This window comes from Mauremys mutica, chromosome 8 (genome assembly GCF_020497125.1).
Source record: "Mauremys mutica isolate MM-2020 ecotype Southern chromosome 8, ASM2049712v1, whole genome shotgun sequence".
NCBI classification, from domain to species: Eukaryota; Metazoa; Chordata; order Testudines; family Geoemydidae; genus Mauremys; species Mauremys mutica.
Genome location: NC_059079.1, coordinates 96,231,206 through 96,303,294, shown reverse-complemented (window position 1 = coordinate 96,303,294; position 72,089 = coordinate 96,231,206). Strand labels below are relative to the sequence as shown.

The 72,089-nt window shown below is 40.1% G+C and overlaps 1 protein-coding gene and 1 long non-coding RNA gene across 3 annotated transcripts; one reads left to right on the top strand and one right to left on the bottom strand.

Moving 5' to 3' along the window:
• Positions 1-13,423: 13,423 nt before the first annotated feature.
• LOC123376627 lies at positions 13,424-17,372 on the bottom strand. Its single transcript, XR_006581853.1, has 3 exons — positions 15,875-17,372; positions 15,055-15,207; positions 13,424-14,292 (listed from the first exon to the last, which is right to left on the bottom strand). It is a non-coding gene; the product is annotated as an uncharacterized LOC123376627 (long non-coding RNA).
• Positions 17,373-25,023: 7,651 nt separating this feature from the next.
• Positions 25,024-70,489, top strand: RAD50 (RAD50 double strand break repair protein). Of its 2 annotated transcripts, none has more exons than XM_045027651.1 (26): positions 25,024-25,084; positions 28,230-28,412; positions 29,157-29,240; positions 30,353-30,504; positions 31,333-31,518; positions 31,667-31,871; positions 35,147-35,275; positions 36,785-36,950; positions 40,222-40,415; positions 42,105-42,311; positions 43,174-43,356; positions 43,585-43,742; positions 46,634-46,809; positions 47,472-47,709; positions 49,240-49,429; positions 50,552-50,678; positions 50,995-51,188; positions 51,594-51,704; positions 52,266-52,358; positions 52,436-52,549; positions 55,247-55,374; positions 56,778-57,002; positions 63,313-63,398; positions 63,919-64,061; positions 69,036-69,169; positions 69,993-70,489. In XM_045027651.1, the coding sequence occupies exons 2-26, from the start codon at positions 28,284-28,286 to the stop codon at positions 70,177-70,179; spliced, it is 3,939 nt and encodes a 1,312-aa protein (XP_044883586.1). In that variant the 5' UTR covers positions 25,024-25,084; positions 28,230-28,283; the 3' UTR covers positions 70,180-70,489. The 2 variants fall into 2 exon arrangements, with proteins under 2 accessions (XP_044883586.1, XP_044883587.1); XM_045027652.1 differs by lacking the exon at positions 25,024-25,084 and adding an exon at positions 25,147-25,272.
• Positions 70,490-72,089: the final 1,600 nt, after the last annotated feature.

Here is a 72,089-nt window from a genome sequence, read left to right as displayed (position 1 = left end):
TTAGCTGGGAAGTGGTAAGAACCACCCAGGGAGTCTGGGCCGCTGTGGGGAACCTTGGACCCTCCACCTGTCCTGGGCAGGGGGTCAGGAGGCCCAAAAGTAGCCCCCAGCCCATATCCGTGCCCCCCAGGGCATGCTGCCCTTGGCAGGTCGAGGGTACAGGACTCCAGGGCTCCCCACAGTAGCCTGAGCTCCCTGGGAGACTCTTACTACTGCCTGGCTTGGGCTTCTGGCCTGGCCAGGGGCAGGGCCTCAGGGGGAAGAGGAGGAGAAGGGGGTGGAGCCTCATGGCAATGGGGGCTATGGCCCACCTCATCCCACACCGCCACCAGGAAGAAGCTGGTACAGCCCCTGAGCCTCGGGCAGACGGGGAATCTAGGACAAATGCTGTCCCAGAGTAATTCAGCCCCAGACCGGGACTTGAAATGTACATTTTGAGACTGTCCTGCCCAATTAGGTGGTCACCCTAAGCAAGGCCCAAAATGGCCTTTCCCACAACATTTGAGTAAGTGGGCAATTCTAATTGTGACACATATACATGCCCTGGAGATGAGCAGGGCGAGTTCCAAAATCAAACAACAGATCAAAAAACCATAATATAATCTTAAAAAAGAAAATAACTACTCATGATTTTGGGGGCCAATCTTATTATTTTTGAGGTCTGACTCGAGTTTTGACTCTTTGGGGTTAACAATGCTGCGGTCCCATTAAGCCATTAGCACTTGAAAAGCCATTAGCTAGCATCTAAAAAGTTGCTTCTTCCTATCTGGTCCTTTCTGAGGCTGCAAACTCATATCAGAGGCAGCTGGTTACTGGAGTCTCACATACTTCCTTGGTAACATAGGTCAAGCTATACACCAAGATAGACCCTGTAGCTCCATGAGGTTCCTCCACTTCAGCTGGGTGCCCTGCCCCCAATCTGGCCTGGCCTCCCAAGCTATCGAATCATTGTAATGTAGGGCTGGAAAGGAACTTGAGAACTAGTCTAGCACCCCATGCTAAAGCAGGGCCAAGTAGATCTAGACAGTCTCTGACAGGTGTTTGTCTAACTTGTTTTTAAAATCCTCCAATGATGTGGATTCTACAACATGCCTTGGAAGCCTATTCTAGTACTTAACTATCCTGATAGTTAGAAAGATTTGCCTAATATCTAAGCTAAATCTGCTTTCCTGCAGATTAAGCTGATTATTCTTTATCCTATCTTCAGTGGACATGGAGAACAATTGATCACTGTCCTCTGTGTACCTCCTAGGTCAGGTTTCCTAAACCTTTAATCATTTTTGTTACTCTTCTCTGGACTCTCTCCAATTTGCTCACATCTTTCTTAAAGTGTGGCACCCAGAACTGGACACAGTACTCCAGCTGAGGCCTTACCAGTGCCAAGTAGAGTGGGAAAATTACCCACCCCCATGTCTGACATACAATACTCATGTTAATGTCCCCCAGAATTATATTAGCCTTTTTTGCAACTACATCACATTGTTGATTCATATTCAATTAGTGATCCACTCTAATCCCCAGATCCTTTTCAGCAGTACTATCACCTAGCCAGTGAGTCCCCATTTTTCATGTGTGCATTTGATTTGTCTTTCCTAAGTGTAGCACTTTGCACTTCTCTTTATTGAATTTCATCTTATTGATTTCAGACCAATTTCTTAATTTATCAAGGTCATTGTGAATTCTAAAGTGCTACCAACCCCTCCCAGCTTGGTGTCATCTGCACATTTTATAAATATTCTCACTAATCCATTATCCAACCTATTAATGAAATTATTTAATAGACCTGACCCATTACTAACCCCTGTGGGACATCACTAGATACGCCTTCCCAGTCTGATAGCAAACCACTGATAACTATTCTTTGAGTGTGAACTTTTAATCATCTATGCCCATTTTACAGTAATTTCATCTAAACCACATTTCCTGAGTTTGCTTATGAAAATGTCATGTGTTAAAAGCTGTGTTAAAAGCCTTACTAAAACTGCTATATCACATCTATCTTGATTTTAGTAAGATTTTTGACATAGTCTCCATGGCACTGGCCCATCCAATTTGTACCCCTCCCCCAAGCAGGCTCCATCACCTCCCACTCCAGCCAGAGCTGAAACCCCCAATATCCCCCACTGCACAGCCCTGACTCCCTACTTTCCACCACACTCTTTCCTGCACTGTTCCAACACTCCCCTCATTGCTCCCACCTCAATATTCCCCCAACTGTTCTATGCAATGTCCCCATTCCACAATCAGTGTTTTAACCTTCTGATTTCTGGAGAAGTGGCCCATGAGCAATTTATTAGTAAACTTCCCTCTTGTTTTTGCTTTTCTGTTTGACAGATCATTTCTGAATCTTCCACCTTTTCCTCTTTGCAGTTGGTGAATGGGATCGGCATATGGGGAATGCAGCTTCTGAAATCTACCTCCAAAATTCTTCCCACCTAAGTCCTTCTGCACCAGATCCGGGCGTGCTCCAAGGTGCTCAGATTTTAATTCATGTCCTTGTGTTTACTGTTGAGAATTTTCACTGTTGAGAATGGAGCACTTCTGTGATGTCTTTTACTCCCAATCTGAGTGGGAGCCTGTAGCCTTTCACTGGGTCCCAGGCAGGCTCTTTAAGATTGTCCTTAAAGAGTGACTTCTGGCTTTTCCTTCATCCCCTGGATATAGTCGCACCCTGCCATCATGGACTGGCTGAGAGCTTCCATTCAATATTTTCAGCAGGCTATTTGCTATTACAAGTGGCTACCTACCTCTTGTGTGCCTTGGGCCAGGTCTACACTAGGAACTTTTGACAGGATGGCACCTTCATTTAGGAGTGTGCCTTTTTTTTCTGGCAACATTTCTATACCGGCGGAAAAGCACTAGCATAGGCACAGTTATACCAACGTACTTTTGCCAGTATAGCTTATTTTGCTTGCCAAACCAGTATAAACTAAACGTGGAAAAATACTTTATTGTCAGTGTCCGCAGTGTTTACACTAGGAGGGTTTGCTGTTATAGCTCTACTGGTATAGTAAACCAGCAAATCTTTTTTTAGTGTAAATTTCATCTTGAATCAGTTCAGCATCAAGAGGTCTTTCTTGGCATTTTGGAAGAATTGAAATGGAATGCTGAATGAATAATGAAATGAATAATGAAACATTTCGGTTTGAATTAGTTCAACATTTAACTGCACCTGCTACAGTGCCTCATGGAAGTTGTCATTCAAGTGTCTCATGCCCCTTTTCTCCTGTATCGGGCAGACTATGTGGCTGGATTGTGTCTCCCATGATGCACTGCAGTCTCCTCTGGCTGAGCCATCACAGTGCACCATGACACCAAAGCATCTAAGGAAGATGCAGTTTAATGATGTATAACTCAAAATGAAACATTTTGACTAGGGCTGTCAAACGATTAAAAAATTTATCCCGATTAATCATGAGATTTAAAAAAATCATGATTAATCACAGTTTTAATCGCACTGTTAATCAATAATAGAATACCATTTATTTAAAATTTTTTGATGTTTTCTACATTGTCAAATATATTGATTTCAGTTACAACACAGAATACAAAGTGTGCAGTGTTCACCTTATATTATTAGTTTGATTTAAAAAATTTGCACTGTAAAAAAGATAAACAAAAGAAATAGTAAAAAAAATGAGGAGTCCTTGTGGCACCTTAGAGACTAACAAATTTATTTGGGCATAAGCTTTCGTGGGCTAAAACCCACTTCATCAGATGTATGAAGTGAAAAATACAGGAGCAGGTATAAATACATGAAAGGATGGGGGTTGTTTTACCAAGTGTGAAGTCAATCTAACAAGATAAATCAATTACCTGCAGGATACCAAGGGAGGAAAAATAACTTTTGAAGTGGTCAGAGAGTGGCCCATTACAGACAGTTGACAAGAAGGTGTGAGTAACAGTAGGGAGAAATTAGTATTGGGGAAATTAAGTTTAGGTTTTGTAATGACTCAACCATTCCCAGTCTTTATTCAGGCCTAATCTGATGGTATCCAGTTTGCAAACTAATTCCAGTTCTGCAGCTTCACGTTGGAGTTTGTTTTTGAAGTTTTTTTGTTGAAGAATTGCCACTTCGAGGTCTGTAATTGAGTGACCAGGGACATTGAAGTGTTCTCCTACTGGTTTTTTAATGTTATGATTCCTGATGTCAGATTTCTGTCCATTTATTCTTTTGCGTGGAGACTGTCCAGTTTGGCCAATGTACATGGCAGAGGGGCATTGCCAGGGCCGGCTCCAGACCCCAGCGCGCCAAGCGTGTGCGTGGGGCGGCATTTTAACGGGAGGGTGGCAGGCGGGTCCGGCGGACCTTCCACAGTCATGCCTGCGGGAGGTCCAACGGAGCCACGGGACGACTGGACCTCCTGCAGGCATGCCTGCGGCAGGTGCGCTGGTCCCGCGGCTCGTGTGGACCTCCCGCAGGCATGACTGCGGAAGCTCCACCGTAGGCACGGGACCAGCAGCACGTCTGCGGGAGGTCTCGCGGAGGCGTGGGACCAGCGCCCGGCAGCGCGAGTGGCGCAGCGTGCCGCCCTGCTTGGGGCGGCAGAATTCGTAGAGCTGCCCCTGGGCATTGCTGGCACATGATGGCATATATCACATTGGTAGATGTGCAGATGAACGAGTCCTAGATGGTGTGGCTGATGTTGTTAGGTCCTATGATGGTGTCCCTTGAATAGATATGTGGACAGAGTTGGCACCGGGGTTGGTAGCAGGGTTTTGTTCCTGGGTTGGTGTTTTTGTTGTGGGATGTGTAGTTGCTGGTGAGTATTTGCTTCAGGTTGGGGGGCTGTCTGTAAGCGAGTACTGACCTGTCTCCCAAGGTCTGCGAGAGTGAGGGATCGTCCTTCAGGATAGGTTGTAGATCCTTGATGATGTGCTGGAGAGGTTTTAGTTGGGGGCTGTAGGTGATGGCTAGTGGTGTTCTGCTACTTTCTTTCTTGGGCCTGTCTTGTAGTAGGTGACTTAGTAGTAGTTGAAATAGTATTTTTCAGTTCACCTCGTAAAAGTACTGTAGTGCAATCTCTTTATCATGAAAGTGCAATTTACAAATGTAGAATTTTTTTTACATAACTGAACTCAAAAATAAAACTATATAAACCTTTAGAGCCTACAAGTCTACTTAGTCCTACTTCTTGTTCAGCCAACCGCTAAGACAAACAAGTTTGTTTAAATTTATGGGAGATAATGCTGCCCTCTTCTTATTTATAATGTCAGTTGAAAGCGAGAACAGGTGTTTGCATGGCACTATTGTAGTCAGTATTGCAAGGTATTTATGTGCCAGATATGCTAGACATTTGTATGCCCCTTCATCCCTTGTCAGCATGGAAGTATGTCCTCTGGAATGATGGCTGAAGCATGAAGGGGCTTACAAATATTTAACATAATTGAAATCAATATATTTGAAAATGTAGAAAAACATCTGTCATGGAGTTTGGGAGGAGACAAGGCCCTGCACCCCCGGCTTCCTTGCGATTCACTGTGACTCTCAGCCAGAGAGTAGAACAGAAGATTTATTAGAGACAACAGGAACAAAGTCCAAACCAGAGCTTGTTGGCATAAACAGGACCCCTTAGTCAGGTCCTTCTGGGGGGTAGGGAGCTTAGACCCAAAACTTGGGGTTCCCGCCAATTCCACAGCCAGCCCAAGACTGAAAAAAAACCAAACCCTCCAGCAGTCTCACTCCTCCTCCCTCCAGCTCCTCCTCCAGCCTTTGTCCAGGTGTCACCTGGCCCCATCCCCCTCCCAGGTCAGGTTACAGGCTTAGGTATCATCCCTCAAGAAAAGTCATCCCCTGCTATCCCATCCCCAGTGCAGACAGCCCCAGTAAAACTAGACGACATTCCCAGGTCAATCCACCCCACTCCCTACTGCGTCACAACATCCAAAAATATTTATAATAAATGGGTATCACCGTATTTTATTGTTTAACAGTACAATTAAAACTGGGATTAATTGTGATTAATTTTTTTAATCAAGTTGATTTGTTTTGAGTTAATTGCTTGAGTTAACTGTGATTAATTAACACTTTAATTTTGACACTTCTAAATTGAATTTTTTGGGGCACTTTTTGTTCTATTAAAAGTTTCAGTATTTTGACTTTGCCCTGATTGGTATGAAAACACGTGGAAATTTTGATTTTCAATCAGTTTTAGTGATGATGTAGATGACTAAAGTCAAACACCACAATGAACAAGATTATCATTGTCACTGATGAGATTAGAACTTGATGTTTAGCTACATTACAGTTTTACAAATTCCTAAAGCCCTTGATTCTCAGCAAGTACTACAGCCAAATCTTCCTGAATGATGAATAGAAAATCATCTCAAACTGATAATTAGGGCAAATGAATAAGAACTCTGCAGATAATATGGTAGATCGTAGTAACCAAGGGACAAAGAATAATATGTGGGATATTTTTCATAACAAGGAGAAATCTTAAAAGAGAAACTTTTATTTTAGAAAGGTTTGAATGAAAAATAAATAATACATATGGTGAAGGCCAGCTGAATCCCCTTGCTCTTTCCCCTGGTACAAGATCAAGAAGATGTTAGATAAAATGAAAAGGCAATGATTTAAAAGATAAAAGAAAATAGGTTTTTTTGTGCAATGTCTAATTAACACATGAAACTCATTACCACATGATATTTACTTTATGTATCTATTTGTCTGGGTTGCTTACACTATACTTAACACTGATGTATCAGAACATTTTTATAGACTCATAGACTTTAAGGTCAGAAGGGACCATTATGTTCATCTAGTCTGACCTCCTGCACAATGCAGGCCACAGAATCTCATCCATCCATCCCATGAGCTAAAGATTCTCCACCGGGAAGCAATGGATAAAGTTCCTAGATAGTGCTCCCTCTGCCCCCCATGGGGTCTGCTCTGCCCACAGACTGTTAGCCCAACGGGAAGAGACATGGGGATGAGGAGAATGGGGAAGGGGAAGAAAGTGGAAGTGGAGTAGGTGAATGGCTCTAGTAGTTCCAGTTTTTTTGGGAAGCCACCTGTTGAGCAAATTCAGCCATTGCCCACGGCCTTCAGCTGTGGGCTTGAACCAGCCTGAAGTTTGGGCTGTCCAAGTTCCACCCCAAGACTGAATGAGTTCTGCTAAGTAGGAAGTGGGCAGTAGCATTGTGCCAACATCCAGCACACAGAGTCATGTTCAGTTTAAAACCAGAGGATACTAGAGTATGAGTTACTCAGACAGGATGTTTGTTTGGTACAAAATCTGTCTCTTTTATTTTTCAGAAATAAGCAAGTAAAAATAAGGCAAGGGGTATTTGTAATCCAACACATCATACTTTCAAGTGCACACAATATTCTTACCAAACTGCAGGTGACATAACACTTCTCAACAAACTTGCCCTCCACTGCAACATGCACAGCACTATTCAGTGCACCTAACACCCTCAACCCCTACTGCTCTGTGTCTATCTTATGCTTTCCTAGCAAAATACTGGTGCTGGCCTCTCCAGCCACCTCCTTGATCCATTCCATTCTGGTTTCCATTTCTTCCACAGCACTGAACCACCTTCCTCTACTCTGCTGCTGCTGGCTCTTTCATACAATCTCAGGGTTGGAAGGGACCTTAGAAGGTCATCTAGTTCAACCCCCTGCTCAATGCAGGACCAATCCCCAGACAAATTTTTACCCCAGTTCCCTAAATGGCCCCCTCAAGGGCTGAACTCATAACCCTGGGTTTAGCAGGCCAATGCTCAAACCACAGAGCTATCCCTCCCCCCATATTACTTATCCTCCAGGTGTTCACTAAAGCATCTGGACCACACCTTAAATGCCTTGCAACTTCCTGAATGCTTTAAACATTGGTCTTGATGGCTTTCTCCTCATTTGGGGTTGTTCCCTTCTCTCCACCACTACCTTTGACTCTAGTTGTGACCTCACCATGGACACTAAACTACTCCTTAGTGGGATTGTCCCAAGTTTTTGCATTCCTCCTTCACATTTCTTCCCATGTGGGCCTAACATTTTACAATTCAACTCCAACTGCCACTTTTATTCTAATGGCACAACTCTCTCTTTCCCTTCAATTCTGTCTCCACCAAAACATCTGTCTCCAGTTTAGCTTTCTTCAGTTGAAAGTCCCAAGATGGACATCCTCAGCTCTGATCTTCCTTTTGCCTCTCTGTAATCTTGGAGTCATTTTCAAATCCGAGCTTTCCTTTTCTCCTCACATTGCTGCACTTTGCATGTCTGCCTAGTATGATCTTTGCAACATAGCCTGATTCGGCCAACACCTTGATCCTTACTCTGCCAAGTTACTTATTTATACATTTGTTACTTTTTACTTTGTTACAGTCTTTCCTCTGTGGCTTCCCAAAATCACACCTATCCCAAGTCCATCCTGCTTAGAACTCTGCAACATGTCCTTTCATCCATTCATACCAATGTCACATCATGCCCAACCTGAAAGACTTCCACTAGCTCCCCAGTCACTACAAAAATTAATTTAATTGTACCAAGACTCTCCATTGCAATACTCCATTTACCTCTGTGAATCCATTTGCTTTCTTTGCTCTACTAGCTGTGACGACCTTGCAGACCTCAGCTTCTGCTTTTGACAGAGATTGTTCTTTTTCTGTTGCTTCACAGGCTATTTAGAACACAAAGTCCACCTCCTTTCTTACCCCAGTTCTAGTCTCCACCTTTATCTAAAAATACAACTCAGAGCCTCCTGTTTTGCATTACCAACATCTGAGTAGCTATTGGTCACTTTCATCATGCCAGTACTTAGTATTACCCATGACTGGCGTAAGAAAATCTGAAGCAATCTGCAAAACTTTTTGATTTAATCCTCCAGCTGCAACATTCTTTCTCTAGCTGTATCCTTCCCTCTATTTCAGCCCCCATTCCTAAGCCAGCTGGAGGGAGAAAAGGGATCAGGTGCAGCATGGCATGAGGAACAGATAACCCATAGAAAACTGATGTGTGTTGGCAGAGTTTTAGGGGAATCTGACTCTCATTGTTGCTTCCTATGGCACACTCACCTGCTTCTGGCAGTTTTCTTGGTTAAAAATCTGATCAGCAGAACTGATGGCCTAAAAATATTTTGATTTGTCAAAAACTGGAGGCCACTTACCCAATGTGCCTCATGGAAGAAATTAATATATTTTTTGTAAAACTAGATTGATCAGTTTGATAGGGTGCTATCCCTTTAAGAGGAAAGGGGTGGTGGGAACCTATCCAATATATAAAATATGAAAATTAACAGATTAGAGGGAGTCTGGGTCAAGGTCTGGTAAGATTTGCAGGAACTGCAGTATGGGATGCAGGCCTCTGTGAAGGGAGCTTGGTCTGGAGGTGCAGGTTATTTCTAAATTGTTGGGTTTTTTAATTGTTGCTATTAAACTGGGATTTGCTCTTCTATTTCTTGAGTCCTTCCATTTCTTACTCTGGGATGCATGTGGCCCTACATCACAATTACTAATCAGTGACCTGTGTGGCAGAAATTTCAGAGTTCAAATTTCAGATTTTTTTCTGTATTCAGCAGCCCTGAATTAACAAATATACTAAAATATCCAGACTCTAGCCAAAGGGTCTTTAATTGATTAAAATCATGTAAGACTGATTACCTTTTGATGACCCCCTGCTGGAAAGGGCAAAACTGAAATTTGAGATCATTTTATTAGTACTTGTTGGTTCTGTCACGCTCGCTGGAGTGGTTCACAACTATGAGTGACAACCTCAGGGCGGACTGTCAAAAAGTAGGGCACACACCCCAAACTGGTGGTATGTTCTATAAATAGATTTCATCAACCCAGCAACAAATGTTAACTCGTGAAGCACTATAACAGACTTAACATGGAGTCACAGACTCCAGTGTACCTTGCCACCCAGGCAGGCTGGACTTAGTGATAAATGGTCATTTACACCAAAGATCACAAAATATTCAGGTTGCTCCCAGTCCCAAGTGACCAGTCACTTACCTCAGGTCAATTTGTACTTTAAATCTTACCCCAAAGACAACGCTTGTAGCCAATCCTGTAATAAACAAACTAAAGGTTTATTAAGTAGGAAAAAGCAATGAGAGTTATTTACAGGTTGCAGCAGGCAACATATATACACATATGAGTTACCATCTATGGTTCCAAAAGGTAACAGAGATTAATCTGTCAGCACTGAATGTCTTTTAGGCAGGGCCGCCCGGGGAGGGGGGGCAAAAGGGGCAATTTGCCCCAGGCCCTGGGCCCCACAGGGGCCCCCACGAGAGTTTTTCGGGGCCCCTGGAGCGGGGTCCTTCACTCGCTCCAGGGGGCCCGGAAAACTCTTGCGGGGCCGGGCCCAGGAGCTTCTTCCGCTCCCGGTCTTCGCCGGCGGGGGGTCCTTCTGCTCCGGGGCGGAAGGACCCCCCACTGGCGAATTACTGCCAAAGCGGGACCCGCCGCCGAAGTTCAGCTCGGTCTTTGGCGGTAATTCGGCGGTGGGGGGCCCTTCCATTCCGGGACCCGCCGCCGAAGTGCCCCAAAGACCCACGGTGGGAGCCCTCTGCCCCCGAATTACCACCGAAAACCGGGCTGCACTTCGGCGGCGGGTCCCGCTTCGGCAGTAATTCGGCAGCGGGGAGGGCCCCCGCCACGGGTCTTCAGGGCACTTCGGCAGCGGGTCCTGGAAAGGAAGGGCCCCCCGCCGCCGAAGACCCCAGGTCCCCGGAATCCTCTGGGCGGCCCTGCTTTTAGGGCTAATCCAGGTTGACCCCAGGGATCTCTTCTTTTGTTTCCTAGCCCCAGCCCTGTCAGAGTTCATACAGTAAAGAGATGAAGAATTTTCATGTCAGAGATCTGTATTTCCTTCTTCCAGAATTTAGGTTGATGGGAGAAGCTTCCTTGCACATAGCACCTTTATGGATATGAGAGGGCCATTAGTAGGGTGACCAGATGTCCTGCTTTTATAGGGAGATTCCTGATATTTGGGGCTTTTTCTTATATAGGGTCCTACTACCCCCCACCCCCTGTCCCGATTTTTCACACTTGCTGTCTGGTCACCCTGGCCATTAGCCCAGTCTTTTTATCGTGATTCTTCACAATGGCCCACTTCGTTTTGATAGTCCTCTTTGAGGGGTGGGAGAACCACTGCTCTTGCCTGAGTTCACAAGTTCAGAGCAGGCATTTTTTACAGTTATAAAGCAAAACTTACATATTACCTTATTGCATGGGATACATACATTACAAGTAAGAGTAATATATGCAGCAACTTACAAGCATTTCATAGAGTCTAAACACATCCTTACAAGTCTAACTATCTTGAACAATACTAACATACAGGGGAGCTGGTCTGGTTTCCAGGTATGAATATGTCAGTGCTCAGCGGACACCTACAGCATTGTCAAGAGCTTGCACCTGGTCAACCAGCATCACAGCCTCATAATGAATAAGAGTAGCAAATACAAGCCTATAGTTCTGTGGGAACATGAAAATTAAGACATCTATCCTGCAGACACTTACAAATGTGCTAACTTTAGCACAGTAATAAAGTTAAGCACGTGTGTAAGTGTTTGTAGGATCAGGGCCTAACTGTGTCAGTTAGCCACCCTATTATGTGTCTGTTTTATATTAATGACATTATGATAAAAAATGCAGCGATTAGCGTTCAATGTACTGTATTCTATGCCAAAAAAAAGTTCTCTAGATTAATGAGTGTGAAAAGTACCTTTGCCTTTGATTTCAGAAATATTCTCTAGTATGTAAAACGTGGTAAATTTATTTTTATTTTTCATAGAATCATAGAATATTAGGGCTGGAAGAGACATCAGGAGGTCATCTAGTCCAATCCCCTGCTCAAAGCAGGACCAAACCCAACTAAATCATCCCAGCCAGTACCGGGTTTACCATGGTGCCAGTGGCGCCATGGCCCAGGCCCAGAGTCAGAAGGGGCCCTGGCCAGCCCGATCCCCCAGGCAGGGCGCTGGGCAGGGGGGAAGGGACACGCTGGCAGTGCAGGGGTGGGCGAGCCAGTGTGCGTCTAGCAGTTGTGGGTTTGTAAACAGCGCCCTTGTGCTGGGCTGAGTGGTGCCACTCCTACTGCGCTGTGCCTCATTGCCCCCAACCGGCCCCTCGCTCTGCGCACCGCCCCCCATCACATGCCCTATTTCCCCAACAGGGGCCCACAAATATGTTTGGCTCTGGGCCCACAAAAAGTTAATCCAGCCCTGATCCCAGCCAGGGCTTTGTCAAGTCGGGCCTTAAAAACCTCCAAGGATGAAGATTCCACCACCTGCATAGATAACCCATTCCAGTGCTTCACCACCCTCCTAGTGAAATAGTGTTTCCTAATATCCAACCTAGACCTCCCACCACTGCAACTTGAGACCATTACTTCTTGTTCTGTCATCTGCCACCACTGAGAACAGTCGAGCTCCATCCTCTTTGGAACCCCCCTTCAGGTAGTTGAAGGCTGCTATCAAATCCCCCCTCACTCTTCTCTTCTGCAGACTAAATAACCCCAGTTCCCTCAGCCTCTCCTCGTAAATCATGTGCCCCAGCTCCCTAATCATTTTCGCTGCCCTCCGCTGGACTCTCTCCAATTTGTCCACATCCTTTCTGTAGTGGGGGAACCAAAACTGGACACAATACTCCAGATGTGGCCTCACCAGTGCCGACTAGAGTGGAATAATCACTTTCCTCGATCTGCTGGCAATGCTCCTACTAATACAGCCCAAGGGCACACTGCTGACTCATATCCAGCTTCTCGTCCACTGTAATTCCCAGGTCCTTTTCTGCAGAACTGCTGCTTAGCCAGTTGGTCCCAAGCCTGTAGCGGTGCATGGGATTCTTCCTTCCTAAGTGCAGAACTCTGCACTTGTCCGTCTTGAACCTCATCAGATTTCTTTTGGCCCAATCCTCCAATTTCTCCAGGTCATTCTGGACCCTATCCCATATCTACCTCTCCCCCCAGCTTAGTGTCATCTGCGAACTTGCTGAGGGTGCAATTCATCCCATCACCCAGATCATTAATAAAGATGTTGAACAAAAGTGGCTCCAGGACTGACCCCTAAACATCGAGCCGTTGATCACTACTCATTGAGTAGAGTAGAGTATCATTTTTAATTATGATTGGAGAAAAAAATCCACAAATTATTCATCTCACACTGTAGTTAGTGTATGTAAAGCAATATTTTTATTTATGAAAATAAATCATGAATACAGAATTCATTTTATAAAAATGCTAACTCAAAACTATTCCAAACAAAATTTTAGATAAAACTAGTACATCCAAATTAAACATTAAATTTATATAATAATAATTATCATTCTAATATAATATTTGTATTGCAGTAGTGCAAAGACTTAGGATCAGAGCTCCATTGTGCTAGTTTCTGTACAAACAGATACAAAGACATAGTCCCTGCCCAAAGAGCTTATAATCTAACACAGTTTGACAATCAATATTACTCTGGAATTAAATAAAATATATACATTCTGTTTCTACAATAAATATGTTGGACATAATACAATTGTTGACATAAATATATGGTAACAGTGGTTTTCAACCTGGGGTCTAAGATTTCCAAAGGGGTCTACTCCTCAATTTGAAATTTTGTAGGGATCCTCAAATGAAAAAAGGTTGAAAACCACTGTGCTATGACATTGATACAATAAATATAATGAGCCCTACTGGGTGCCATAGAAATGCAGTTGGGCTCTTATTCAGGAAAGTACATTGACATCAATGGGAGTTAAAGGTAAGTATTTTCTGAAGTGCTTTCATGAGTTGAGGCCAGTTTTTATTATCTGTTTTCAAAGATGTCAACAGACAGAACTCTAAATTCGACCATCTAATATGAATTTTAAATAATTTTCATTTACAGGATTTAATTTTGACCATTTAAAAAGATACTAAATACTATAGTACCTCAGGAAAGAATAAGATGGATTTCATTATTTTAGTTGCCCCTTTCAGTCTGTAACATAGTTTGAATGCTCTGGCTTTATATAAATATAAAGGCACCCTCTAAAATAATAAAATAAATAAATAAATACATAAATAAATGCACTATACATTTAAGTTACAAACATTTGGTATGTTTTAGATATTCACATTAACGTTGTGTGTGTTTTTATGTATTTCCATGGTAATTTTGCAATATTTTCTTAATACTTAATCATGTGTTACCTAAAACATACATCCAACTAGAATGTGTTGCTCATCTCAGTTCATTGTGATTTAATGCAATTAAATTCATTCAGTCTTTCAAAGAACCTTTTATAGAAGTGCAATGCCTTCATCAGTCCTGCTTCTGTTTTCACACAGCTTTTAGATGGATTTACCTAGAAAAATTAAAAAGTTAATATTTGTGCTTGTTATAAACAGTCAACGTTTTTTAAAAAGGAAACATTAGTTGAAACAAAAAAGCAGCATAAATTATGAATGACATTTTGTTCAATGTAAATTTTTCAGTAAGGAGAGAGAAATCATCTACATAAGTGAACAAAGAAAATAAGACCTTGGAAAAACAGGAATGTTTCTTTTTGGGTTATTTTGTGTGTCTGTTTCATGGGTTTTAGTTGACTATCACACGTGTTTTTGGTCTTTTAGCTAATCTCAAGTACATCTTTAGTTTAAAATCTAATACATCTTTTAGGGGACTAAGGGTCTGATCCAAACCCCATTAAATTCTATGGGATTATTCACATGCCTAAAGCTAAAAATGTGCAAAAGTGCTTTGCTGGATGGGAGACAGAGTGCTCAGTACTTTTCAGGATCAAGCCCCTAAAGAGTTTACAATGATAGTTGAGGCCAAGATGGAACAGGTAGGAGAAACAAACAAATGGGGGCGAGAGAAGAGGCTGGTCAAACAGTGATATAAATATGATTTTTTATAGACTAGCTGTCTGCACAATTTGTAGGTACAGAGGATGAAATTCTGTCCCTTTGTAGTCAACCGGAATTTTGCCATTGAGTTCAAAGGGGCCAGAATTTTGTCCAGATTTGTTTTGGTTTTATTAATGCAGACAAATAAGCAGACCTGTAGTAGTAATCTCAGGTTTCCGCCTGTGTAACCATTATCAGAAACATACCAATAAACTTACTTTATCTCCTTTCTCTAATCTATGCATCAGCTGCTTCATATTGAATCGCATCTTATGAAGACGTTCCTTCGCCTTTGGCTCATCGTTAAATTTTTCTGTTAATTTTTCCAGATGTTTCTCAGTATTACTGAGGTAATCATGAACACATTTGCACTATAATATAAAATAATGACAAAATTATATTCTACTCAAACAAATTAAATATTAATCACTCACACACAACTCAGTAACCAACTATATGCACTGCAGTTCACATGCTAGACAGAATATAGCCCCAAATCTGCAAAGATTTACCATGTGTGATTAACTTTATGCACATAAGTAGTTCCATTAAATTCAATGAAACTACTCACATGCAGAAAGTTAGGCCAAGGAGTAAGTATTAAAAGGATCAGGGCTTTTGAGGCTCAGTCTTGCTCCTACTGAAGTGAATGTCAAAACTCTCATTGATTTCAGTGGTAATAGGATCAGATTTTTCATGGCATTATTTAACAATTTACTGTCCTCAACATTATTGGCATTAAATATGACCCTGGAAGTCTACAACCATTCAATTAAAATGTAACAGAATTAATAATAATTAATGGAAATTTTTAATATACTTGTATCTCAGATGATAATTAAACCTTTCAAATATATAAACTGCATTTAATCTACAGTAGTCTATGTTACTATAATCTTTCTACTAAACTACGGCACATATTGTCTACTGTCACTGAATTCTCTTCTTTTTAACAGTGTGTTACAGATAAATATCAATAATTTGCATTAGGTGGACTTCCATAATATGAAATAATTATAACAATTAAAAAAAACTTACCTCATAATTCTTTAGTATTGGAAGAAAGATCTAAAATTTAAAAAAAGGAATATTGTAAACAGATACTTTTACATGTACATTGCCATTGTTCATTATCTCTAGCTTCATATCATCTTCATCTACATTTCTATTTCTGAACTTCCTTTGGGGAAGCAATTGCTGCATAGACTTCAGAAAAGGGTTCAGCACACACTACCTTGAACATTCAATTGTAATAAACAAGAAACCATATCTGTAAACCAGAGTTGAAAGCCGCGAACACCAACTTTATGCTACAATGCAAAAAAGCAAAAGAAAATGGAGGGGGAAACTTAATGGCCCACCTGTTTTTTTGTCAGATTCAGAAAAGCTTCCAAGTTTTCTTTAAATTCTTCTATCTCATTGGCCGCAGAGAGTGATAGGCAACAACTCAACAAGAACAAACTGAGAAACAGCATTTTCACTTCTAGGAAAGCTTATATTTGATTCATGCATTTTTGACATCAGAACCTGTTTATATATACTCACCTACACCTTGCATATTAAATTAGCTGTGTATGATAAAGGGAAATTTTTCTCATATAGGAAAAGGTACAAGTACTAATTATTTTACATATTGTGGGAGGCCTCACTGTGGGAGACGGGGGTTTCCTTTCACTCTGACATCAAAAAGGGAAAAATACCTTTGCAGATAAGATTTGTCAAGATACCAAAAAACTGTTACAAAGGAAATGGGAGTATTCCTCATGCTGTTAAATATAGATGTGTGATTCGGCTCTTGCTTTCACATCACAGACGTCACACTGGAAACCTGGACACCTGGGGAATTCTTGGGTTTGGTTTATTTTAGATGAGATCCTCCATTCAATGGGAGATTTGATTGCTGGATCAGTTGTAAAGCTGGTATTCTTCCTCTTAAATAATAATAGCTCATTTTAAACACCCAAGAATCTCTGAGCATTTTATAAACTTTACTTTATTAACCCTCATCCTTTGTGAAAAGTACTAAGTATTATTAACCTTACAGATGGAGAAACCAAAGCACAGAAAGGGTGAATTGACCAAAGTCAATTAGCTAATCCATGATAGAAATAAGTGTAGAAACTAGCAACCAAAACCCCTACTTTCCCTAAAATGTGTGTGTAGAGAAGTCTTTCAGTTTTTTAAGGGAAGGTGCATGTGCTGAAAAATCAGTGGAGTCTGCATAAAGAACAAAAACTACCTTAATATATTTGCCAAGTGCTTATTAGAAGACAAAAATTGGTCATAAAAAACTTGCTAAAAAAGATTAAACACACACCTCCGAACAACAGGATAGAAGATCCACCTTCTTTCTGTACTACAGAAGGTACTCTGAACTTTTCCCTACTTTATAGAGCCCTTTTAAGGCAACAGAAAATGTATGTCACATAAACAAGTCAGCCCTCCATACAGAGGCAGAACTTATTTTCCGGATACCATATTAATTTTATGAATATGGTGGCTAAAAATATTAAAACGTAAAAGCTATGTTTTTGACTCTCATGATTAATTCTGAAATTCAGCAAAATAAAGATTCACTGAAGCACAGAAACTCATTAATTGAATGAAAAGACCTTTTGGAATTCTTAAAGATAGGAGTCATTGCCTACACCATTGTCCACAAATAGGATATCCTAGGCTCAACTAGAGATAGAGGGACAAAAAGAGGCAGCAGTAAGTTTGAGCAACTGGCAAGGAAGACAGAGATCAAAAATATTTTCTTTGGTTAGAAGAGATTTCCTTTTCCTACAGTGTAGAGCTGAAACGGGAATTGGTGTTAATTATTTGTTTTAATATTACAAATAAAATAAAATGTTTCTTCCAGACAGATGGGGAACAGGTGCTATGTCACACTTTATTATTATTTATCATCATCATCTGGATTACAGTAGCATCTACAATGTGCTAAGTGCTTTCCAGACATTTAAGATGCTTGCCCCAATTTGCTTACAATTTAAGATGACTAGCATTACATGGGGCTTGTGGGGGAGGGATAAAATGTGCAATATTTTTGAATAGATATAAACTAGCCTTCTATCTATCCATCATCAGCTGACAGTTTCTTGTAGGCGTCATGATAACAATGGGTCTTGAAAAAGAATTTGAAAGAAAAGAGGGTTGTGGCATTATGGGTTCATAATGAGATGGTGTGGAAAACTATGCAAAGACAGCTGTGAAACATGAATTTCCGTGGACCTCTTCTCCCATTATGATGTCTCTAGCCTATAGGGAGAAAATCCACATCTAAGTCTTTAATTGTCCATATTATTTAGAGCAAATGTGTGGTTGTTATGGCTTTCAGGCCATACTCATCATTGTGGCAGTCTGAAATTAGGGGCCACAACTCCACATTAATGTCTTGATATGACTACAAATCTGTTCAGCTTTTTGAACTAAAAACATTTCTGGAAATCTGAGCTCTGTTCTGAGTGCCAGCCAAAGGAGACTGCTCAAGAATAATGCAATGTACTCCCACTATCTCATCCCTCAATGACTCCTATACTGAGTTAGATACTAAGCTGGATGTTCATTGAGAGAGAGTAAATTGTCATTCAGAACAACAGAAAATGCTAGAATGGATAAAGTCTCTCATGAAAGAAACCTTGGTAGGAGATTATTAAAGACAGACCCTCATCAAAAAGCAATGAGGAAAAACTGTACCCCTGGGAGAAAACAGAGAGACAGCAAAGTTATCTGGCTATACCAAAAGGAGGACAGGAGACATTTGATATGGGTTTAATCAGGCTGCAACTTTATTATTAGATGTCTGGGACTACCTGGCAGATAAAAATGTACAGTGCAGATAACTCCACGTTTATTCCATAATTACCTGGGGGGCTTCCACCAGCTTCCCCTCGCTTTCCATCCAGGTCCCCCCAGCCAATCCATTGCTGGGACCTTACCATCCACCCCATCTCATAGGAGGGTTAAGATGGGCTGTAAGGGGGGTTGGCTCCTGGCCGTATCAATCATGGGAATCCCCAACCCTGTTCATACCTTTAACAAACACCTCCTTTTTAAGTCCTTTTCCAAGCCATTTATCTGGTCACCATATACCTTCCCTTTGGAGTACCAGCACTGGACATCCACCCTACATTTATAGAATGAGTTGCAACATACAGCCTACCACCCTTCATGCCATGCATGAACAGAGCTCTTCCTGAACCTGCTGAGGGGAAGGTGAAAAAACCGCAACTGTACCTATGCCAATATGGTGGTTAGGAAAAAAAATCCTTCCCAGTCTCCATAAAAAAGGGATGGCTAGAATAATGCCCACAGCAGGTCTTGACCAAACCTGGTATTTCACCACCTAAAGGGGAGGGAAGGTAGATACGGCCTCAGCCTGCTCTGTGTAAAAGGGGGCTTCAGGCACAGGGCTGCCCCTTTTAAATTCTTCATTCCCAGGGGATAAGTCAGCAACCACACTGACCCCTCCTCCCCTTTTGCAGCAGTTTTCCTCTCTCCCCTCCCCCAGCCATAAAGCACTGTTCCCTTCATTTGACCAGCCAGACAAATCCCCCCCGCCACTTAAAGGTGTGGTGCAGTCAATGGCATAGCGTTATATAGCAACCAGATCATGACTGGATAGTAATGACAACCAGGCACAAGGGATCAAGCCCCAAACATAGCATGTAACCCTGTTCTGTGTGTGTCGTACCTGCCCTTGACAGTTAATGGGTCTGATTTTTACTTACACTTGGCTTGGCAGAATTCAATTTTTATTTTTTAGCATTTTTTATATTTTTATCAATTTAAGTGTTTGTAGTTGTATGAAATTATGGGGTGGTCAGACAGTGGGGCCAGTCATAAAATAATGATTTAATGACAGTAGATGTTGAAATTCAAAAAGTTTAAGCTTTATAATCATTAAAACACAAACTGTCATCACATGTCAAAATATACAAAGTAAATATCCTTAAACTCTAAGAAATTCTCAAGCAGTATTTTTCTTACTTTGCCTATCTATGAATTTTGATTATCAATGGAAATAATTTTCATTGTTTTATGTGTGTGTGGTGAAATAGACATTTAGAGATAAAAGTCTAATACTTCAAAGCCTATTCAAACTCCATGAATACCTTTTCACTATCACTCACAATGATTTCATCAGTGGAGTTATCACTGGACTAGGCTCATAGCCGTTGCCTGAATTATCAGCTACAAAACTAGTCTCTGGTCAGAACTCATGATGAGGTCTAAACCAACTTCATCTGTCATTTATCTGTCAATCACTTAAACCAGAGATGAGTCTGATGGAAAGTACAGATTCAGAAAGTTTGGAGATGTTTAAATGTAAAAGGTTGGTCCTCCCATTGTAGAAATAAGGACCAGTTGCAAAACTCAGATCCAGCTTAAGATTTCAAACCTTAAAGGATGTTGAGATCCAGGATTTTAGTTCAGGTCCATCTCTAGAACAGACCCAAAGTAAATTAAATGTATGTAACAAACTATATTCATGAAATGTTAAGGTTACAAGTTCAAACACCAAAAAGTTAGCAAATGCAAAAGGTAAAATTTGTAGAGGTACCCAGAAAAGCACAGAAGAGGTCTAGGGACTTTTAGCCACCCAGAAAGTGGGTGAAGCTCCTTGCAATGGGGCCGGGGGTGCATCTCCTCTTTTTCTCCCCATTGTGAGCAGGGTCAGATCTGAAAGTTTTGATAGTGACTTGAACTCAGTTCTTTATCCTAGCAACCCTTAACAGTAACCAGCTGCCTCACTGCTTCAGTATCTGCCACTGATCTAAAGATTGACAAACACATTAGCAGGTTGTTACTGTTACGACTTCTCTAGGTATAGCTCCTATTTTGTGTTTTATATATACATATTTAGTCACTAAAAGTGGAATCCAAATCATTCCGTAGTTATGACAGTCCAATATAGACTGCTGCTCATATGGAGAGTTCATTGTTATTTCTTGATTTGTTCTGTTCATATGAGATAAATAATTCAGACTGAAAGTATCTGTTAGCTGTTTGTGTACAGGAAAACATCTTAGATTCACCTGCAAAATTCTATGGGAGGGATGAATTTTGTGGCAATAAAATTACATGGGGGTCTTGACTAAGATATTTAGCAATTCCCCTTTGGATATATCATTGTTTCTAATTTTCTTATAATTTAGTTGGGTGTGTGTTTGTTTTCCAAATAAATAAATATAGTAGTTTTTTTAGTGAGGACTAGACACAGAGAAAATTTGAAGTTGTTTTTGTTCAGTGATTTTGTTCAGTGATGAGCAACAGAAATCTTAATTTTTTTCAGTGGAAAATGTTGCTGAAGTGTTTTTGTTTTATTTCCTTCTCCAATAACCCAAACATAGCTCCATCTTTTTCTAAAACATCATTTTTGGGCTGAGACCATGAAAAAATTCAGCCCACAAGAAGACTTTCAGAAAGGTTCTGAAAACAGCAATTTGTAATAGAGGTGTTATTGCAACCACAATTAAGATTACCATACTGGATCAGACCAATGGACTCTCTAGTCTGGTATCCTATTTCCAACAGTGGCTGATACTAACATCTTCAGAGGAAGATGTAAAATCTACATGATAGACAATTATACAACAAAAGCAGCAAAGAGTCTTGTGGCACCTTATAGACTAACAGATGTTTTGGAGCATGAGCTTTCGTGGGTGAATACCCACTTCGTCGTACTCTTTGCTGCTTTTACAGATTCAGACTAACACAGCTACCCCTCTGATACTTGACACCAATTATACAATAGTGTGCCTATGGGGAAAATATTTCTCTACTTAAGGTGGTTAAGAAAAGGCTATCTATCTAAGTTTTCATACTGCTGTAGTGGTATTTTAGCACCTAAATAATACAGTAATTAGTGTTAAATAAGGATGTAAGAGACAGATACTTGTACTAAAACATGAGGGTTCAGATCCCTTATAATTATTTATTCTCTGTAATGTAACTGAAGGTATTCTTAGTCCATCTTGTTTAGGTTCTTATGCCATGCCCACCACCATGACATTACTCATCTAAATGTTTGATCCTTTTTTGAATCCTATTAAATCCTTAGCTTCAATAACACCCCATAGCACTGAGATTAATAAATTAATTGCACAACACTAATCTCAAACACTATTTATTTTCCAGGTAGATTTAATGGACAGGTTGTTTTTGTCCCTAAAATTAAATTTTAAAATAATAATCCTACAGTAAGATACATTGCTATATTATATCCTAATCCTACAATAAGCACTAATATTTTAAATGGGATTTTTATGGCTTTTGTATGAATTTATAGACTTCTTATTCAAATTCATAAATTGCCAACTCATACAATACTGTTTAGTCTACAACCTGTAACCATTTCCTGGCTCAAGGTTGTCACTGAGGGAGAGCAGCTGCATGGCTTACACTGACATCAGCGTCATGGTACAACCGCTGCTCTGCCACGGATGTGCAAGCCCAGGCCATGAATGTAGAAAAAAGTCCCCTCAAACACGCACAATTACCACGAATATGGTTGGGATTATTTTGCCATGTAAGGTGAATAGCTCAGCTCTGATGGAACTCTTACTCACTGACCTGGAAGATCATTTATCTTAGGTTTTAACCAGAATAATTATCTTAGGTTTTAACCAGAATAATTATCTTGACAGTATTGAAGTGCTGAATAGGGTAAGTGGGTTTAAAAATAAAAACAAAAGACTGTGTTCTTACTCCTCTTTGGTTTGATCACTTGTACTATATGTACTATAATATAAAATTATGAGCATACAACCTCTTAGTTTAGGTAGACTTTCACAAAAAGGAGGGACTGTGCTGGATTCTGAAACTGGACAGACTAGAGCATATTCTGATCTCTAATGGGGGTGTTCCATAACCTAGGGCCAAACGCAGATAACATCTAGCCTTCATTTTTTTAGCATGGGCAAACTTCTCTGGTGTCCCCGATGTGTGAGGTAGTCTTGGGGTGTGGGGGCTGTACATGATAAAATAATCTAGTTTCAGCCTATTAAGGACTTTAAACATTTGAACCAAAAAATTAATATCAACCAGCATAGAATGCAGAGCACTTGTCCAATGTGTTCCTTGTGGCTCGCCTCACTCATTTTGGACAACCCAAAGTTTTTGCCTGGCTGTGGTTGCTAAAGCCAAAGTAGTGAGAGTTCAAGCCTAGAGGTGACTTGGCATCAGGGAGGCAGCATGTACTGATCTAAAATAAGTTAGTTATTTAGACAGCTTTAATACACCTAGTCTCAGATCTTCAGAGCTGGATTAAATAACTTCTTTCAGTAAAGAGCACCCGCAGCCCAGTCAGCCCCTATCAGTAACCCAAGGATGGCCCACAGTCAGGTGACCAAACTGCTGTGGAAAGTTGGTTAAGAAATTGTAGTTTTGGTGGGAAAAAATATTTTTCACAATTTCTCATGATTTTTTTTCTGTTGTTCTTTCATCTCCCCTTTCTCTTCTTCCCTCTGACCCCCCATTTCCCATGGTGACTTGGAAAAAGGGAAAAAAAAGGGAAAGGAGTGAAGGAAGAAAGGAGAGAAGGGAGATGGGGACTGACAGAACAAATGGACAATTCAGAGAACAACAAAAATTTCCCAACAACAATTCATTTAGAAAAAAGAGCATGAGGGAGGGAGGGGGCAGAGGGAATGTTTAATGAAAAAGGTTGACATATTTCTGTATCTTGTATTGTTCTCTGAAGATCATCGGTGGGGGGGGAGAGAGAGAATGAGGTAGTTACGAGGGGAACTAGGGGGCTGAGGTAGATAGGGAAACTGATATAGGTATGCGGCAGATGGGGGTCTGAAGAGGGTATCCTGTGGAGGCTGATATGCGGGGATCTGAGATGGGTTACTGGGGTTTGATATGGGCACGGGAAAGATGGGGTTCTGAGGTGGGTATGGGTGGTTGATAGGGGCACAGGGGAGAGGGTCTGAGGTGGGTATTGTGAGGGGCTGACATAGGCATAGGGAAGATGCAGGGTGTGTGAGGTGGGTATAGTGGGGGGTTGATATGGGCATGAGGAAGATGCAGGGTGTGTGAGGTGGGTATAGTGGGGGGTCGGGCATGGCCATGAGGAAGATGTGGGGTGTGTGAGGTGGGTATAGTGGGGGGTCGGACATGGACATGAGGAAGATGTGGGGTGTGTGAGGTGGGTATGGGGGGGTTGATATCGGCATGAGGAAGATGCGGGGTGGGTGAGGTGGGTATGGGGGGGTTGATATCGGCATGAGGAAGATGCGGGGTGTGTGAGGTGGGTATGGGGGGGTTGATATGGGCATGAGGAAGATGTGGGGTGTGTGAGGTGGGTATGGGGGGGTTGATATCGGCATGAGGAAGATGCGGGGTGTGTGAGGTGGGTATAGTGGGGGGTTGATATGGGCATGAGGAAGATGCGGGGTGTGTGAGGTGGGTATGGGGGGGTTGATATGGGCATGAGGAAGATGCGGGGTGTGTGAGGTGGATATGGGGGGGTTGATATGGGCATGAGGAAGATGTGGGGTGTGTGAGGTGGGTATAGTGGGGGGTTGATATGGGCATGAGGAAGATGCGGGGTGGGTGAGGTGAGTATGGGGGGGTTGATATGGGCATGAGGAAGATGCGGGGTGTGTGAGGTGGATATGGGGGGGTTGATGTGGGCATGAGGAAGATGCGGGGTGTGTGAGGTGGATATGGGGGGGTTGATATGGGCATGAGGAAGATGCGAGGTGTGTGAGGTGGGTATGGGGGGTTGATATGGGCATGAGGAAGATGTGGGGTGTGTGAGGTGGGTATAGTGGGGGGTTGATATGGGCATGAGGAAGATGCGGGGTGTGTGAGGTGGGTATAGTGGGGGGATGGACATGAGGAAGATGTGGGGTGTGTGAGGTGGATATGGGGGGGTTGATATGGGCATGAGGAAGATGCAGGGTGTGTGAGGTGGGTATAGTGGGGGGTTGGGCATGGACATGAGGAAGATGTGGGGTACGGCAGCGTGAGGTGGGTAGAGGGAGGCTGAGTCGCTAGCGGGAAGGTGTCTGAGATCGATGTGGGAACCATTGGTGCCTGGCTAACTAGGCAGCGGGCCCGGGTGGCCGCTGTGGGGCGCATGGCCCGCACAGACCTGAGGGGAGGCCGCGCGCTCAGCTCGGGCACAAGCACCTCAGCCGGGCGCGCTCCCTTCTTGAACTGGGCGGGGCCGAGCTCGCTCGCGCTGGAGGGCGGGCAACTACCAGCGTGAGCGGCGCTGCGGCCTGTTGTGAGGTGACCTGGTGCGCGGGCCGCGTGGGGGTCTCTGCTGGGGGCGCCGTGGCCTGCCCGGGCTGGGGCTGTTTCCTGCGGGAATGGGGAGCTGTGGGAAAGGCAGGTGAAGGGGAGCGCTGGGCGGCCGCTCCCCTCCCTGGCCCAGGCGCTAACTGGGCGCCGGGCTGGGGTACGGTGTGTCTGGAAAGGTGCGTGGAGTCCGAGCCCCCGGTCACCGCCACAGCCGGAGCTGCCCCGAGCGCACCCCCTAGAACCAGCCCCCTTCCCGGAAATGCCCCGGGCCCATCCCCTAGAACCACCCCCTCCTGGAAATGTCCCGGGTCCACACACACCCCAGCCTGCCACCCCCCGGGAATGCCTCATGCCCACCCGCCGCCCCTCGAAATGCCCCGTGCCCAGCCCAACCTCCACCTCTCGAAATGCCCCGTGCCCAGCCCTAGACTCCACCATCTCTGGAAATGCCTCATGCCCAACCTGCCACCCCCCAGCCTGCCACCCCCAGAAATGCCCCATGCCCAACCCGCCACCCCCAGAAATGCCCCATGCCCAGCCTGCCACCCCCAGAAATGCCCCATGCCCACCCCGCAGCCTGCCACCCCCAGAAATGCCCCATGCCCAACCTGCCACCCCCAGAAATGCCCCATGCCCACCCTGCAGCCTGCCACCGCCAGAAATGCCCCATGCCCACCCCGCCACCCCCAGAAGTGCCCCATGCCCACCCCCCAACCTGCCACCCCCAGAAAAGCCCCATGCCCACCCCCAACCTGCCACCCCCAGAAATGCCCCATGCCCAACCTGCCACCCCCAGAAATGCCCCATGCCCACCCTGTAGCCTGCCACCCCCAGAAATGCCCCATGCCCACCCCGCCACCCCCAGAAGTGCCCCATGCCCACCCCCCAACCTGCCACCCCCAGAAATGCCGCATGCCCACCCCCCAACCCACCATCCTTGGAAAATGTCCAGTGCCCACCACTATGCTCCCTACACACCATCCTTAGAAGATGCCCCCTGCCCACCGCCACCTTAGTAACTTGGCATCCCTGGAAATTACCCACCCACTAACCTGCCATTCCTGGAAAATTCTCTGTGCCCACCCCTCCCCAACTCGCCATCAGTAGCAAATACCACATACCAACTTCTATCGTGATAATCTGCCATGTCTGGAAAATGCATTGTACTCCCACTTATCCTGATAACCTGTTCTCTCTAGAAAATGCCTAATGCCCCCTCTCATCCTGCTAATCTTCCATTTTGGCAAACTAGCCTGCACCCACTGCCAGTGTTCTAATCTGCTATGCCTGGAAAATTTCCACCCCCAGCATGGAAATGTGCCATTTTAGGGAAATTCCCCTAACTCAGTACTATTTTGGTGTCCTGCCATCTCCAGGAAATTCCCTGTGCCCACTCCCACCAGAGTAACGTACTAGAATGTTTGCAGGGGTCGGCAACCTTTCAGAAATGGTGTGTCCAGTCTTCATTTATTCACTCTAATTTAAGGTTTTGCATGCCAGTAATACATTTTAACCTTTTATAAGTCTATAATATATAACTAAACTATTGTATGTAAAGTAAATAAGGTTTCAAAATGTTTAAGAAGCTTCATTTTAAATTAAATTAAAATGCAGAGTCCCCCTCCTCCCCCCTCCCCGGACCGGTGGCCAGGACCTGGGCAGTGTGAGTACCACTGAAAATCAGCTCGTGTGCCACCTTCAGCACATGGGTTGCCTACCGTTTTGTGGATAGGGCACTGGACTGGGATTCAGGAAACCTGTGTCCTGTGTGTGACTCAACCATTGTCCTGTCCTGTACTGTACTGTGATCTTGGGCAAGTCACTTGACTTCTCTGTGCAGCAGTTTCACCTCATATTTGGTCTATCTTGACTAGATTGAGAACTGTTTGCAGCAAAAACTGTTTGCTATGTGTTTTTTCAGTGCCTATCACAATGAAGCCTTGATTTTATTTGGGGTTTCTAGGAGCTACTGTAGTATAGATGATAATCTCTGGAATTGAATAATAATAAATAATCTGTGGAATCAGGTGCAATGATCTGTTATTGCTGAGAAATGTCTTTTTTCTACTCCCCATCTGTTGCAGCAGTAAATTGCCTGTCATGGGAAATAACCTTTCATTCTCAAAAAATACCATGCTGCAGTGATCACTGACAGCGAATGATGCACAGGGCAAATTGCTCCATGCCTCACCTAATGAAATAACAGCCAAACAACTAAAACACACATCTTGGTTTCATCCAGCAATTTATTTCTCTGTGTTCATTATCAATAATTCCTTTACTCTCTCTCCATCTCTGGATTGTTGCCTTGGGGACATCCAGTCTTGAGTTTATTTTTCCTAAATTGTAAATAAATCATATTGACAAATATTGATAGGTAAGAAACCTCCTGCCCCTGAATACTATGCCTCACAATCTTGTAACAGCTCTATATGGGCTGATGACCCTATTTCAGTTCCACTGATTTCAATGAACTCCATGTGGCTGCCAGGGCCAACCTACATGATTGTAGGTCTAGGCTTGTAAATCTAGAAACGACAAAAATATCTCATAGCACTAGGACCTTATGTGAATTAAAATGTTGGGGGTGGGGAGGGAGATTACTGTAGAACAACATGAAAGCCAGTCCATATGTGCTTGAATTTTGATACTGTGTTTGTAGTGCAACACCAAATTTTGAAATTTTTCAAGAAAAAGTATTAATTTCTATAACTTTCTCTTACTGACACCTTTTGAACAAAAGGTCATTAAATTTGGTTATAGTTTTTACTGTAGTTAATTCAGGATATTTCTTTTACTAAACACTCAGGAAATGTTAGGCTAACCTTAGTTGTTTAGTTGTAATGGGGAATAAGTAAAAAGTGGTAAGTTTCTTACCATTCTATATTTTGATTGGCTTTTCGCTGTAAAAGAGAAAATATCTAAACCAAAAATAAGATTTTCATTACAAAATAATTTAAAGGAGTGTCTGTAACCCACGTGGACCTTCAACAATAATCAAAGAATCTTTGCTCTGCTTTCTTAAATTACACACAACATACTTTTTTTTTTTTGATAGTACAAGATTTTTTGGGAGAAATGGGATAATGTTTGGTACCTAAATCATCACTAAATGTAACTGTTTATTTTGTAGGATTTTGAAAATTAATTCTTAGAATTCAGAAAAGAAGAGAAAAATCCTGCAGAAATGTCTAAGATTGATAAGATGAGCATCCTTGGAGTGAGGAGTTTTGGGGTAGAGGACAAAGACAAACAAGTTATCACTTTCTTTAGTCCTTTAACCATTTTGGTGGGGCCCAATGGTGCAGGAAAAACGGTAAGACTTTTGTACAGTGAAAACAGGCTTCATGTCATTATAAATAATTACAAACTCATACAAACAAGGGTGATCGTTTACATGAATTTATAATTAATGAAAATATAAAACCTTAAACAGTTTGCATTTTGTGACACTTGCATAATTTGGGCTCCACTTTCAAGCTTGCATTCTGCAACGAGCTCTGCGTAGGCACAGGATTCTGCCTGCATGGTGCTCCTTGCAAGGTCAGACCTTTAGTTGTTTTACAAATATCTGTTCATGCAGTAGGTATTAGAGCCATAGATGTTAAGAGATGGGAAAGATCTGTTTAGTGTTTCTCAGTGACCAGTCTGTGGACTGGTGCCAGTCCCTGAGCTCTCCCTCACACAGTTTAGGAAGGCAGGAAGTCAGTCCCTAGTAGCTAAAAGGTTGAGAAACACTGCATTAGATCATCTAATCAATCTCCTTGCCAATGCAGAATTATGCCATATTGTACATATACTAGTGTTTTGTCCAATCTAATTTTTATCCACTATTGATTGGAATATCTCCATTTGAGGGACTATTCCACAAGCTAATTAGAGCTATTATCATGAAGCTTTTCCCAATACTCAGAAAGAACACTTATCTTAATTTCATCCCACTATGTCTCTCTCTTGGTTCTCAGGTATTTACAGACTGTTACTCTCTTCCCTCTTTAGTCCATCTTTTTACTTGCTCTAAATTGATATTACTGATACCTATTTATTTCCATTTCTGTAGACTATCATTGAATGCCTTAAGTATATTTCCACTGGAGATTTCCCTCCAGGCACCAAAGGACACTCATTTGTTCATGATCCAAAGGTAGGAGTCATGATGGCTAGCTTGTATGTCTAACTGGTAGTAGATATGACAAAATATTTAATGAACACTGGAGTGTGCCACGAAATGGGGGAGTCCATTAAGAGTTAATTATTTAAATCACCCATTTTAATGTAATACAAAAGCAAGGATTGAAGTTGGGAGGGAGAAATTACAAGAAATGACTTGTCAACCTTAAATTTCTTGGTTGTCTTTTTTCTCACAATCGAAACATTACAAACTCAATTGTTTTGCAGTTAAATATACCTTTTAATTTAACTTTATGAAAAATTAATTTACTTTTAATTTTACTTTATGTACAACATCTGAGATGCTAAATTGTTTAAATCTTTCAAAAAAAATGCCTAATTCATGTTAGCAACTGTAATTAGTTTCAGTGCGGGAATATCTGTTTCATTATTCTCTGGCTATATGTTTTATAAGTTTTAGTTGCCAGAAAATACTTATACAAGAATAAGTAACATGTGACCTGATCACTTTGTATATTGTCTTTTGGTACAAAAAGTCAGTCTGTCAAATAGCTGTTTGATATTTGATATTTTCATAGCCAGTATTGGTAAATTGATAATTTTAACTGAAATGTTTTGAACATGGACTATTCCTTCCCAGTTACCGATACACTAAATAACTAAGATTTTATGGGAATAAAATGTGGACATGTTGCATATGAGTTAACCTACAGTGTGGTTATCATTGATTTAGGACCGGATCCTACAATGATTTGCAAACTATGAGTAGTCCCATTGACAAAAATGAATGTTTGGTGTCAGACTTTGAGGAGGTTATTTTTCTGTTCTGTTTACTTGAGGGAAGGCCCTCTGTTGATAACTTTTTATCAGATGGGTGTGGGGGAGTGTTTGCATTTTAGGGTATAAGGATAGCCAAAGTGCGAGGTATTCATAAGAATCCTGGATAATAACCTCTAGGCCAAAAAAAGATTTTGGGTGAGATTCTGGCCCCATTGAAGTCAATGGCAAAACTCCTATTGATTTCAGTGGAGCCAAGATTTCACTTATGGTTTTGGAACATATGTTTGGATGACCACAAAAGTTTTCTTTGTTAAATAAGTTTTCATATTTTTTTTCTTGCCAAAGGTTGCTAATGAAACAGATGTCAGAGCTCAGATTCGACTGCAGTTTCGTGATGTTACTGGAGAGCTTATAGCTGTCCAGCGATCCATGGTTTGTACTCAGAAAGGCAAGAAAACAGAATTTAAAACTCTTGAAGGTATCATTACCAGAACAAAGTACGTTATAGGTTTTTATATCTTGCCTCTTAGTTTGAGTGTCCATTTGTTTTGTCTGTATCTTTTCATGTAAAAAGAGAGATAAGTGGATAATTTATTCATTCAAACCTCCACCTACTCTTTCAGATTAAATTAAGTCTAACAGAAAGTTACCTGTAGTACCACTGCATTGTCTGTTTGTTTTATATGTTACAAGAAATCCCTAGATTTAATGGGTAAAACTTTCAAAATGACCGGAGCCTCATTGGTTTTCTGTGGACATAGGCACCTAAGTCACTCTGTGATAATTTAGTTCTGAAGGTTGTGTTTATGCACTACATTCACTTTATGTCCTGTTGGCACTGAAAAAGTCAATTAAAGTAATTTGGTGGGGAAATAGTCCCATTGCAACTCATTCCAAGTATCTATCTGTTTATTTGACTCTCATCTGACATTTTTTTTAAAAGAGCATTTGTTTTGCACTGATTGCTATGATTTTTGCTCCCTCTGCTGGCTATGCAGTCATAGTTAGCAAATTGGTACTATATGCATGGCTAACATGACATTAAGTTACAGAAAGATGGCTTGAAATCAAAGGAGTGCGTTATCAAAATCCATTTAGTTGGAAATGAGGTATTCAGAGTTAAAAGTGGAAGAGGAGTGAGAGAAGAATGAGGGGCAAAAAACATTTACCATTGTAAAAATAATAATTTGTGACTTAGCATCAAAACAGGTTGAGTTAAAATGTTGGAATTATACAGAATATTATTTATTTTAGAAAAAAATCATGACTGTACCGCAACCAATAGTCATCTTATTGTTATGCATTTTCTTAATCTATGTACACAGGCATGGGGAAAAGGTCAGTCTCAGTTCCAAGTGTGCAGAAATTGACCGAGAGATGATCAGTGCCCTTGGTGTTTCCAAATCTGTGATTAACAATGTCATTTTCTGTCATCAAGAAGAATCCAACTGGCCCTTAAGTGAGGGAAGGGCCCTGAAACAAAAATTTGATGAGATCTTCTCAGCGACAAGGTTTATTTCTTTTCATAACTAATATAATTACAGTAAAGTACTCCTTCCATTTAATTATAGTTGTTTGAATGCTCACTAAGAATGTTCATTCATAAAGCTGTATGTGCCAATAGAATTTGAAATTTACACATGGTTTTCTTTTTGGAAGGTATATTAAAGCATTGGAAACTCTTCGTCAGGTACGTCAGAAGCAAAGCTTGCGGGTAAAAGAGTGTCAGACGGAACTGAAATATCTAAAACAGAATAAAGAAAAAGCACGTGAAATTCAAGATCATCTTAGTAATAGGGAAGCTCAACTGGCTGCTTCTAAGGAAAATGTAAAATCTATTGAGAATCAACTTGATCCTTTAAAGGTAATTTTGTTTGTATGATCATGTAATTCAAGATTTTATTGTAATACTGTACATATTCACTAGGAGAGGGAGAGTAAAGCTTGCTTGCTATGGGAATTTCCTGACTTTTGTGCGATTAAAATCTCTCCAGTTTAATGTAGTATTATCAGGGGGATTTTTTTCCCCATTTAACCATAAAATTCAGAGCAGAGTTTAAAGGCTGTTTTCATCATGACAAATAATGAAATTGTATGAGTAGAATTTATATTCAAAGATGTGGTGGAAATGAGCTTATCTTTACACCATCTTGGAACAATTTATTTTTTCTTATATTTAAATTAATTTACCTCCAGTTGGGGATTTTCAAGCCAAACCTTGAAAGCCACATGTATCTTTCCTCTCTTAAGCTGTCTGGTTTAATTAGAAAACTTTTGGGAAATTGCAATTTTCAGCATTTATACAACAGCTGATTTTGGAAGATTGATTATACAACCTGTTTAGTTTCACAGGGTGGTATATATTCAGATCTATTACCTTCCCCTCAAATACAGTATTAATAGTTCAATATACTGTCAGCAAAGGGGAGAAAAGCATCTATACAAAACCCTCTCCCTGTCTCTAAGTAAATAATACCTTGAGCCTGTATTTACCATGATGCCATGACACATTCCATAGCTACAACCAATATAGATAAATGATAGCAATTCTTGTCTCTGTAACTCTTCCATTAGTAGTACTGTGCATGTTTTTCTGGGCTAACCTAGTGCAGAAGTTTTTAACCATAGTATGCAGAGAACTGAGTGCTAGCTTTAAAATAAGTTAAAATACATTGTTTATATATTGTGTTGAATCTACATAGACAGTCAAGTCAAGTGTGTTTGTCTAAACACCTTAACCATCAGTAGCTGAGGGATGGTCATTATTTTCTTGCGCAAATCCATGAGGGAACCAAGTATCCCTTGCCGATGGTTGCAGCCAGTAAGTATGTGGCCTACATACTCTAACTGGCCACAGAAGCAAAGGATGGAGTTACAGAAGCCTTACTTATCGTTGTTAGTAGCACATCTGATCACTCCACATCTAAAGTGATTGAGCTTTATCCAAAGATGGTGTAGGAGGTCAAAACCAGATGGCTGGACTGTTGGATGTGTCATAAGGTAGTCATTGGCTATGTTTGAAGCTTGTTCTTACTCCCAGTATGCCACCTGGAAGTGATATGGAGGATCCTTAGGGGAATTGTCCAAGCAGGGTGCCAGGAGCTGAGATTGTGGCTCGGTGGATTAAACAAATCTTTAAACAGGAGTAGATATGGCATGTCTTGCACCTTAGGGAGCAGATTCTGCAAGGCTACTTGTTGCCTGATGTTAGGAGGACAATGTTGTCTTATGGTGCTTGTTATATGCATGGTGTCATTCAGCTGAGTGTCTTGTAGTCTGTTGTGAAGTGAGATGAGACACACCACAGGGAGCAATACTCTGTTACAGAATAGCACAAGGTAAGCCCAGGGTTTCTTAGTGCTTTACTTCTGGGGGAATTCTGTACCAAAAAATGTACAATTCTGCATATTTTATTTGTCAAAATAATGCAATATAATTACACCAGTTTCACTTATTTTGGTAATTTATTTAAACTACCATACAGAAAAAAATCACAGTAACTGTTCAGTATTTCCTACAAATACTTGGTAACCAATACTTTGCAATCCAGTTATAATCCTGAATTTTCATTTAAATTACATTACTTTTATTTTGGTTTTCTGTAAAGTAGAATGTCGCTTTAAATTGCTCACTTTCACACATGAAAGTCATACAGTTTTGCTAATAATTTTTTTTTTTAATGGATAAGTAAAATATCCTGAGCTGTAATCTTACTCCATTATGCCTCTCTGGCCAGTAGACCAGCCCTTAGTTGTTACATTTATGTTCTGCCTCAGGGACAGAACCTGCTTCACACAGCCCTATGCCTCCAAGCCCGGGACGCAGCAACAGTGAGCGAGAGAGACAGAGTGAGTCTCTCTCACTCGTTGGCATGCAGATGCACCCAGCCCCACCCCCTTAACGTCTCGCATGCACACCCAGCCTCTGTCCTTCCCCTCCACAGTGATCTGCTCTCTTCTGGTGGCTGCTCCCAGCAGACGCACCTGGGCTGCCACGGAAGGGGCGTGTGTTCCCCACAGATTTTTTTTACTTCCCCATTTTTCTGTGGGGGAGTCAAGAAATCAGCGGAAGTTATGAATTCTGCACCCCTCCAGGAGTAGTGTTTGTGCATTGGCTTCCCAGGTAGAACCAGCTAATTTTCTGATCAGTCTGTTGTCGTTATTTTCAGCAACGTTTTGATAAGGTGTTCCTTGAAAATTAATGTACAGCCTAGTGTAACAGCTAGATATACAGGCTTTGGGTCATGGTCCAGCCTTTGTCCATTCAGGAGGCTGTTGAGCAGTTTGTTGGCTTTTATGTGGTATAGACGGTAGCAGCTGGAAACTGTCTTTTTGGTACTAGGTTTAAATCTCCATCTTTTACAATAGTAGACCATCTCTTTCATGTCAACATTCAGCACTTCTAGGTGACTGGAAACCTGGTACTGTACTATCAGACAGATGTCATGGCATAGATAAAATGTTTGGCAGTGGTATTGGAAAGTCATTTGTGAAGAGATTGAAAAGTGTTGATGTTAGAATTGAGCCATAAGGTAAAACATTGTTTTGGGACTTCTAGGAGCATAATTTGAAATTAGCAACTTCTCAGCAACAGTTCAACAGCCATGACAACCCGCTTCGGTGGGACCAGTGACAGTTTGTATAATAGGCCTGTATACCAGATCATGTCATATGCAACAGTAAGGTCTAGGAATACTGCACTTGTCTTTGGCCTTCGGAGCAGGCAGTTCCCAGTGTGGGTGGTGAGTGCCAGCACTTGATCACAGGCACTGAAGTTTGGTCTGAAACCTGCATGATCTGCACTCAGGATATCATCAGTGGTGGGGGAAATTCTCTGAAGAATAAGCTTTCAAATAATTTGCTAATATTACTTTTCTATTTAAGTAATTACTGTAGTTGCTGCAGGGATGTTGTTTAATCAGGAAGGGGAGGTGATCCGCAAGATGGTGTCTTGATTAATATGTGGGCATGGTAAGAAAAGATTTGAGAACCCTTGTGTTAGTGTCTAAAATGCCTTATGAACTTGTAGGTGCTGGAAATGACCCATTTTTAAAATGCAATATATTTAAATAGAAAATTTGATTATAAGATCCATAAACTGTAGTGAAACTAATTTACTTAAGCATTCTTTCCTTTTCAGAGCCGTCTCACAGAAATTGAACAGAATCTTGCAAAAGTAGTGAGACTTGATAACGAGATTAAAGCTCTGGACAGCAGGAAAAGGCAGATGGAAAAAGATAATCAGGATTTGCAACAGAAGATGGAGAAGGTTTGCTTTTTTAAATTGTGTGTGTCACCATCCTTCATCCTAAAAAAATCAACAGCAATCATATATTACAGAATGAATAATACATTTACTATAGAATGAACCATACATTTAAAAAAAAACAAACCTGTGTACCCATAGCCAGAACAGTGTATTTTTTGTTCTGTTGGTTTTATTTTCCAAGCTTTTTTTGGCCACAATTGTTGTAAAATTGAATGCAGAAAGGTGTGAATGTTTTCAGTGTACTCAATGGAGTATTCTTCAGTAAATACATAATTAATTTTTTTACGCCCCCCCCCCCCCCACTAGTAAAGTCTCAATCCAGGAAAACGCTTAAATATATGAACAGTCCCATTCAGTTCAGTGGGACTACTCACATTCTTAAGTGTTTTTCTGGATCAGGGGCAAAGTTTATAAAAACTCAGTAAAATAAAATGCAAAGAAACTATGAGAGATGGTGGCTGTGGTTTTAAAATATACAGTTTGCTAGGAGTATTAAGCGGTTAAGTGTGGCTGACCTTCCTAATCCGTACTGTTTTTATTATCAGTCACCAGCATTGGTTGATGTCTTCAAGCATGCAAGATGCAATAGGTTGTTGTATAATGTAGTTAGGTAGTAATACTTACATGCAGAATAATATTTATGAATATATCATTTCTGAGCAATTTACAATGGCACTACAAAGTGAATTTTCAGTATTCTGTGGCTGTCACAGTGAAGAGCAACCAGACAGCCACGAGTATTAAGGAGTGGCCACCATCAACAAAATGGCCCCTAAAATAAATGATTTAAATATCACAAATTGCTGGTAGGATACAATGTCACAAAGCTGTATTTCTTTTTGATTTAGTAGGGAGATGGGGATTAAAACTGTTGTTATTACCTTTCCCTCCAAGATCTATGGAGTAGAATGTACTGCTCAGTGTGGTGAACAATGGAGTCAGCGATTTTATAGAGTAGTAATGACTTTTCATGACTATATGTAAATGGCATTAACTGGCAGTGGACAGCAGAGCAACCCAAACTTGACTTACAAGTACAAGGACATCTCTTCTCATTAACATCACAAATCTTCTTGTTTTCTCTCCCCTTTAGAATAGCCAGTTAAAAAGTTAGTGGTTTTCATTATGTTTGTGCTAAATATATGAAATTATTTTGACAACTAGAAAGAATTTGTCCAGGAGCATGTATCACAAAAAGTATGTATCATAATGTTTTATCAGTACAAAAAAGGGGAATCCCTTTATTGGACCCAAATAATTTTACTTAGTTCTTGTGGCTTAACTCCTGCAGAAAGAAGTTTATTCAAGCTAACCCAAAATACCTTTTACCACTGCCGTTTGAGTGGTCTTATGGTAAAAATTAAAAATCGGATGATATTTTATCTTTTTTTATTTTATTCTGTGTTTAACCTTTGGAAAATGCATTATATAGTTTATAAGCATGGGCAAAGTATTTTTTTATAAATCAGTTTAAAAAGCTAACTGCTGCACTATACTCTGATTGTATAGGTTTTTCAAGGAACAGATGACCAACTAAGGGATATGTACCAGAACCATCAGAGAACAGTAAAAGAGAAGGAAAGGAGATTAACAGACTGTCAACGTGAGCTGGATAGAGCAAGCAAAGAGTGTCAGAGATTCAACATAGAGAAATCAGAATTGCTTGTTGAACAAGGTATAATAGGCTGATTTAAAAAAAAATAATGCAGAAATGATTATCGAATATAATATAGACACTTGTAAAAGGATGAGTGACAGAATTTCCATGTTTAAATATTGGTGGCATCTTACCTCCTGCTGATCTGCCACTGCATTCTTTTGTCCCTCCAACTAGAATCACTGCATTAGAATAAATGCCTTTTTGTTGAATTGGTCAAAGAAAAAAATTTTGCTTTTAGATTTTTTTTTTTTAAATCTGTACAAAATACGGACTGAGAACTCCAATGCCTTGTTTCATTGCAAAGCAAGTAAAAGCTGTGATCTGCTGTTAATATTTACTAGTGAAAACTCTTCTGCCTTCATGGAGTCCAAACGTAGGTCTTGTTGAAGTCTACAGATGGGGCCTAAAATAGGGAAATGGTAAAATGTTGCAAAATGTGGGAATAATGGCAATGCTGATAGACCTTAAAAGGGGCATTGTTAGTAGTTTAGACCAGTGGTTCTCAAACTTTTGTATTGGTGACCCCTTTCATGCAGCAAGCCTCTTTTTACATTTAACACTATTATAAATGCTGGAGGCGCAGTGGGGTTTGGGGGTGGATGCTGCCAGCTCGTGACCCCCCCCCCCACCATATTATAACTTTGTGATCCCCTGATGAGTCACAACCCCAGTTTGAGAACCCTTGGTTTAGAGACAAAATTCAATGTTAATGTTTTGGTTTTTTTAAGAATTTACAAGACTGTTTGTAGAAGTGTTTTCATTATTTTTTTAAAAGTCAGTTAATATTTTTATTTATTTTAGAAAAATAACATCAAACTTGAAATGTAGTCTTTTAAAAAAAAAAAAAAAAAGTTAAATGTTGTTTTGAATACAGCATGTGGTAACCATCCTAGTTTCCTGGGATCACAGCGATCACATTTTCCTATTTTAAAAAATTGGAAAAGGTGGGGAGGCGTTCTCTCCTGCTGCTGTGTAAAAGACCCACACAAACTGGGGAAACTGAGTAAAGGTTCAGTCCTGCAAACACACTCACGAGTAAATGAGGATAGTCCAACTGAGCTCAGTTGACAGGTTCAGCCCTATTGACTACATGGGGGGAAAGTGACAAAGTGCTCTCAGATGTACAAAGTAAAAAACAGAAAAAAATTGAGATTTTTTTTCTCTGTCAGTCAGTTCTAGAAATCTTATACGTTACTTGATACAATAGTGGGTAAAAACAAATTTCCAGCAGAAGTGAGTTGGGTTTTTTGTTTGTTTTTTGGATGTCTTTTCAGTTTTCTCCCCCTTAGGACTTGTTTGTACAGTAACTCCTCACTTAACATTGTAGTTATGTTCCTGAAAAATGCGACTTTAAGCAAAACGATATTAAGCTAATCCAATTTCCCCATAAGAATTAATGTAAATGGGGGGGTTAGGTTCCAGGGAATTTTTTTTCACCAGACAAAAAACTACACACACACACACACACACACACACACACACACACACACACACACACACACACACACACACACACACACACACACACACACACACACACACACACACACACACACACACACACACACACACTATATGTTTTAAACAAACAATTTAATACTATTCACAGCTGATGATGATTGTGAAGCTTGGTTGAGGTGGTGAAGTTAGAGGGTGGAAGAGGGTGGGATATTTCCCAGGGAATGCCTTGCTGCTAAGTCAGTGGTTCTCAAATGTTCACTGGTGACCCCTTTCACATAACAAGCCTCTGAGTGCGACCCCCCCCCCGTAAATTAAAAATACTTTTTTTTATATATTTACCACCATTATAAATGCTGGAGGCAAAGCAGGGTTTGGGGTGGAGGCTAACAGCTCGTGACCCCCCATGTAATAATCTCATGACCTCCTGACGGTCCGACCCCCAGTTTGAGAACCCCTGTGCTAAATGATGAACTAGTACTGGGCAGAGCCCCCAGGGGTTAACACATTGTTGTTAATGTAGCTCTCACACAAGGCAGCACAAACACGAGGGAGGGGAGACAGCATAGCAGACAGAGACGGAAACACATCTTGTGTGTGGGGGAGAGAGAGAGATGCACACTGCCCCTTTAAGTAAGATGACCCACTCTTAAATGTATTGTCTTTTTAAGTGGATCAGGAAGTTGAGACCAGCAGCTGTTGCCCCAGGCTCTCTCTGTCTCTCTCCCTCCAGTCCCCACCCTGCTCTATATGGAGAAGAAGGGGTAAGCGGGGTCTAGGAGCAGGGGGGAGGGGGACACTCTGACATTAGCCCCTACCCTTCACTTCTCCCCTCTCCCCCCCCAGCAAGCAGGAGGCTCAGGGAGCAGCTCCAAGGCAGAGAGCAGGAGCAGCACATGGCAGTGGCGGGAGGGATAGCTGCAATTGCTAGCCTGCTGGCAGCTGCTGCACAGGGAATTTAGAGGAGCGGGGAGCTGATGTGGGGGCTGCCGGTCCACCCTGGTTCCAAGCCCCCACCAGCTAAGTGCAACAGGCTGCTCTTCCTGCAAGCAGTGGACAAAGCAGGCGGCTGCCAAAGACAGAAGGGAGCATTGCACAACTTTAAACGAGCATGTCCCCTAATTGATCAGCAACAAAACAGTGTAATCCGGGACGACTTTAAGTGAGGCGTTACTGTACACTGACGTTACATTGGTTTAACATAAATCAATTTAAAAAGCAATTTAGGTAAACTGTTGCAACCCTCTGTATGGGCACACCTGTGTTGATTTAAACCTGGTTGTATTCTGTAGCTTGTTTCTGTAAATTTACCAATGAAAGCTAAACTGGTAAAAGTCATGTTTAAATTATTTTAGCATCCACACACAAACTTGCCCTGATGAAGTCAGTTTAGCATCACACCTTTAGTGTAAAACGATGTGGGCACCGCAGACCTGACTAAAAATAAAAGTTGCCCTAATTAGTCTATGGTCATTGCCCACGCTAAGAGAAGTTCAAAAGTAAACAGCATAAATAGTGATAAGTAAACTAAACTGTTTGTGTTAATAAATCTAAAGTGGCTTTAGTAACATAAGAAATGAAACTTATTTCTTAAAAAAAAGACATTTTAAGAGTCTCTTCAGCTATTCCTAGAAACTGCTAAAATTCAGTTATCGATGCATGCGATTTAAAAAAATTGTATAGAAACATCCCTTCCAAGTGATTTGCATATTGAACATAATCAGATATCAACAATATAATATCTTGTTGATGTATACACTTCTAAATGTGTAAACGTTATTTTTGTGTGTGTGCACGCGCATGTGTGTGTATAAACATATTTGTGAAGGTCGTCTTCAGCTACAAGCAGATCGTCACCAGCAGGACATCAGAACCAGGGATTCATTAATCCAGACTTTAGCAGCATTGTTGGAATTAGATGGTTTTGAACGAACACCTTTTAATGAAAGGCAAATTAACAGTTTTCACAAGCTTGTGAAAGAGAGACAAGAAAGAGAAGCGGAAACTGCCAGTCAGTTAATGGTAAGATTTCGTCACCTTGCTTAATGCATTCTCATATCTGTTTTCATAATGCATGTGCCATGACAGCAGTAGAGTCATCAGAAGTTGTGTTCTTTATTTCCTAGTCAAATGTTCACAAGGGACCTACACTACCATTATGTGCATCCTTATCTCACAATTCTAATATTATACACACAGTTGTCAACAGTTTTTAGAATATGCTTGGTATTAGAAGATGCTTTATATTGTTCAGAGGTGGTGGTTGTTCAAATTACGCACAGTGTAACTTATCATAAGCTCTAATGTAGTGAAAAAGCATTTAATGCTTGGGCTTTGGCTACACTTGCACTTCAAAGCGCTGCCCCGGCAGCGCTTTGAAGCGCTAAGTGTAGTCAAAGCGCCAGCGCTGGGAGAGAGCTCTCCCAGCGCTGTCCGTACTCCACCTCCCTGTGGGGAATAACGTACAGCGCTGGGAGCCCGGGGCTTTGACCACACTGGCGCTTTGCAGCGCCGCAATTTGCAGCGCTGGAGAGGGTGTGTTTTCACACCCTGCTGCAGCGCTGCAAATTTGCAAGTGTAGCCAAGGCCTTGGATTGTAAGTTCCCTGGGGAAGGCACCATCTTTTTGTTCTGTGTTCGTACTGTGCCTAGCACATTGGGGTTCTGACCCATGACTGGGGCTCCTAGGTAGCACAGCCACCGACTTTTCATTGTGTTGGCAGGTGCTCAACCCCTGGCTGTGCCCCAGGCCCCACCCCCGCTCTACCCCTTCCATCAGTGCCACAGCTCCGCCTCTTCTGGCCCTGTTCCACTCCCACCCTGTCTCTTTCCGCCCCCAAGTGCACCACACCCCTGCAGCTCCCTGCTTTCCCCCTAGCCTCCTGCATGCTGTGAAACAGCTGATTGCAGTGAATGGGAGGCACAAGGAGGGATGGGGAGACGCTGATCGGTGGGGCCTGCCAGCGGGCAGGAGGATGGAGGGGTGGGACAGGTGCTCATAGGGGGGCTGTTGGTGGGTGCTCAACACCCACCATTTTTTCCCAGTCATGGAGCTCCCACAGAGTTGATGCCTATGTTAGGTAGTATGGTAATACAAATAATAATAATTCTGTTTAACATGAATGTCTAGAATTGGCTGGAAAAAATCCTCCTTGCCTGTGAAAAATATTGAATTTTTGAAAAAAAAAATTTTTATCTCACATCAGGAGAATCTAAATGGAATTTTTCAGTTTGTTCAGAGGACTGCCTGACTTCTGCTAGGATGGCTGACTCCCCAAACACATGGCTTCTTGGGTTGCCCAGCTTAGGAAGCTTGCTGCCCAGGCATTAAGGCATCCCCAGCTCCCAAGCTCTCTGCCAGGTGAACTGCTGACAAGCTAGGGAAGTGGGTAGATGAGCTGGCAAGAAACCAGGCAAGTTTTCGTTGGAAACCCGCCTGGTTTCTGTCAAAAGATTTGTCAAAATCAACACTTTCCTGCAAAATAATTTGATTTCAACGACTCGGTATTTTCCAACAGAAAAACGTTTTGGTGGAAAATTTCCAACCAGCTCTATTATTGGTCCAAAATATTTCAGCATGTTGCATTAGACAGGTGCCAATATGGTCATAGTGATCTGCTTATAGAAAAAAAAGTCTGTAGGGGGCTCTGTATAAAATAATTCAGCTGTAGATAATTGCTTAGTAACTGTTTTGGATGGTTTCTTTGTTCAGAGAGAATTTGCAGAAAAAGAAACAATGAAACAAAAACAGATAGATGAAATAAGAGATAAGAAAACTGGACTGGAAAAAACCATTGATCTGAAGTCAGACATTCAAAATAAGAAACAGGTTGAACTGAAGAATGTGAAATATGAACTGAATCAGTTGGAGGAGTCTTCAGACAGGATTCTGGAACTGGATCAGGAACTCATCAAGGCTGTAAGATTTTATATTTGAATAATTTAAATACACAACAGAAAGCATATTCAGTTGTCTTGATGCTTTTGGTCACATCAAGTATTGCAGATGCGGACAGCAGTGACATAATGAAAAAACCTGATCACTCCTGCAGTCCCAAAAAACCTGAAATCTACATCATATTCTGTGAGAGTAAACTATATTTTACTTGTTGGAATCAGGACCAAGAAAAATCATGACTGAAATGAGCATGGTGCCATGATTTTCAGTTATAAATTTATAACAAGCCATCCTTATTCAAGGGCAAGTTGTCTAATTGCTGCCTCTTTACTTGTGCCTTTTTAGCCAAATGTTTGTACTTTGCTTATAGCTGAAGAATTTAATGCATCGTGGAATTTCTCTACATAGTCTTTCCCTTAAGGAAAACTCTTAAGTATAGTTTATCATTCAGTGGATGCCAAAGAGCAAACAGGATGTGGATGAGGCACATTGAAGCCATGTTCTATCCATCTATCACCTTAACAGGGGAATGAAAACTCATGTTTCTTCTCTTTTATATTAGCACCCATCAGGGTAGTAGATGAGCAGTTGGGGAGGCTGTGCAACCTTGTTGGAGTCTTAACATCCATGTCCTCTTTTCTTTGTTTTACATCCCTTGTTAACAGCCCCATTTCACAGCCTTCCTCCTTCTGTATGGAGTCCTTTCAGATCATGTAATTGTCATTCCTTTATCCATCAGAGTTATTGCTGTTGAGAAATGAAAAGTGCTCCCTTCCTCTTGTCTCATTATCAGTCTGACTTCATTAGTCTTGTTCTCTAATTGGCATAATTATAAATCACATTTTAAAAATAAATCTTTGGTTGATTTTATTTTTCTGTTTAGGAACGTGAACTAGATAAGGCTGAGAAGAACAGCAATGTGGAAGCTCTTGAATTGGAAGTACAAAAACTTCAGAATGAGAAAGCAAACCTGGACAAGGTTCTTCAGAAATTGGATCAGGAGATGGAACAGCTAAATTTGCATACCAAGACAATCACCCAAATGGATATGTTTAGGAAAGACAAAGTAGCGTATTCCTTTTTATTTTCCTAGTATCGTTGTCTTAAGAAATTTACATGAATATCTTTCATTGAGGCTTTATGAGGAGCAGTTATTTCTCAGAATCTGACATCATTAATTGCATAAAAAATTCTTTGTGCCTTTGAAAAAAGATTTAACTTTATATGTACACTGAATAAAATAACAATTTATGTATTTAGAAAAGTATATTTTAAGAGTATTTTGTTCCCCAAGGTGGACAAAGAGGAGCAGATCAGAAAAATAAAATCTAGACATACTGATGAATTGACCTCATTGCTGGGATATTTTCCTAACAAAAAACAGCTTGAGGATTGGATTCATGCTAAAACTAGAGAGATTAACCAGACAAGAGACAAGCTTGCCCAGCTTAAGTAAGTATTCGTTTGCTCGATTCTGGCTTCAGAATTAATTTCTGAAGTTAGTTCATTTTGAAGTTGGAGAGTTTAATCCATTGTTTCTGTTCCCTTACTACAGTTATGTCTTGTTTGATTTATTATTGTTGTTATTTATTGTTGCATCTTAAAATTAATGCATATTTAAGGTCAGAAGGGACTGTATGCTAATCTAGTCTGACCTTCTGCATAACACAGGCTAAAAAACCTCACCCAGAAATCTCTATATCAAGCCCATAATTTCTGTTTGTAAAATTATTGAGGCCCCAGTCCTGCAGTGGGATACATATTTGGCAGACCCCTTATAGCTGTGCAGAATCCAGCTGAAGTTCATAAGACTCAATATGGATCTAGTTACAAGATTTGGGACTTGATACTGCAAGATTCAGAAACATGAAATATAATGATCTGTCAAGAAATATACTTTTCTTGAAGAATAGAATGACAATTTGATTTGGGTTTCTTCCCCTTATGGTTGTAGAATAATGTTTTATTCAATAATATAGGTCTGATTTTTTTAAATTGGAAATATCCACGTACCAGGTACATTCTGTAATGAACTTTGCTTATAACTGTTAGGAAGCGGTCTAATTTTAGAACTCCTAACAAATATATTTTTGCTTATGTAACTTAGCCCCCTTTCACAAGGATACTTAAGCCAAAAGACAGCTCAAAATATTTTCAGAAAACGGATTAGTATTAGGGCTGTCAATTAATTGCAGTTAACTAATGTGATAAACTCAAAAAAAGTAATCGCAGTTAAAAAATTAATCGCGGTTAATCGTACTGTTAAACAATAGAATGCCAATTGAAATTTATTAAATATTTTTGCATGTTTTCTACATTTTCAAATATACTGATTTCAGTTACAACACAGAATACAATGTGTACAGTGCTCACTTTATATTTATTTTTTATTACAAATATTTGCACTGTAAAAAACAAAAGTAGTAGTATTTTTCAATTCACCTAATACAAGTACTGTAGTGCAATCTTTTTATCATGAAGGTTGAACTTATAAATGTAGAATTATGTACAAAAATAACTGCATTCAAAAATAAAACAATGTAAAACTTTAGAGGCTATAAGTGCACTCAATCCTCCTTCAGCCAATCGCTCAGGCAAACAAGTTTGGTTACAATTTGCAACAAATAATGCTGCCCACTTCTTGTTTAAAATGTCACCTGAAAGTGAGAATAGGCATTCACATGGCACCATTGTAACTGGCGCCGCAAGATATTTACGTGCCAGATGCACTAAAGATTCATATGTCCCTTCATGCTTCAACCACCATTCCAGAGGACATGCTTCCATGATGATGGTGCTCGTTAAAAAAATAATGCGTTAACTAAATTTGTGACTGAACTCCTCAGGGGAGAATTGTATGTCTCCTGTTCTGTTTTACCCCCATTCTGCCATATATTTCATGTTATAGCAGTCTTGGATGATGACCCAGCATGTTCATTTTAAGAACACTTATATTTCACAGCATATTTGACAAATCGCAAAGAAGGTACCGATGTGAGATTTCTAAAAATAGCTACAGCGCTTGACCCAAGGTTTAAGAATCTGAAGTGCCGTCCAAAATCTGGGAGGGACGAGGTATGGAGAATGCTTTCAGAAGACATAAAAGATGCAGAAACTACAGAACCTGAACCACCGAAAAAGAAAATCAACCTTCTGCTGGTGGCATCTGACTCAGATGATGAAAATGATCATGCATCGGTCCACTCTGCTTTGGATCATTATCAAGCAGAACCCGTCATCATCATGGATGCATGTCCTTTGGAATGGTGGTTGAAGCATAAAGGGACATATGAATTTTTAGTGCATCTGGCACATAAATATCTTGTGGCGCCAGCTACAATGGTGCCATGTGAACGCCTGTTCTCACTTTCAGGTGATATTTTGAATAAGAAGTGGGCAGCATTATCTCTTGCAAATAGTAACCAAACTTGTGGTCTGAGTGATTGGCTGAAGTAGGATTGAGTGGATTTTCAGGCATGAAAATTGTACATTGTTTTATTTTTGAATGCAGTATTTTTGGTACATAATTCTACATTTGTAAGTTCAACTTTCATGATAGAGAGATTCCACTACAGTACTTGTATTAGGTGAATTGAAAAATACTATTTCTTTTTTTACAGTTCAAATACTTGTAATAAAAAATAAATATAAAGTGAGCACTGTACACATTGTATTCTGTGTTGTAATTCAAATCATATATTTAAAAATATAGAAAACATCCAAAAATATTTAAATAAATGGTATGCTATTATTAACAGTGCAATTAATCATGATTAATTTCTTTAATTGCTTGACAGCCCTAGTTAGTATATAAGTGGAGTAAACAATAATAAAAATGAAATTCAGACTTCATTTCTAGGAAGTTATGGTTAGGGATATATCATTTAGAAATGGATTCCAGAAATAAGCTAGAAAACAAAAATAATGTCTTGGCAGAAGAACATAAGAATAGCCATACTGGGTCAGATCAAAGGTCCATCTAGCCCATTAGCCTGTCTTCCGACAATGGCCAATGCCAGGTGCCCCATTGGGAATTAATAGAACAGGTAATCATCAAGTGATCCATCCCGTCGCCCATTCCCAGCTTCTGGCAAACAGGCTAGTAGACTTTTGAAATGCAACATATTATCCCATTCTTCAAATTAGTAAATAAAAAGTATTATCCAATGCTTTATATTATTGAAAGTATTCTTTATAGATTGGCTTTTCAGCCAAAACTGGCAGGAATTTGTCCAATGTGGATTTGAGATTCAAACTAACCTAATAGTTTCTGGGCTATAATGGTTTGTAAACTTGTTTTGGTCCCCATCTTTAATATAAGAATTCACACATTCCTGTTTCAGCAAAGAACTAGCTTCAGCAGAACAAAATAAAAACCATATCAGTATTGAGCTAAGAAAAAAAGAAGAGCAGTTGTCCAATTATGAAGACAAACTTTTTGATGTTTGTGGAAGCCAAGATTTTGATAGTGATCTATACAAACTTCAGGATGAAATTGAAAAAACTTCAAAGCAGCGAGGTAAGTTTACTTATTTCTTCACTTTCTTCTAAAGCTCTTTTTAAACTTAAATTCCAAGTCCTAAGACAGTAATACTGCCTGTTATTTGGAGTAGTGAGTCCTTGTGAGATGAGCAATAGTTAATATAAAACCTGATATAAGACCCAACCTGAAGGTGCCATATTTAAAAATAAAATTAAAATCATTTTTCCTTAGTTTTATTCTTTTACTTCTATATTGCATGTAAACAGCCACGAAAATATTTTCATTCCCTCAGTGAATTTGCTACCTTATTACTTCATTCTTATAAATTTACTAGTAACTACTTTGACATAGTAAATATTTAGGTCCTGATCCTGGGTTGTGTCAAAGCTGGGAGAATATTCCGCTACCTGGATCTGCCAGCTATACAAACAGTGCAAATGAGCAGCTCCAGAGTGGCCACAGATGTGGCTCGTTGTGTCTAATGTTAGCAGAAGAGTCTGGTAGTATTGAAAGAAAATTACAGTCACTTTCACAATTGATTTACTTAAGAGAGAGCAATTTAAACTAAAATATTCCCTTGTTCTGTTAATTTCACAGGTATCAAATTTGTTTCCTTTTATAGTGCAACAAATTATTGTTGCAGATTTGATTATTCACAACTTTAATTGACAAACTTTAATTTATTCTTTTAAAAACAGCTATGCTTGCTGGAGCAACAGCAGTTTATTCACAGTTTATTACACAACTGACAGATGAGAACCAGTCATGTTGCCCAGTTTGTCAGAGGGTCTTTCAAACCGAGTCAGAACTGCAAGATGTAATTAGCGATCTGCAGTCCAAGTTACGTCTTGCTCCAGATAAACTGAAGTCAACAGAGTCTGAGCTTAAAAGAAGAGAAAAGAAGCGTGATGAAATGATGGGGCTTAAACCAATAAGGTAAGGTACCACGCAGAGTATACTACGCTTCTTGTTACACACTTTTTAAAGGAATCATATTATTCCAAATGATGATAGTTTCTGTGTGTTACAAAGAACAAGGATAAATGTGAGGAAAATATTTTGGAAGTAGATAATTCAACTCTCAAAACGCTAACTCTCGAAAGTGTCGTCATGTCAATCTATAATAACTAAGAGCTTTGTCCTCTACTCAGTTTAGACTACTATATGTTTGACAATTCCAGGACTTTCACGTTCCTGTTGAGGGCTAGGCAGAGGAATTGGTTAAGTGTTGCTTCTTCAGTGGTCATGTCCAGTATAAAAAAATCCTTCTTTTTCTTTCACTTTTTAACATCTATAATTATTAAAATGAAATTATTTATGCTGTTACTAAAATGTCTTCATTCTACTTCATGTTAAATATATTTGCTGAAGCGGCGGCTATGTTGCTAAAAACAAACTGTGAAACAAGCTCACCATTTTACAAACATTTTGTTACAGGAGATATAAATCAATTATTTTTATTAATCTCTTTCTGTTTCTGAGAAGGTTGTGTGAATTCAGACCTTCTGGAGCAGAAGCTCTGAACTTGGGATCTGCAGGGACCTCCTAGTGGGTCCACAGCACCTCCTCTATATTTCTGAGGGGGGGGGGTGTGTGTGTGTGTGTTAGTTTGTTTGTTTTCCTGCCTTTTTTGGAATCCATCCTTGTATCTGTATACTGCTAATCCATCCCTGCATGGATTGAATTTTATCCCTTGACATTAGATCTTTCTAAGAAGCAGTTTAATTATTGTTGTCTTTGAAATTTACCAGATGGCACCAGATAGTAGTTAATGTTTTAAAAAAAAATCACCAGAAGGATCCCTGCAGATCTCTCTACAAAGATTAATTCTCCTTGCTTCAAAATTGTCTGCATCTTTTAAACTGGGAAAAATGTATCACACAAGGCACTTTGAATGACTCTCCTTTTCTTCTCTCCCCACAACTCCCCCAAAACAAAACTGAAAAAAGTTTAGCATTTATGTCAGTACCAACAAGATTTGGGGTTGGGGTGGAAAACGCATGAATTTTGCAGAGATGAAGGGTCTCCAGGCTCAAGAAGTTTTGGGAGCCTGTTTTCTAGTAGACTCTAGTTAGCTCAGGGTTGCATGGGACTTAGTGTGTAAGAGAAGGGGAAAATAAGTACACAATATAAAAGCTTTTTATGCTTTTCCTTCACAAGGTGGTAGTATTGTATAGTGGTTTTCTGTACGATCTGAGACTAGCATGAGCATGTTGCTTTGATTAGTTTTCTTGGCTTTGAACTGATCTTAACTGACTGAAAGGATAGGATCTGTTACCATAGATTGATAAATGAGATGACCAGATGGGCAGATTTCAGTAAGTGACAGTAAGATTTCTGTAAAATAGTTCCATCTGCTCCAATTTTAAATCATAGCACAAATTACCCATTATTTTGAACTTAAGCTACTTTAAACTTGAACTTTAAATGGGCAATTGTTATTATGGATTTATATTTTATATTAAGGCAGACCATAGCTGAACTTAAAGAAAAGGACATACCAGACTTAAGAAACAAGCTACAGAATGTAAACCGAGATATTCAGCGCCTAAAGAGTGATGTTGAAGAACAGGAAACTCTCTTAGGAACAGTTATGCCTGAGGAGGAAAGTGCCAAAGCATGTTTACAAGATATAACACTTATGGAAAGGTACCAGGTAATTTACTAGACTTATTAATTAATAAAATAACACTCCCTTAGTGCTACCTTGGTATGCAGTCCATCACAGTGCCTCGAAATGTTGAAGGATCTCAAAGACAGTAGAGGAAAAAGAGGATTTAAAAAAAATAATACCAAAATTATCACAAGTGGTTATGGGTGATAGTAATATATACTTGTATAATGACCTTAATTTCAGAGGATCCTAAAGTGCTTTACAAACAATTCGCAAGCATCACTGGGTTTTGTAGAACGCCATGGTGGAAGTAGGGGAGAGATCTTTTACCTGTGTTCTCACTTTGGAAGCTACTCCTAATTAGTGACTGATCTGTCCTTTACAACCCTAACCTTCTGCCACTCTATTCCAACTCTTCCTGTCTCTGGGCTTCATACTATGTGCCTTTCCAAATATTGTCCATTTGCTATAGCACCATCCACATACATGTGGGGGCAGCATTTGCCCCATAATTAAGTGAAAAAATTCGTGCAGCACTGAATAAGAGAAGATAAATTCAAGAATGTTCCTAATTCTGACTGATTTTTAAAAAAAACAAAGCAATAGCTGACATTGTGCCATGGTTTGACACAACTGAAACTGTATTTAAAGGTGTTGTGTCAACTGGGCAGGAAATAAAGTATATATTTCTGCATCCTGTATGATTTGAATCATACTGATTTCAAATTCCCTTAGTTCTGAATACATCATTATATATTTATTACTCTGGCTACATTTTTCCTTTCTTTGTTTCAACGGACCTTAAGTGTAAGATTTTACAATTGTGCCTAATTTAATAACATGGACTACAAAATGTCATCATCAATTTTGCACACCAGAATTTTTCAGATAGAAACCCTTGTGTGAATGCTGTTTTTTCCCATGCACATCTGAAGTTCTGAATTTGCAAATTTTGTCTATAGTATAAACTCAGTTTCTAATAACCTCATCCATTTGTACATTTGTTTTAAAAATAAATAGTTCGTTTTAGATTAAAACACATTTTTTGGTATAAGCTGCTCTGAATTTGAAGTAGGGTAAGTGCAGGATTGTTTTCTTAAAGTTATTAAATACAGCAATCAACACTACAAAAATTTTAATGTTTTTTCTTGTTGTTATTTTCAGACTGATCTAAGGGATGTTGAACGAAAAATTGCCCAGCAGGCCAATAAGCTGCAAGGGGTAGACTTAGGTCGAACTCTTTTAAAAGTAAGCCAGGAAAAACAAGAAAAAAAACACCTGTGGGATACAGGTAAATCATACAAGTAAACTGGTAGTTTCCCAGCCTCTGTGCATTTTGAATATTGAAAGTAATTTTTTGAAACTTCTTTTATGAAAGTCTCTATTTTAAAGTATATGCTTATTTATATTTTTAATTTTTAAAGCAATAGCTGATAATTTAATATATTTTAATGAAATCTTATTTCAGGCATACTGCTTCTCATTTTTCATTGGAATGTTTTCTGTGTTATGATCCATCATATGATACTAAGAGTAAGATTTCAGTTAGTGCAGAGTGAAAGGTTTTGGTTAATATAATGTGGGGGGGGGTATTTATTTTTCTGCAGTTACTGGTAAAATTGAGTTAAATCAAAAACTTAAACAGGACCAGCAGACTCAGATCCAGCAGCTAAAGAGTACAGTGAATGAACTTAAAGCAGAGAAGCTACAAATTTCCAGTAATATGCAGCGTCGACAACAACTGGAGGATCAGACTGTGGAATTGTCCACTGGGGTTCAGTCTTTATACAGAGAGATCAAAGTAAGAAAATCTAATAGTAGTTTCTTATTTTTGTGGAAATACTATTAAATATTGAATTTAAGTGGAGTACACTAGGATTAACTTTGTCCTATTTTAACATTATCAGTTATCATGGAAATTAAGATTATTTTTTTAATTCCTCCTGTTTATTTTGCCACCATATAAATTTGGGGACCTATTGCACTATGCATCTGCATATTCACAATTTCATTAACACTGAAAAAATAAACATATTTCCTTAAAAAACATTCCAGATCACAGAAAAACCAGGTGTGTTCACATGCATTCATGTGTTTTTTTTTCACAATTTTACAAGCAATAACAGGAAACAATCTCTAAGGCACTGAGAAGATAAGGATGGATTTCTAATGGAAATTAAGCATCTTGGCTTTTTTTCCCCCCCAGGAGGCGAAGGATCAGCTATTTCCTTTGGAAGCAACTTTAGAAAAACTTCAGCGGGAGAAAGTAGATCTAATCAACAAAAAGAACACAAGTAACAAAGTAACACAAGAGAAGGTTAGACTACTTATCACATGTTAGTAAAATGTATTTTGCTTAGGTTGGGATAGTAGAAATTCAGTCAATTAAAATGACACTTTTTTAGACAAAGGTGCAGGGGCTTTGTCATAAGGAAGTTTGCCTTGTTTAGAATTGTGGTAGATTTACATAGTAGAAGATTAATGTGAAGCAAACTATTAGATGTGTGAGATTGTTTAGAATTTACATTGGTACTTTACAATTCTGATAACAATTAATTAAAAATCAATAAAATGTAGTAATATAAATAGCCTTGTTAGAGGAAAAAAGCTCCGTGTAACAACAGTCAGTAAAAATAATTACGCATCTATCTGCTAGAAAATATAACATTTAAATGTGTTTTGAAAAGTATGGTAATGTGAGATAAACTGGATTATACCTGGCTTTTAAAAACTAAATGGTTTCACAGTTATGTAAGCTTTAGCTATGATAATGATCTGCACTTTGAAAATATTCTGTACTTAAAGTTTATGCAGTTCTGTGAAGTATATATATTTCTTAGACATAAACCTATATTACATTAGATATTTTTCCCCACAGATAAATGAGATCAAAGAGAAAGTTAAAAATATCCTTGACTATGTGAAAGAAATTGAAAAATATATTCAGGGAGGAAAAGAAGACTATAAAAAGGTAATTTTATAATGAAGAGAATAAAAATACTTAAACTTTATTTTTTGTTAAACTAACAAAATTTCCTTTCTGTATAGCAAAAAGAGTCTGAACTTGATGAAGTAAAAACTCAACTAGCTGATTGTGAGAAACAGAAAGAAAAAATAAGTAAAGAAATGGGAACAATTAGACAAGACATTGATACTCAGAAGGTAGGTTCCTCCTTGTCTTGATTTATGATAGAATATATACTGAATGATCCTGTAGGAGGGTCCAGGCAAGTGGTCCCTAGCACCCAGGCAAAACTGCGGTGACTCAGGAGTGACCCACGCTGGCACAAGGGTCTTTCCATGTAGATCAATTTGCCTGATCAGGACCTTAGTGAGAATAATTACCATGTATCAGCCCCCAAAAGTGCAAGGTTTACACATTCTAAAGTAGATGCATTCTTGAAAAGTTGGGTCTATAATGTTCAGTTTACATGGTAGTCCAAAAGAGATAAGTATATAGTATAATTAACAGCCTAAATTTTCAGAAGTGACTAGTAATTTTGTGTGTAGAGCCTTCTGAGTAGGAGGGCCCTTTAAGGATACCAGAAATCAAGCAAAAAGAACGAGGAGTACTTGTGGCACCTTAGAGACTAACAAATTTATTTGAGCGTAAGCTTTCACTTCATCGGATGCATGCAGTGGAAAATACAGTAGGAAGATATATATACACAGAGAACTTGGAAGAATGGGTGTTGCTATACCAACTATAACAAGAGGCAATCGATTAAGGTGAGCTATTATCAGCAGGAGAAAAAAAAACGTTTGTAGCGATAATGAGGATGGCCCTTTCCAACAGTTGATAAGAAGGTATGAGTAACAGTAGGGGAAAAAATTAACATGGGGAAATAGTTTTTACTTTGTGTAATGACCCATCCACTCCGAGTCTTTATTCAAGCCTAATTTAATGGTGTCCAGTTTGCAAATTAATTCCAATTCTGTAGCTGATGTGATTAGATCCTCTGATGGTGTCCTGTCCTGTAGTAGGTGACTTGACGAAACAGATTGACAGATCCAGAAGAGTACCCAGAAGTCACCTACTACAGAACAGGCCCAACAAAGAAAGTAACAGAACGCCACTAGCCGTCACCTTCAGCCCCCAACTGAAACCTCTCCAGCGCATTATCAAGGATCTACAACATATCCTGAAGTCCGATCCCTCACTCTCACAGATCTTGGGAGGCCAGTCCTCTCTTACAGACAGCCTCCAACCTAAAGCAAATACACCTCTACCCCAATATAACGCAACCCGATATAACACAAATTTGTGTTATAACGCGGTAAAGCAGCGGCTTGGGGGGGGGCGGGGCTGCGCTTTCCAGTGGATCAAAGCAAGTTCGATATAACGCATTTTCTCCTATAACGCGGTAAGATTTTTTGGCTCCCGAGGACAGTGTTATATCGAGGTAGAGGGGTACTCACCAGTAACCACACACCACACATCAAAAAACACTAACCCAGGAACCTATCCTTGCAACAAAGCCTGTTGCCAACTCTGTTCACATATCTATTCAGGGGACACCATCATAGGACCTAATCACATCAGCCACAGTATCAGAGGCTCGTTCACCTATACATCTACCAATGTGATATATGCCATCATCTGCCAGCAATGCCCCTCTGCCATGTACATTGGCCAGACTGGACAGTCTCTATGCAAAAGAATAGATGGACACAAATCAGACGTTAAGAATTATAACATTCAAAAACCAGTCGGAGAACACTTCAACCTCCCTGGCCACTCAATTACAGACCTCAAAGTCGCAATACTCCAACAAAAGAACTTCAAAAACAGACTCCAATGAGAAACTGCAGAATTGGAATTAATTTGCAAACTGGACAGCGTTAAATTAGGCTTGAATAAAGACTCGGAGTGGATGGGTCATTACACAAAGTAAAAACTATTTCCCCATGACGATTTTCCCCCTACTGTTACTCACACCTTCTTGTCAACAGTTGGAAATGGGCCATCCTGATTATCACTACAAAAGTTTTTTTTCTCTTGCTAATAGCCACTTTAATTGATTACTCTCATTATAGTTGGTATAGCAACACCCATTTTTTCATGTTCTCTGTGTATATATATCTTCCTACTGTATTTTCCACTGCATGCATCCAATGAAGTGGGTTTTAGCCCACGAAAGCTCATGCTCAAATAAATTTGTTAGTCTCTAAGGTGCCACAACGACTCATTCTTTTTGCTGATACAGACTAACACGGCTACCACTCTGAAACCAGAAATCAAGGCATCAGAAGCAAGTAGTCACTCTTGAACATGTTTATTAGCTTGTACTTGTGCTTTTTCAATACTTGAAATTCTTTGGTAGTGTATTTAACAACTACTACTTATATTCTCAGGCATTAGACTGGATTTATCCCATTTTTTTCACTATACTGTTTGTTTAATCAGAATAAAGTGTTATTGTGACACCTACATTTTATTTATTTACAAGCAAAAATCCAACTGGATAGCTCAGTGGTTCGAGCATCGGCCTGCTAAATTCGGGATTGTGAGTTCAATCCTTAAGGGGGACATTTAGGGATCTGGGGCAAAAATCTGTCTGGGGATTGGTCCTGCTTTGAGCAGGGGGTTGGACTAGACCTCCTGAGGTCCCTTTTCTATGAAAACTGGCATGTCTGATATTTTATTAATAATAATATTCATTGTAATGCCTAAAGGCATTTTGAGGCATACATGGTTCATGGAAAATTTCATCTCCAATGACTTATCTTTCCAGAGCCATTGATTAAAATAATCAAAAGCTTTCATTTAGATGTGGAAAGTTATGTAATTTTGTAAAAACATATGGAATTCAAAAAGTGCATTAATCTATTAAACTGCTTGACTTTATTTGACTTTAGATCCAGGAAAGATGGCTAGAGGATAACCTTACATTAAGAAAAAGAAATGAAGATCTAAAAGAAGTTGAAGAAGAACGAAAACAACATTTGAAGGAGATGGGGGAAATGAAAGTTCCACAACTGAAAAAGTAGGGTTACCTTATCTTTTTTTTTTTTTTTTACAAATAACTTCTTAAATGTTAAACAGGAGTTTTCAAGAAGTTGACCACATCTTAACAGAGAATTGTTTCATGGACCACCTTTCCTTCCACTCACACAGACCACTTCTCCTCCAAGTTCATGCTTGTGTTAAATCCCTGTGTCAACTATAGCATAAGATAATTGCTTAAATTAAAAGGTGACGCTAATTAAAAGAACCTTAAATATTTTCCTGTCTTTTTGTGTGTCATTTAGTAGTGGGAATTAAGAGGAAGGCCAGCAAATTTTTGTTGTTTTGATCAGCAAATATTCCAGAAACCATGGCTTTGAGGGCTGCTGCTTTACAAAATCTCCAAAGGTCCAATCCTACAAACACTTCTTACATGAGTGAAGTTACGTATGTGCATGAGTCCATTTGATGTTGGTGGGACTCCTCATGCGAGTAGTCACTCACACGTGTGTTCGCAGGATCAAACCCCAGTGTAATCGTATATACTTTGAGACTACTGTGGCAACCAATCCTGCAAGTAGCATTTCAGATAGAATTATAAAATAACAATATTATCACTTTTATTTTCTTTTATATACCACATCTAATGCAGCTTAATATTTTATGAGCAGTGTATCTTTTCTGATAGTTTTGTAATATGAAATTTAAAACGTCATGTATGATTGTTGAATTTTAAAAAATGTAGCTGGGAGAGTGTCTTTGCCCTCTTTCTTGTTGCTGCACATTGAATGGTTTCAGTGATTTTTCCCTCATAATTCCAAACAATGTGTGGGGAATTAATTCTCTTCTCCAAACAAGAATATCTTGTCTTCATGTCTTTTTTTCGTGCTCAATCCCGTTTGTATTAAAGCCCATGGCAGATCTTCCATTTATTTCAGCAATTTTGGTATTAATCCTTTGGATTGTAAATTCTTTGGGGCAGTAGCTATTTTTTATATTTGTTTGTACAGTGCCAAATACAGTATTGGCACCTATCAAATTATCAAAATAATAATCTTGTTGCTGAGCAGCAGCATGAATAATTAGGCCCCTAATATCAGACTAGTTATTTTATATATTTCTAGCATTCCAGCCTCCAACATCGGTAATTTGTTTTCTCTTAACTAGATAATGGCTTTAAGTTTATTCTGTAAACAAATTTTATGAAAAATGTTTTCTCACTTTTTGCCAATAGTAAATATACTTCCATAGTACGCCTCCAACTTTCAGACCAATAAACATACTTTAGGCCTGGTGGATTAATTTCTAGTACTTAAGTTTGTATACAAAGTGTTACTTTCTGGCACAAATAGGGAAGTAGGGCTGTTTTTTAAAGACTTCTTTGTGTATGAAGCCTTAAATGCAGAACAGTTTATATACTTTGATTCTTCTCTTACTTGACAGTGAAAGACAACGTCTGGAGGAGAAAATAGAGGATTTGAAAAGAAATCACAGTTTGGCATTAGGTCGGCAGCGTGGATTTGAGGAAGAGATCATTCGGTTTAAGAAAGAGCTTCGAGAATCTCAGTTCAAAGATGCTGAGGAAAAGTACAGAGAAATGATGATTGTTATGCGAACAACAGAGCTGGTAAACAGGGACCTAGACATGTACTACAAGGCACTTGATAAGTGAGTATTTTAATATGACGAAGCTCCCTAAATGTTTAGAGACTGTTTTACATTTAGCAACATCGCACACCTCTCTTATTGAGCCTAAAGCTAAAATAATTTTTGAAATGCAATATTATCTTTTGCAGTGAAAACTATGCCACTAAAGCTGACTTATCATGTGTAGCTATTGGGAAAAAAAGTCTGATCAATATTCTTTTCTCCCAAGATATAATTTTAAAAAGATATTGTCAAGCCCAAGGTTGATTGGGTCAAAATTGGTTAGGTTTTGATCAAAGCAAATTCGTCGGTGTTATAAAAATAAATTATTCATATAATAGCCCAACACTTAGGAACAACATTACAAACCATTGGGTGAACACTACTGGAAAGGGAGGAGTTTTGGTATGGAAACAGCTTTCAATTTCAAGCTTTCTAGGATAAATTCAAAATAGTGAGTAAATTAATTCTTAAAAATTCTTGAAAAATAACATGATTCTTTCCCTGATATAAAATCAGTTATTTAAGTTTAAAGTTCCTATAGAAATGTGGGGTATTTTTTTTAAAATGGTTCTATAATATTTATCCTGAAAACTTGCAACCAGACCACCTTTATATCTAGAAGATAGGATGAAGATGGCTGCATTTTCTTAAAACAAATTTTATTAATGAAGAAAATAATTCAGCACATTGCACAAGATTGGAACCATAAAAATGTCCCCAGAAGTTAAGGTATATCTGTCATCATGTCATCCACTCCATTTCCATGTATGCAATACAACTGAACCAGTTAAATCATAAATCAGTAACAAAATTGTCTTCCTAACCCTCTCAAACCCATTTCATTCCCAGTTCTTTGGAGAAACTCTTTGGGTCTAGATGTACAAGTTGGGAGGTATGAGAGAAGATTCATATAGTTATACTCAGCAAAACTGTCCAGTGAATGAACTTAAATGATAACACAGGATCATTCTGTTGGCCTTTTGTGTAGAATCCTCTCCATGCTATGAAACCCTCTTTCATGGGGTTCTCCAGGGCAGCTACTGGCAGAGGAAACCCAGGCAGCACAATTCCCTAGCAGCAGAGTTGTTTGGAAGCCAGAGGAGGATCCAAAGATGGTGTGGAAACACAGGGTCTCCATGCAGATTGTCCTGTTCTCCTATGGATCCTTTCCCACATAAAGGAATTTTTAGGAAACTGTGTAAGGGGAGTCACACACCGTTTTCATTTTCTTATCACTCCCTCTGATCATTGACATGCCGCCCAGTTTTTTTTTGGCGGGGGGGGGGAACTCTTGGCTCAGTAAAGATACATAAGGTTATAACTCTGTCTTACGGATAATCAGGAATTTATTTCTGCAGTTTTTCTCTCATATAGCCCCAAAAGACAAAAAGTCCAAAATAACAGTGATGAGCGCGGTGGAATCTATTTAGGTATTTGGATACCAAACTCATTTTTCTCTTCTGTATAAGTTCCTGTACTACCCTCATTACCATAGTATCTTAGCACTAAGCAATATGATTAGCATTTGTCACAAGTGGTTTGCTCTCTCTAACTCTCGTACTCTAACACTCTAACTCAAGTGGAGAAATGTGTGTGCAGTGTAGTGTATTGACTTGCAGGGGTTTGAGGTTTTTTTAATGTTTTCTGTTAGAGAAGAAAAGATTGAACAAGTGTTCCTCAGAGTAGAATGTGATGGGGTTTGTGATGGTCCTTACTTCCTGTGGGAGCTCATTCTAGTCTCAGACTGACCTCCTCAAGAAAGACTTTTCTCTTGCACAGAAGATCTTTCCCTTCTGGCAGAATGCTCCATTGTCCCCAAGAAGCAGAACTGTTGACCACAGTCTTCATTCCAAAGCCTTAGTTAATCTTTTCTATATGCTCAGCTGGCCTAGGCTATTGAGCATCTTGCAGATAAGGATTGAAGAACTTCGTATTGATATTCTATGGGAAACCAGCATAGAGAGTGGAGAACAGGTTACACATGCTTGTGGTAGCCCATACTTCTGAAGAGATGTGATGAAGCATTCTGTAGTAGTTGGAGTTTCCTAAGGGCTGATGGCTTCATGCCCAGGGTCTGTGTTAAATGAATGATAAAGATAAAGTAAGCTGTTGGGGACAGTTTTTCCTCCATAATTTTTTTTAAAAGCAATAAACTAGTTTTTCTTCAGTAAAGGTATTCTACATGTTTATTTTACGATGGAATTTAAACTACAACAAATGTTCTTTAGTGTCTTTCGTATTTTGCAAAGATTTAGAGAGAGAGAGCACAGTTTGGGTCTGATGGCATGCTACTTAACATATTATAGTAAATTATCACAATCATAATAGTCTTTTATTGATGCACTGCAGGCATATAAACATTAGTCGTCCATTGATAATGACTTAACCAGAGATGCTTAGAGATTGTGATGAACAAGGATTAAAATTTAAATTTATTACAGTCGCATTCAGTACATTTTACCTTGTGTTTTTCTGCAGTGTTCAAAGGTTGATTTTCAGTGAAAGTGTACTTTCTTTACATGTAGATTTTTTCAGAATACTAAATTAGTATAATAGAAGTAATTTTATTACTAAAAAATTAATTTCAATTAAAGATTTGTTAATATTCCACTGTAAGCTTCTCCAAAATTCATTAAATAGTGAGTGTTGAAATGTAGTGTGCAACCTTGCACACTAAATTTTAACCTTTCAACCTAAATGGATGTGCTTTCCAGGAATTCCCCTGCAGTTTTCCCTTTTAGAGTTCAGAACTCACTTGCATAGTGTAGATTCTATTGTGTGTCTGTTTAAGGCAATACAGGAAATCCAGTCATGTAATTTCAAGAAAAAACAGATAAGCATCACTTATTGGTAATCTACAATAATCAGTGAGAAGAAATGTTGCCTCTAATGGTCAGAGTTTGAAATCTCTACATGTAGGCTGGGAAAACCAGCGTTTTGTATGCACTTTTGTGCTGTCAAGGTTTCGCTGTGAGATTAATTCTTCTTTATATAGTTTTATTGTTTTGAAATTTAAAGATTGGTAATAAATATTTATGAGTAACAAATTCCTAAGTCCTTGAGAATGTTTTTAAGTTTTTTTCCCTTCATTCATGCTTAGCAATTCCTTTTAATGGCATTGGGAATTTTGTATATCCCAGCAAGAGGTAGAGAAAGAATGTTCCTCTTGATGGACAGGTGGGAAAAATTTATTTTTTTAAATAGTGCATTTTATTGCCCCAGTTTAAAAAAGGAAAAAAGAAACTTTCATGTAAATGACGTGAGCCAGCAATCTACTTCTATTTCCATGTTCTTATCTGATATTATAGCAAAACACCAGGTTGAGCACTGCTTTCTGTTTAAAGGTCAACTCAAAAAATGCATCTTTCCTTCAGTGCTTACTTCTTGCAGGTCTTGGTTCAGTGTCAAAAAGAGAGATGATTGAACATAAAAAACCTACGTTTGATATTATTAGATGGATGATTAAAATAAAATATAGGATTAATAAAGTCCTTATGTCAGTTTTACTACTGTAGGACAAGGTGGGTGGAATTTATTTCCAAATTATTGAAACAGTATTCTTGGTAGAGTCAGAAGGGAGGGAAGAGTCCCCTACACTTTGTAATCAAGAAGATACTATTCCATCTCCCCTCAGTACTTGCTACCTTCAAAGCCCAGCATATTATTGACTTGACTTCTTGACTGCAGAGTGAGTGCCTGAGTTGACTTTTCAAGCCTAACCCCTTCAAAAAATTAAAGGGGCAAAAACGTTCCTTTTTCTAGTTAAAAGGGAGAAAAAGAGCACACCTTTCCATATACATGTCAACCAGAGACCTACGTTTATTTTTTATCCTTTTTTTACTATTAATACAAAAGCCTTCCCACCATAAGAATGATGCTCACTAATCTGACATTCCCTTCCCCCCCCCCAATAAACTCCTACCAACAATGTCTAAAAAACCAAAGGAAAAAACCCACCCACCTACTCCAAGCAGAGGTTTTACCTTGAAAAGGGAACCATGCCAGAGATTACATTAAATCTACTAGAAACTTTGCTTTTGCCATTTGTTTTTACTTTGTAGGTACTCAGATACTATGCTGATGGGCAACAATATAAAACACCAAGATAGATAGATACTTGCAAAATCTCTTAAATTACTTCAGGTTTTAAAATATACTATAAGACAACACAAAGATAAGAAAAAATAAATAATAGTGTGAATTAAGAAATGCTTGATACAAAAGACTGTTTGCTCAAAAGTTGACAGAGGGAAGTATTGGACTACAACTTTTCTCTTTGAGGAAAATTATTAGCATTTATAAGAGATTGTACATTAAATACACTGTTTAGTTTAGGGGAAGGTTCAGTGCTCTGGGAGCCAAAAGATGAGGAGTTCAGATATTACCTCTTCCATTTCCTGCTGTTTAAACGTCTGGGCATTTCATAGCCTTACTAGTAACATCAGACTAGATTATCATAATGGTCTTTCACGGCCTTAACATTTATGAATGTATGAAATATATATCTAAATTGAACCTCTTTTTTAGAAAAAAGCATGTGCTGCCAAGGTTTGCTTCTCCATCCTTATGAGATAGAAACCAAAGCAAACAAGTATCTATCCAGTTTTAAATATTTTTCTAGCCCCCCCTAACATTAGTGATTTTCCAGTCTTGTCCAAAAGAATGAGAATTTGTCAGAATAAAAGGAGATGACTGAGTTAACATTTTTTGTTTCTATAGCAACCATGTTTTCATATTTATTTTAATTTGCATGGTTTTATAGTTTTTAATATACACTTCGGCTGGGCTAAGAGGCAGGGATGGTGAACCAACCATCATGTACTGGTATAGGGTTGTTTGCTCATTGCACTGTAGTCAGTACCTACAAGTTTGCCTAGTGACTGAGCCATAATTTTAAACTCTACAGTGCACACCGAATGTAGCCCAAGCTTCAAATGTTCTTTGATTGTGGTAAGTTACATGATGTTCATTAGTCTCTTGCCAGATCTTACTCACTTCTAAACGGATTCTATTTTATTTGTGTTTTTAAAAATGAAGGCATATTTGTGCTTTTAAATTTGATAAAGATGGACATTTTTAGTGAAGGAAGACAAAATTATTACAAGGTTCACTTGCAAGACTGACAGATCCCTAAATGTGACTTAAAATACCATTCTGTTTGCACATGGTGTCATTCCTCACTCTGCTAGTCTGCTTTGTTTTTGTATATAGGCAAGCTGTCAAAATATATAAAATTTCTCTGAGTGCATCAAAAGTAGGACTCTGGCAAATTTCAGTACCTGGAATAAATGGATAGAATGAGGCAGGAGGTATGACAACATGTATCTGCACACTCTGTCACATGCATATGTGTGCCTGCGAAGCAAGACATGGCTAAGAAGTCTTTTTCTGGAAGTTTCTAAGGCCACCATCCTTGATGATATCCCTGTCCCTTCCTGTTGTGCCTAAGTATTGCCTACGTTTGCAAATCAATGCATAAGAATTACCTGTGTGCTTCAATACACCTTTACCCCATTATAACGCCACACAAATTTGGATATAACGCGGTAAAGAGGCGCTCCGGGGGGGGCAAGGCTGCACGCTCCAGCGGATCAAATGAAGTTTGATATAACGTGGTTTCACCTATAATTCAGTAAGATGTTTTGGCTCCCAAGGACAGTGTTTTATCGAGGTAGAGGTGTATTTAGAAATATTGATTGAGATTTTCAAAGTCCAGGATATTTGAAATGCAGATTTTACCTGTGAATTCTGATTACATTACAAGTTTGTAACCCTGTTCTTCAGTGAATGATTGCACATCTAAGAGTTTGTCTACATAGGAAATTACTGTGCTTTAAGTGAGGGTGTGAAGCTACAGTATTACTAGTTTGCTGTGTGGTACCATCTCATGCAAACATAGCCACAGCGCAGTAAAAGTCCTGGAATGTGGTGGCTTAGTGTACTGCTGCGTGGCAAGCTGGTGTGCTATAGATTTACATCCTGGATTGCCATGCAGTAAAGTGCCATGTAGACAAGCCCTAACAAGAGCAGACAAAGAATTTTGTTTCTATTGCTCCAACAACTCTCAAGATGAAAATATGTTAACATTAAAAAAATAAAAAGGGTGCGTAAGAGAGGGAATATCTACTTGTTTGTAATGTATTTGTTGTATAGATATTTCTACTACACTCACCCACTATACATTACTATTTTAAAGATAATTTGCGTACCAACTGTTTGCTTAGAAGACAAAGAAGAAAAAGTGGTGCTTGCTCCAAGGAGCTTGCAATCAGCTGCAGTACACAGTTACACCCAAACTAAATGGACTGTTCCCCCCCCCCTTTCTTAGAGCAATAATGACATTTCACAGCATGAAAATGGAAGAAATCAACAAAATCATTCGTGATCTTTGGCGAAGCACCTACAGAGGGCAAGGTACATTATTTTTTGTAGTTTCAGTTTATCAGTCTCCAGGTGCTGTCTAGTATAGAATGGTCTATAATAAAAACCGTGTACTCAAAATATAAAAAGCTAAGATCTCAAATTAGAGAAAGTGCCATTCTTCAAAATCTGCATCTGTCCCCCTTTAAAATGTGAGCAGATTGTAGTAATAATAAAGAATTATGTGGTTAACCAGGATTTGGTTTAACCAGAAATAATTCATTCTCTTCCCATGTTTTCCAAAGTTCAGACATCCTTCCAAAGAAAAAACTTGTGCCAATTAAGCACGCTTCTTTAGTTTTCCCTATTTGGATAAATTAACCTACCAATGTCAAAAATTAATCTGTTGGCACGAGTGTTCTGAATATTGTTTGTATAATTATATTGCCTACAGTAACACTGTCTCTCCTTTCCCAGCTCTGTTTAACTATTGCACATTTTATGACCTCACTGTCTCAATCCATTGTTTTAAAACATGTTTTTATAATGAAATTGCATTTTCTTCCCATGTTAGATATTGACTATATAGAAATTCGTTCTGATGCAGATGAAAATGTTTCAGCATCTGATAAAAGGAGGAGCTACAATTATAGGGTAGTAATGATAAAAGGGGATACTGCTCTGGACATGCGAGGGAGATGCAGTGCTGGGCAAAAGGTATGTTACAGCATTTTATTTAAATACACATTCAAGGAACAAGAAGTCTGTGAGAGGTTTGGAGGATTGGGAGAATAGGCATACTCTGGATCTTTAGAAGTGAAGATAAGGAAAGGAAAAACGGCCCCAAAATTAATTTGAGTGATGCAAAATATGTCTAGCTGCTCCATGGCACTGATGCATTGAAAGGATATTCTATGAATAGATGCATACAGTGTTATCACCCTGGTGTGGGAAATGCTCTCAAATTAATCTCTTGCTGAAAGCAATTCTATCCTTTTTTTAAATAAAAATTGCACACAGTATCTTTTGAGGAAAATCTAAGACTTTTGCCAGACAGCAGTGTAAAAGATAAAACAAAAATACTGTTGCAGTAGCCTAGGATGGTCCTTTGTAAATGAGAGTGAATGAGAGATTTCTTCTTAGCCATTTTCTGAGAACTAGTTCATCAGGAAATATACCTGCATATATGGTCACTGAAAAGTATCCTTTAGTAGAGTATACCCCTGTTACAGTTCCCATGATGTGTTTATAATTTTTACTTGGTCATAAGGTCACATGAGAACCTAATCAGTCAGGCTTAGTAACATAGTATTAGCCTGAGTAGTGGCAATTCAAGTGTCTCAACTTTAGAAAAATAATTAGTGGTTCAGTAACCCAAAAAGGGGCCGGGTCCACTAAGATTTGCACATAGATCTCAACCATCCAGTGTCAAAAGGTGTGAGAATGGATCAAAATAAATGTGATCACCTAAATAAAGACTCTGTTGTAATGCATTCTTACACAGATGCAGAATTAAGGTTCCTGAGACGCACTTAATTCTGTTATTTCCTAAGTTTTTAGTATTCCACTTTCCAACCTTCACAACATTCTTTTAGCATAGATTTTTTTGAATTAATTGTTTAATTTAAATTAGATTTTTTTCATTTAGTTCTGTCTGTTAACAGTGAATGGATCTGTTAATAGACATTTACAAACATCTGGCATGTTGTCTTTTAACTCTAAAGCCTGCTGCTTCTTTTTCTTGGGGCATGGCTACACTTGCAGATGTAGAGCACTGTGAGTTAAACCAGCCCTCGGAGACCACAGCAGGGAAAGCGCTGCCATGTGTTCACACTGTCAACTGCAAGCGCAGTGGCGTGGCCACATTTGCGGCACTTGCAGTGGCATTGGGAGCGGTGCATTATGGGCAGCTATCCCACAGAGCACCTCTTCCGATTCTAGGGAAGGGGACAGAGGCCAGGCATTCTGAGTCCTGCCCCAGTGCTCCATGATGCATCACTTCGCATCCACATTTGGTGCCATCTTTCAACATTTCTTGTATTGAGCGTTTTGTCTTCCCTTTTTGGTCTGCGGGAATGGATCCTGAACTTGTGAGGAATATGCTGATGGGTCTTGCCAGCATGTCACAAATTGCAGTCGAGTTATTCCTTAAGCTATAAAGTGACAGTGATGAGTCAGATGATGATGTCGACTTATGTAACACATATGACACGAGCTTGCTTGTGGCATTCACGGACATGCTCACCACAGTGGGACGCCGCTTTTGGGCTCGGGAAACAAACACTGAGTGGTGGGATCACATCATCATGCAAGTCTGGGATGACGAGCAGTGGCTGCAGAACTTTCGGATGAGCAAAGCCACTTTCATGGGATTGTGTGATGAGCTTGCCCCCACCCTGAGGCACAAGGACGCAAGATTGAGAGCTGCCCTGCCAGTGGAGAAGCGGGTGGCTATTGCAATCTGGAAGCTGGCAATTCCAGACAGCTACTGATCAGTCACTAAAGAGTTTGGAGTGGGAAAGTCGACCATTGGAATTGCGTTGATGCAAGTTTGCAGGGCTTGTGGATCACCATGAGTGTTTCAGGGACATTAATGCAGGCTGGTCCGGAAAGGTGCATGACGCATGCATCTTTAACAACCCGGGCCTGTTCAGGAAGCTGCAAGCCAGGACTTTCTTCCCAGACCAGGAGATCACTGTAGGGGAAGTTGAAATGCCCATTGTGATCCTTGGAGACCTGCTTACCCTCTAATGCCGTGGCTCATGAAACCCTACACAAGGAGCCTTAACAGCAGCAAGGAGCGGTTCAACAACAGGCTGAGTCGGTGCAGAATGACTGTTGTGTGTGCTTTTGGCTGTTTAAAGGGCCACTGGCACTGTCTGTATGTGAAGCTGGACCTGGCCGATGACAACATCCCCACGGTTATAGCCGCGTGCTGTACCCTCTATAACATTTGTGAAGGGAAGGGTGAAAGCTTCACTCAGGCATGGACCTCGGAGCTTCAACACCTGGAGGCCAAAATTTGAACAGACAGAGAATCAGGGCTATTACAGGCACCCAGCGTGGGACTGTAAGGATTAGGGATGCCTTGAGGGAGTAATTTGATGCTGAAAGCCAATGCTAGTAGACATCTGTGTTTGCTACGTATGATGCATTGATTTGCAGTGTCTGTTGCTTTCCTGGGCTACAGTATCTTTTACTTAATGCAGTAAAGAATGTTTTCAGAGCCAAAAAATTCATTTATTGAAAAGAAACACGACTGCTTGGGAAACAGACAGGTGTGTCATGCCCTTTACCGTGTAGGAGGAGGGAAGGTGGCAGGTTGGGGAATGAGACAATCACAGATTTGCATATGTCCTATTATCATACTCAGCCTTCCTGTCTGGAGTGCCGTGCAATGAGTGCTGCACTTCAGGCTGGCTAAAATGCATGGTGATGGGGGTTGAGTGCACTGGGTAAGGGTCGTAGTTTGCAGGGCTGGGTGCTGAAGCTACAGGTGTTGGAGGCAGCTGGTGGTGATAAGAACCCAGATGTTGGGGAAAGTGGGTTGGTGGTAGGGTGACCAGACAGCAAGTGTGAAAAATTGGGATGAGGATGGGGGTAATAGGAGCCTATATAAGAAAAAAACCCAAAAATTGGGACTGTCCCTATAAAATCAGGTCACCCTAGTTGGCTGTGACATGGGAGCACAAGGGAAAGAGTTTTGGGACAAGGGCTGTAGGGGGCGGCAGGCATGGATGTACCCTGTCTGCATTGCTACGAGCGCCTGTATCGATTCCGCTTGGCACTCCATGATGCTTAGCAGCCGCTCCGTGGTTTGGTGCCGGCGATCTGCATTCTGCTGACGAAGCCTCCTTTCAGTCTCCTGCCACTCCTGCACTTTTTGATTTTCATTAACGGATTGCTGCATGAAGTCATGCAGCAGGTCCTCTTTGCTTGTTCGTGGACGATTTGAAGTCTTTCAGCTTCAAAATCTCAAAGTTTCTTTGAAGTCTTTCGGCCATTGATAACAAGGATGGCTGGGATCTCAAAGTTGCATCTGTAAAGCCAAAATGCAACACTTAACAGAGGCAGCATTGTTCACACCAGACAGAGCAATGATTAGGCTGTACTTAAAGACAAGTACAGTGTACACAGTAGCAGAAATTGCCCGTCCCAAAGCAAGCGCACATAACCCACAGGAGCCCCAAAATGGTGAGTAAGCAGAGGGGTAAGGAGGACTGATTGTTTCATGTACTGTCCTCTGGGGTTCTGTGCCTTGGGGAAAGCCAACAGCTGCAGGGGGCCCCTATAATGAACACTGTCCACACATTTTCCACAGGATGAGTTCGTCCTGCAAGATATCTTGCTGCTGAGGGTGACCTGGGAAGCAAGGGAGGGTCTTCTACTACAATGCGGCTTCCGCGTTGGCCCTTATACAGCTTGCCTGTGTGCAGCAATGGTCCCCCCGCCCATCAGGGCACAGTGGCAGGACATGTTAGCCTTACTGGGACAAGGAGCACAGTAGCTCTGCCAAGGAACCTGCGCAAGCAGATTGCCCAGTTTCTGCATGAGACCTTTGAAGAGATGACTGAGGCCGATTACTGCAATGTGAGAGAGCACATCAATGCCCTAATGCACATCTAGGCATGCATGCAGCCCTAACCCTGCAACCCTCCTAGCCCCAAGAGCCCGCACCGAACAACTACCTTCCCAAAATAAAAGCCACCTACCGGGCACCTCCTCTGCTGTTCTTCCCCAAGCACCATCCATTGCGACTGGCTACCTTCCTCCTGGCTTGAAAAGAGCTCCTGGCTGCATGCATCTAGGGATGCCAGGCTGTCCCCCTCCTTCTCAGCACCCTCGCTCCCGCTTTCCTCCTCCTGCCTTGTTGAACTCTGTGCTGCTACGGTCTCTGAAGTGTCCATGGTGGTCTATGGAGTGGAGGTGGGGTCGCCCCCAAGTATCGCATCCAGCTCTTTGTAGAAACGGCAGGTCGTGGGGGCAGCATCGGAGCTGCAGTTTGCCCCCCTTGCTTTGTGGTGGGCATTCCGCAGCTCCTTCACTTTAACCGTGCACTGCTGTGCGTCCTGGTCATGGCCCCTTTCCATCATGTCCCTTGATATCTGCCTGAAGGTATCGTAATTCCTACGGCTGTAGCACAGCTGGAACTGGACAGCTTCCTCCCCTCAAACACTGATAAGGTCCAGCACCTCACCATTGGGGATCGCCTGGTGCGTGGAGGCATGGTCACCTGGAAAGATGCATTGAGAGCACTCCACACCTTGCTTAGCAAACAGGAAAGGGAATTTCAAAATTCCCAGATAATTTAAAGGGCGGGTCTGACGGCAGGGCAGTAGAGTTCAAAGTGATGACCAGAGTGGCTAGAACAGGCATTGTGGGACGCTTCTGGAGGCCAATCAGAATGCATTAATAGACCAGGGTGTCCACACTGGCGCCGCGGTGCTCCAGCCAGGGCGCAGCAAGCATTATGCTTATCGTGGAGGTGGATTATCAGGGGTGCTCCAGCCACAGAGTCCAGGCGTTCTTTGTACCTTGCCAGTGTGGACACCTCAGTTAGGGCGGCCAGGGATGACTTAATGTGCTCTAACTTGCAAGTGTAGCCAAGTCCTTGGTGTTATAAATTGAACAGTTATGTACATTGGTGCTTTCTATTCACATACTGAAGAGTGAGTTTTTATTTTCTTTCAGGTGCTTGCTTCCCTCATTATTCGTCTTGCTCTGGCAGAAACGTTCTGTCTCAACTGTGGCATTCTTGCACTGGATGAGCCTACCACCAATCTTGATCGAGAGAACATTGAGTCTCTTGCACATGCTCTGGTGGAGTAAGTGACTTTGGCTTTCATTGGGAGTCTTTGGGATGGATGTCTTCTGAGTTTTAATAGACTTGAGAAAGGTGGATTCTTTGTTATAAATAGATTTGGTTGTACACTACTGTGTCTTCATTGACATATACAGTTTTAAGTGAGAACAGAATCAGGTCCAGCATTTGCAGTAGTTTTGCCACTGGTTAGAATTAATTTTGCCCAATGGCTTGCTAATTCTGTACGTCTCTTACCATATTTTGGGCAGGAAGAGCTTTAGATTCCTGCTGCTTTGTTGGGAAGGGAAGAGAAGAGAAGCACTGTATCAGTTTTCTTTCATTTTACACATAGCCAAGAAGTAACATGAACATTAGCTGTTAGATTGTTTGACAGTTTATGCTCCTTGTCTTGGTGCATCCACATTAGGGCTACCACAGGAACAGTGAAGAGCTTTTCAATCATGCAGTTAATATGGGTCACAGCTCTTTATTATTTTATCCTTGCTAAGAGTTCACTACATCTTTGATACTCAGAGCCTAAGAGTATGAACTTTGAAGCATTTTACTAATGGGCAGATTCATTAGCTGACAGAAGGAGAGCCTGCATTTGTTTCCAATACATTCCTGTTTTTGCCCAAGTAGTTAATCACATTTTCTTATATATCAAAAATTAAATTAAAAATGAAGAGATAATAATTAGGAAGATACCTTTTTTATTGAATACAGTATTGATTAGAATATTGCATTAATGTTATTTTAGAGTTTTTTATTTTGTGTATTTGCAAGTTATGTAAAGTTAGCACGCAACTTCCATAAAAGTGTCCTAAACTTCAACTCTTTCATAGGATAATAAAAAGCCGCTCACAACAGCGCAACTTTCAGCTTCTTGTCATAACACATGATGAAGATTTTGTGGAGCTTTTGGGCCGTTCTGAATATGTGGAGAAATTCTACAGGATAAAGAAGAATATTGACCAATGTTCTGAGATTGTGAAGTGCAGTGTCAGTTCCTTAGGATCCTATGCTCATTAGAACTTTCAAATAATTTTGTATTGTAGGATGACTCAGTAACACAGCAAAAATTAAGATATTGGATATGAAAAAAGGAACTATATTTTCTGACACTGAAAAATAATATAGTTTAATGTTTAAATTCTAGTTAAGTAGTATCAAACTATTGTATTGTTAAACTCTGCATCTTCAAAAAAATCTAAAAGATACGCATTTCTGTGCTTGTTTTAAATATAAATACAAAAATATGGATGATTTTGAATTATTACAAAATGCTTAGATAGCACTATAAATGTACCTGGTGCTTTAAAAATATAAATAAAGGCATGTTCTTCGAGTATGTGTCAGCATGGATTCCACTGAAGGTGCACATGTGTCTCATGCATGCAAGGTCAGATTCTTTTAAATAGCAGCGTCTGTTAGGGATGTATATGTGCCCTGTGCCACATAAGGGGCAGAGTGTCCCACCATCCCTCAGTTCCTTCTAACTGCCTATGGTAGCAAGACCAACAAGTCTCCGATCTTCTACTTTTCAGAGCTTCAAGCTTGTCTTTTTTCAGTTAAATTGAAGAAGAAATTTTATCTTCACCCTTCTTCTATGTTTTCTTTGATTGGATGTCCCCCATTTCTCCCCCGAAGGGGAGGGGAGGAGAGAGAGACACACACACACACACACCCTTGAACAAGATTCACACACACACTTGAACAGCAGGGCAAGATTCTGTATGCCAACATGGTTGACTCTAAACCATCAGAGTTCAAATCCTGCCCATCCTGTGATGGACTCATTCCCCTCAGTGATTGATACAACCTGTGACTCTTCTGCCTGGAGAGAGCCACATTCTGGACAGGTGTTTGGTGTGCAGGTGTGTTTTTCTCCAGAATCTGCATGTCAGGGACATTCAACTCAAGTTACACGTGCTCAAGGAACCAATGTGGGCATGCTTGAGCAGATGTCCATTTTAGACCCAAAGGAACTGTCAACAAGGTGGAGCCAAAAGAGCAAGCATCAGTCAGCACTCCAGTTCCAGGTATAGAACTATCAAGCCCTGTTAGCAAAATATAACATTTCTCACCTGGGAGAGGGTCACTCCCTTCCTGTTAGAGATCTCTGACAGGAGAACAACAGGGAGGAGTTGCAAGAAATCATTAGAGTGCCAAATGGTTGCTAGAATGTCACCGCGGGCAGCCATGGACATATCCAGCACAGTCACAGAGTTGATGGCTGTGGCCATCATGATGAGATGGACCTCTTAGTTGTTAGCATCTGGGTTACCCAAAGAGGCGGTACAAGTCACCTGCCCTTTGAGAGGTTGTAGCTCTTTAGCCAAAGAACTGATGGTGCTCTCCATTCTCTGAAGGTCTCAAGGAGTATGTTACTGCTGTTAGGGATTTACATACCATCTCCCTACCAGAAACCAGAAAGGTATCAACCTTGGCAGTGGATGCCATTTTGCTCACAAGGCTGACAACCTGCCATTTTACTCACAAGGCTGAAAACTTTTTTGCCTCAGAAGGTATCTTAGTTTTCCAGGAGACATCTGTCCTCCATCGTTCACCTGATGCCATCACAAAGGCAGCAAGTGTGACGGGAGGGTTGAGAGCCACACTGGAGCCAACCCAAAGCCTGCCACTACCTTTGGGAGCTGCCTTTCCCATTTCAACCAACCTTGATCCATTGTCCTATTGGATAAATGGGTGTTAGCATGGCCACCCTATTCATTTCCACCGATCGAGCTGCAGAGAAAAAAAAAGTACCTTCTTCCCCAAGCCTTTTCCCCATTTCCAGTGGTAACAAGGTCTCTAATATTCACTCAGGTTCTCAAGTAAACATTAACCTCTCTGAAGGAAGCATGCAATCCCTAACCACCTTGTTCTACAACCTCCTGAAATGGTTTGACTTAAGTCCTATCCAAGAGTTGCTTGCATCT

Bases quoted from the DNA above. Each gene is read 5' to 3' on its own strand.
- RAD50 (XM_045027651.1), top strand. From the start codon at position 28,284: ATGTCTAAGATTGATAAGATGAGCATCCTTGGAGTGAGGAGTTTTGGG. The intron at 43,357-43,584 runs GTAGCGTATTCC...TTGTTCCCCAAG, and splicing joins ATATGTTTAGGAAAGACAAA to GTGGACAAAGAGGAGCAGAT. The intron at 49,430-50,551 runs GTAATTTACTAG...TGTTATTTTCAG, and splicing joins CACTTATGGAAAGGTACCAG to ACTGATCTAAGGGATGTTGA.